Consider the following 72,089-nt stretch of genomic DNA (forward strand, 5'->3'; position numbering starts at 1 on the left):
TTCGTGAATCAACCAGTGGCCAAGTCTTACTTCCCGACGAAGTAAAAATCTGTGAAAGTGAGTTATAGTCCCACTTTTAAAATCTAATATTTTTGGGATGAGAATACATGCAGGTTTTATAAATGATTTACAAAATAGACACAAGTACGTGAAACTACATTCTATGGTTGAATTATCGAAATCGAATATGCCCCTTTTTATTAAGTCTGGTAATCTAAGAATTAGGGAACATACACCCTAATTGACGCGAATCCTAAAGATAGATCTATTGGGCCTAACAAACCCCATCCAAAGTACCGGATGCTTTAGTACTTCGAAATTTATATCATATCCGAAGGGTGTCCCGGAATGATGGGGATATTCTTATATATGCATCTTGTTATTGTCGGTTACCAGGTGTTCACCATATGAATGATTTTTATCTCTATGTATGGGATGTGTGTTGAAATATGAAATCTTGTGGTCTATTGTTACGATTTGATATATATAGGTTAAACCTATAACTCACCAACATTTTTGTTGACGTTTTAAGCATGTTTATTCTCAGGTGATTATTAAGAGCTTCCGCTGTCGCATACTTAAATAAGGACAAGATTTGAAGTCCATGCTTGTATGATATTGTGTAAAAACTGCATTCAAGAAACTTATTTTGTTGTAACATATTTGTATTGTAAACCATTATGTAATGGTCGTGTGTAAACAGGATATTTTAGATTATCATTATTTGATAATCTACGTAAAGCTTTTTAAACCTTTATTTATGAAATAAAGGTTATGGTTTGTTTTAAAAATGAATGCAGTCTTTGAAAAACGTCTCATATAGAGGTCAAAACCTCGCAACGAAATCAATTAATATGGAACGTTTTTAATCAATAAGAACGGGACATTTCAGTTGGTATCAGAGCGTTGGTCTTAGAGAACCAGAAAATTTGCATTAGTGTGTCTTATCGAGTTTGTTAGGATGCATTAGTGAGTCTGGACTTCGACCGTGTTTTCTTTAAAAATGATTGCTTAACATTTTTGTTGGAAACTATATATTTTTAACATATGAATATTATGTGATATATTAATCTCTTAACGTGTTTGATATTATGTGATAGATGTCTACCTCTAGAACAAGTCCCATTGACTCACCTAATAATAATGAAGAGTCAAATGTAAATTGGAATGATTTGTGGACTGATTCACAAGTTCCCGAAGAGGAACCGGAAGAAGAGTCGGAACCGGAAGAAGAATCGGAACCGGAAGAAGAATCGGAACCGGATGAAGAAATAGAACCGGTGGGGGAAATAATAAAACGGTTAAGTAAAAGAAAATCCTCAACCAACCGACCAAAGTTAATTATGGTCAATGGTGTTTCCGCCAAGGAAGCAAAATATTGGGAGGATTACCAATTCTCCGATGAATCGGATTCCGACGAGAATTCCGATGATGTTATAGAAATTACCCCAACTGAATTTAAAAAGGCAAAAGAAAATAATAAGGGAAAGGGCATAAAAATAGAGAAATCTAATTCCAACCCCGATGAACTTTATATGTATCGTCAACCCCCGAAGTCCTTAAGTTGTAACAATGACCCGGGAACCTCTAAACCACCAGGTTTTTCTAAACCAATGTGGACAACGACGGCTCGTATTAGGGGAACATCATATATCCCTAGAAACTTAGCAAAACGAACCAAAACCGAAGAAGAAGAAACGAGCGAGTCGGAATAAGATAGTTGTATTCGTGTGGTGTAATATATGGAATATAGTGTTCTTATGCTTTATGATATATGTAAAAATTGCTTGTATTAATAAGTATTTTTTTATGAATCTAACTCTTGTCTATTTTACAGTTTAAAAACACAAAATGGATAGACAACCCAATATTTTAAGAGACCTACCCGGAGACATGATTGATGAAATCTTGTCTAGAGTCGGCCAGAATTCTTCGGCACAACTATTTAAGGCGAGATCAGTTTGTAAGACATTCGAAGAACGTTCCAAGAATGTCTTGGTTTATAAGAGACTTTCGTTTGAAAGATGGGGGATATCACATTGGGAAACCCATAAGTTACGATGTGTTTACTTTGACGCATATATTGCGGGGAACCCAAATGCTATTTTACGCAACGGGTTAAGAAATTATTTTGACTCAATATATCCGAATATTGGACTTCGTGATTTAGAAAAAGCGGCTAACATGCAACATAAAGAAGCATGTTATGCTTACGGATTAGTAATGTTCGCTTCTCACCAAAGTGAGAACAAGAACATCGGGCTACAACTATTAAACAAAACGTTTCCACAAGTGACGGAGTCGGTAATTGGGGTAAGAAATGAGGTTTTTAGATTATTACGGGACTGTTGGACATTACGTAACCCTCGTCCCTTTGATGACGTTACAACACGCTGTCTTATCAACGGCCATAACGGTTATGTTGCACAAGACCAAGGATGGGAAGTAGTCCTAGTAAAACCAGAATGCATGACTTGTTTCTGGACGTATGAATTACGTGTCTTTATTGCCTTTGCTGAACGACTTGTGTACTAGCTAGAATTGTCTTCACAACTATCTTGTATCAAAGTTATTGCGTGCTATATTTCATGCTTTATGTAAAATAAGCGGTATTGTAAGTTTGTAAAATATTGTATAAAAGTTTGAACGCGAAATATTATTATAATCAGTTTTTCATATAGAATTGTAGTAGTTGAATTGTATATTAGCTACTAAGTATGAACTTAACGGGTAGGTACTACCCGAATTTAAACTTATAAAACGCTAATATGAAGAAAAAGCTTTTATAAATGAGTTCATATTATGCTACGAAATACTATTAACTACTCTTAATATTCTGTATGATTAACTTGTTCCATTTGACTATTTTGAAGGAAATGGCACCGACTACTCGACACACAGTGAATATGAATGAAGAGGAATTTCGTACTTTTCTAGCTTCAAACATAGCCGCAGTACAGGCTGCGCTACATACCAACAATAACCTTGGATCTAGCAGTACAGGAAATCGTGTAGGATGCACCTACAAAGAATTCACTGCCTGCAAACCTTTGGAATTTGATGGAACCGAAGGACCGATCGGATTGAAACGGTGGACCGAGAAGGTCGAATCGGTGTTTGCCATAAGTAAGTGTACTGAAGAGGACAAAGTGAAGTACGCTACGCATACCTTCACAGGTTCTGCGTTAACATGGTGGAATACCTATCTAGAGCAAGTGGGACAAGACGATGCGTACGCACTACCGTGGTCAGCATTCAAGCACTTGATGAACGAGAAATACCGTCCCAGAACCGAGGTCAATAAGCTCAAGACAGAACTTAGAGGGTTACGAACCCAAGGATTTGATATTACGACGTACGAAAGACGATTCACAGAATTGTGCCTATTGTGTCCAGGAGCATTCGAAGATGAGGAAGAGAAGATCGACGCGTTTGTGAAAGGATTACCGGAAAGAATCCAAGAAGATATAAGTTCACACGAGCCCGCCTCCATACAACAGGCATGTAGAATGGCTCACAAACTCGTGAACCAAATTGAAGAAAGAATTAAAGAACAGACTGCTGAAGAGGCCAATGTGAAGCAAGTCAAAAGAAAGTGGGAGGAAAACGGTGATAAGAATCACCAATACAACAACAACAGCAATTACAACAATAATCGCAACAATTATCCCAACAATCGCAACATCAATCGCAACTACAACAAACGGCCCAACAACAACAACAACAACAACAACAACAACAACAGCAACTACAACAATCATCCCAACAACAATAATAACCGCAACAACAACAACAATCAGAAGCAGCTATGCCAAAGGTGTGAAAAGAATCACTCGGGGTTCTGCACCAAATTTTGCAACAAGTGTAAAAGAAATGGTCATAGCGCGGCGAAGTGTGAGGTCTACGGACCAGGGGTTAATAGAACGAAAGGAACAAATGGTGTCGGAACGAGTAATGGCGGAGCAAGTAGTGTCGGAGCAAGTTATGCCAATGTAGTTTGTTATAAATGTGGAAAACCGGGCCACATTATTAGAAATTGCCCGAACCAGGAGAACACGAATGGACAAGGCCGTGGAAGAGTTTTCAATATTAATGCGGCAGAGGCACAGGAAGACCCGGAGCTTGTTACGGGTACGTTTCTTATTGACAATAAATCTGCTTACGTTTTATTTGATTCGGGTGCGGATAGAAGCTATATGAGTAGAGATTTTTGTGCTAAATTAAGTTGTCCATTGACGCCTTTGGATAGTAAATTTTTACTCGAATTAGCAAATGGTAAATTAATTTCAGCAGATAATATATGTCGGAATCGAGAAATTAAACTGGTTAGCGAAACATTTAAGATTGATTTGATACCAGTAGAGTTAGGGAGTTTTGATGTGATAATCGGTATGGACTGGTTGAAAGAAGTGAAAGCGGAGATCATTTGTTACAAAAATGCAATTCGCATTATACGAGAAAAAGGAAAACCCTTAATGGTGTACGGAGAAAAGGGCAACACGAAGCTACATCTTATTAGTAATTTGAAGGCACAAAAACTAATAAGAAAAGGTTGCTATGCTGTTCTAGCACACGTCGAGAAAGTACAAACTGAAGAAAAGAGCATCAATGATGTTCCCATTGCAAAAGAATTTCCCGATGTATTTCCGAAAGAATTACCGGGATTACCCCCACATCGATCCGTTGAATTTCAAATAGATCTTGTACCAGGAGCTGCACCAATAGCTCGTGCTCCTTACAGACTCGCACCCAGCGAGATGAAAGAACTGCAAAGCCAATTACAAGAACTTTTAGAGCGTGGTTTCATTCGACCAAGCACATCACCGTGGGGAGCTCCTGTTTTGTTTGTCAAGAAGAAAGATGGTACATTCAGGTTGTGTATCGACTACCGAGAGTTGAACAAACTTACCATCAAGAACCGCTACCCACTACCGAGAATCGACGACTTATTTGATCAACTACAAGGCTCGTCTGTTTATTCAAAGATTGACTTACGTTCCGGGTATCATCAAATGCGGGTGAAAGAAGATGATATTCCAAAGACTGCTTTCAGAACACGTTACGGTCATTACGAGTTTATGGTCATGCCGTTTGGTTTAACTAATGCACCAGCTGTGTTCATGGACCTTATGAACCGAGTGTGTGGACCATACCTTGACAAGTTTGTCATTGTTTTCATTGATGACATACTTATTTACTCAAAGAATGACCAAGAACACGGTGAACATTTGAGAAAGGTGTTAGAAGTATTGAGGAAGGAAGAATTGTACGCTAAGTTTTCAAAGTGTGCATTTTGGTTGGAAGAAGTTCAATTCCTCGGTCACATAGTGAACAAAGAAGGTATTAAGGTGGATCCGGCAAAGATAGAAACTGTTGAAAAGTGGGAAACCCCGAAAACTCCGAAACACATACGCCAGTTTTTAGGACTAGCTGGTTACTACAGAAGGTTCATCCAAGACTTTTCCAGAATAGCAAAACCCTTGACTGCATTAACGCATAAAGGGAAGAAATTTGAATGGAATGATGAACAAGAGAAAGCGTTTCAGTTATTGAAGAAAAAGCTAACTACGGCACCTATATTGTCATTGCCTGAAGGGAATGATGATTTTGTGATTTATTGTGACGCATCAAAGCAAGGTCTCGGTTGTGTATTAATGCAACGCACGAAGGTGATTGCTTATGCGTCTAGACAATTGAAGATTCACGAACAAAATTATACGACGCATGATTTGGAATTAGGCGCGGTTGTTTTTGCATTAAAGACTTGGAGGCACTACTTATATGGGGTCAAAAGTATTATATATACCGACCACAAAAGTCTTCAACACATATTTAATCAGAAACAACTGAATATGAGGCAGCGTAGGTGGATTGAATTATTGAATGATTACGATTTTGAGATTCGTTACCACCCGGGGAAGGCAAATGTGGTAGCCGATGCCTTGAGCAGGAAGGATAGAGAACCCATTCGAGTAAAATCTATGAATATAATGATTCATAATAACATTACTACTCAAATAAAGGAGGCGCAACAAGGAGTTTTAAAAGAGGGAAATTTAAAGGATGAAATACCCAAAGGATCGGAGAAGCATCTTAATATTCGGGAAGACGGAACCCGGTATAGGGCTGAAAGGATTTGGGTACCAAAATTTGGAGATATGAGAGAAATGGTACTTAGAGAAGCTCATAAAACCAGATACTCAATACATCCTGGAACGGGGAAGATGTACAAGGATCTCAAGAAACATTTTTGGTGGCCGGGTATGAAAGCCGATGTTGCTAAATACGTAGGAGAATGTTTGACGTGTTCTAAGGTTAAAGCTGAGCATCAGAAACCATCAGGTCTACTTCAACAACCCGAAATCCCGGAATGGAAATGGGAAAACATTACCATGGATTTCATCACTAAATTGCCAAGGACTGCAAGTGGTTTTGATACTATTTGGGTAATAGTTGATCGTCTCACCAAATCAGCACACTTCCTACCAATAAGAGAAGATGACAAGATGGAGAAGTTAGCACGACTGTATTTGAAGGAAGTCGTCTCCAGACATGGAATACCAATCTCTATTATCTCTGATAGGGATGGCAGATTTATTTCAAGATTCTGGCAGACATTACAGCAAGCATTAGGAACTCGTCTAGACATGAGTACTGCCTATCATCCACAAACTGATGGGCAGAGCGAAAGGACGATACAAACGCTCGAAGACATGCTACGAGCATGTGTTATTGATTTCGGAAACAGTTGGGATCGACATCTACCGTTAGCAGAATTTTCCTACAACAACAGCTACCATTCAAGCATTGAGATGGCGCCGTTTGAAGCACTTTATGGTAGAAAGTGCAGGTCTCCGATTTGTTGGAGTGAGGTGGGGGATAGACAGATTACGGGTCCGGAGATTATACAAGAAACTACCGAGAAGATCATCCAAATTCAACAACGGTTGAAAACCGCCCAAAGTCGACAAAAGAGCTACGCTGACATTAAAAGAAAAGATATAGAATTTGAAATTGGAGAGATGGTCATGCTTAAAGTTTCACCTTGGAAAGGCGTTGTTCGATTTGGTAAACGAGGGAAATTAAATCCAAGGTATATTGGACCATTCAAGATTATTGATCGTGTCGGACCAGTAGCTTACCGACTTGAGTTACCTCAACAACTCGCGGCTGTACATAACACTTTCCACGTCTCGAATTTAAAGAAATGTTTTGCTAAAGAAGATCTCACTATTCCGTTAGATGAAATCCAAATCAACGAAAAACTTCAATTCATCGAAGAACCCGTCGAAATAATGGATCGTGAGGTTAAAAGACTTAAGCAAAACAAGATACCAATTGTTAAGGTTAGATGGAATGCTCGTAGAGGACCCGAGTTCACCTGGGAGCGTGAAGATCAGATGAAAAAGAAATACCCGCATCTATTTCCAGAAGATTCGTCAACACCTTCAACAGCTTAAAATTTCGGGACGAAATTTATTTAACGGGTAGGTACTGTAGTGACCCGAACTTTTCCATGTTTATATATATTAATTGAGATTGATGTTTACATGATTAAATGTTTCCAACATGTTAAGCAATCAAACTTGTTAAGACTTGATTAATTGAAATAGGTTTCATATAGACAATTGACCATCCAAGTTGACCGGTGATTCACGAACGTTAAAACTTGTAAAAAAACTATATGATGACATATATATGGTTATATATATAGTTAACAAGATATTATGATAAGTAAACATATCATTAATTATATTAACAATGAACTACATATGTAAAAACAAGACTACTAACTTAATGATTTTGAAACGAGACATATATGTAACGTTTATCGTTGTAACGATATTTAATGTATATATATCATATTAAGAGATATTCGTACATCATAATATCATGATAATATAATAATTTAAAATCTCTTTTGTTATTATAAACATTGGGTTAACAACATTTAACAAGATCGTTAACCTAAAGGTTTCAAAACAACACTTACATGTAACGACTAACGATGACTTAACGACTCAGTTAAAATGTATATACATGTAGTGTTTTAATATGTATTTATACACTTTTGAAAGACTTCAATACACTTATCAAAATACTTCTACTTAACAAAAATGCTTACAATTACATTCTCGTTCAGTTTCAACAACAATTCTACTCGTATGCACCCGTATTCGTACTCGTACAATACACAGCTTTTAGATGTATGTACTATTGGTATATACACTCCAATGATCAGCTCTTAGCAGCCCATGTGAGTCACCTAACACATGTGGGAACCATCATTTGGCAACTAGCATGAAATATCTCATAAGATTACAAAAATATGAGTAATCATTCATGACTTATTTACATGAAAACAAAATTACATATCCTTTATATCTAATCCATACACCAACGACCAAAAACACCTACAAACACTTTCATTCTTCAATTTTCTTCATCTAATTGAACTCTCTCAAGTTCTATCTTCAAGTTCTAAGTGTTCTTCATAAATTCCAAAAGTTCTAGTTTCATAAAATCAAGAATACTTTCAAGTTTGCTAGCTCACTTCCAATCTTGTAAGGTGATCATCCAACCTCAAGAAATCTTTGTTTCTTACAGTAGGTTATCATTCTAATATAAGGTAATAATCATATTCAAACTTTGGTTCAATTTCTATAACTATAACAATCTTATTTCAAGTGATGATCTTACTTGAACTTGTTTTCGTGTCATGATTTTGCTTCAAGAACTTTGAGCCATCCAAGGATCCATTGAAGCTAGATCCATTTTTCTCTTTTCCAGTAGGTTCATCCAAGGAACTTAAGGTAGTAATGATGTTCATAACATCATTCGATTCATACATATAAAGCTATCTTATTCGAAGGTTTAAACTTGTAATCACTAGAACATAGTTTAGTTAATTCTAAACTTGTTCGCAAACAAAAGTTAATCCTTCTAACTTGACTTTTAAAATCAACTAAACACATGTTCTATATCTATATGATATGCTAACTTAATGATTTAAAACCTGGAAACACGAAAAACACCGTAAAACCGGATTTACGCCGTCGTAGTAACACCGCGGGCTGTTTTGGGTTAGTTAATTAAAAACTATGATAAACTTTGATTTAAAAGTTGTTATTCTGAGAAAATGATTTTTATTATGAACATGAAACTATATCCAAAAATTATGGTTAAACTCAAAGTGGAAGTATGTTTTCTAAAATGGTCATCTAGACGTCGTTCTTTCGACTGAAATGACTACCTTTACAAAAACGACTTGTAACTTATTTTTCCGACTAGAAACCTATACTTTTTTTGTTTAGATTCATAAAATAGAGTTCAATATGAAACCATAGCAATTTGATTCACTCAAAACGGATTTAAAATGAAGAAGTTATGGGTAAAACAAGATTGGATAATTTTTCTCATTTTAGCTACGTGAAAATTGGTAATAAATCTATTCCAACCATAACTTAATCAACTTGTATTATATATTATGTAATCTTGAGATACCATAGACACGTATACAATGTTTCGACCTATCATGTCGACACATCTATATATATTTCGGAACAACCATAGACACTCTATATGTGAATGTTGGAGTTAGCTATACAGGGTTGAGGTTGATTCCAAAATATATATAGTTTGAGTTGTGATCAATACTGAGATACGTATACACTGGGTCGTGGATTGATTCAAGATAATATTTATCGATTTATTTCTGTACATCTAACTGTGGACAACTAGTTGTAGGTTACTAACGAGGACAGCTGACTTAATAAACTTAAAACATCAAAATATATTAAAAGTGTTGTAAATATATTTTGAACATACTTTGATATATATGTATATATTGTTATAGGTTCGTGAATCAACCAGTGGCCAAGTCTTACTTCCCGACGAAGTAAAAATCTGTGAAAGTGAGTTATAGTCCCACTTTTAAAATCTAATATTTTTGGGATGAGAATACATGCAGGTTTTATAAATGATTTACAAAATAGACACAAGTACGTGAAACTACATTCTATGGTTGAATTATCGAAATCGAATATGCCCCTTTTTATTAAGTCTGGTAATCTAAGAATTAGGGAACAGACACCCTAATTGACGCGAATCCTAAAGATAGATCTATTGGGCCTAACAAACCCCATCCAAAGTACCGGATGCTTTAGTACTTCGAAATTTATATCATATCCGAAGGGTGTCCCGGAATGATGGGGATATTCTTATATATGCATCTTGTTATTGTCGGTTACCAGGTGTTCACCATATGAATGATTTTTATCTCTATGTATGGGATGTGTGTTGAAATATGAAATCTTGTGGTCTATTGTTACGATTTGATATATATAGGTTAAACCTATAACTCACCAACATTTTTGTTGACGTTTTAAGCATGTTTATTCTCAGGTGATTATTAAGAGCTTCCGCTGTCGCATACTTAAATAAGGACAAGATTTGAAGTCCATGCTTGTATGATATTGTGTAAAAACTGCATTCAAGAAACTTATTTTGTTGTAACATATTTGTATTGTAAACCATTATGTAATGGTCGTGTGTAAACAGGATATTTTAGATTATCATTATTTGATAATCTACGTAAAGCTTTTTAAACCTTTATTTATGAAATAAAGGTTATGGTTTGTTTTAAAAATGAATGCAGTCTTTGAAAAACGTCTCATATAGAGGTCAAAACCTCGCAACGAAATCAATTAATATGGAACGTTTTTAATCAATAAGAACGGGACATTTCACATAATAACCTTACTACTCAAATAAAGGAGGCACAACAAGGAGTTTTAAAAGAGGGAAATTTAAAGGATGAAATACCCAAAGGATCGGAGAAGCATCTTAATATTCGGGAAGACGGAACCCGGTATAGGGCTGAAAGGATTTGGGTACCAAAATTTGGAGATATGAGAGAAATGGTACTTAGAGAAGCTCATAAAACCAGATACTCAATACATCCTGGAACGGGGAAGATGTACAAGGATCTCAAGAAACATTTTTGGTGGCCAGGTATGAAAGCCGATGTTGCTAAATACGTAGGAGAATGTTTGACGTGTTCTAAGGTCAAAGCTGAGCATCAGAAACCATCAGGTCTACTTCAACAACCCGAAATCCCAGAATGGAAATGGGAAAACATTACCATGGATTTCATCACTAAATTGCCAAGGACTGCAAGTGGTTTTGATACTATTTGGGTAATAGTTGATCGTCTCACCAAATCAGCACACTTCCTGCCAATAAGAGAAGATGACAAGATGGAGAAGTTAGCACGACTGTATTTGAAGGAAGTCGTCTCCAGACATGGAATACCAATCTCTATTATCTCTGATAGGGATGGCAGATTTATTTCAAGATTCCGGCAGACATTACAGCAAGCATTAGGAACTCGTCTAGACATGAGTACTGCCTATCATCCACAAACTGATGGGCAGAGCGAAAGGACGATACAAACGCTTGAAGACATGCTACGAGCATGTGTTATTGATTTCGGAAACAGTTGGGATCGACATCTACCGTTAGCAGAATTTTCCTACAACAACAGCTACCATTCAAGCATTGAGATGGCGCCGTTTGAAGCACTTTATGGTAGAAAGTGCAGGTCTCCGATTTGTTGGAGTGAAGTGGGGGATAGACAGATTACGGGTCCGGAGATTATACAAGAAACTACCGAGAAGATCATCCAAATTCAACAACGGTTGAAAACCGCCCAAAGTCGACAAAAGAGCTACGCTGACATTAAAAGAAAAGATATAGAATTTGAAATTGGAGAGATGGTCATGCTTAAAGTTGCACCTTGGAAAGGCATTGTTCGATTTGTTAAACGAGGGAAATTAAATCCAAGGTATATTGGACCATTCAAGATTATTGATCGTGTCGGACCAGTAGCTTACCGACTTGAGTTACCTCAACAACTCGCGGCTGTACATAACACTTTCCACGTCTCGAATTTGAAGAAATGTTTTGCTAAAGAAGATCTCACTATTCCGTTAGATGAAATCCAAATCAACGAAAAACTTCAATTCATCGAAGAACCCGTCGAAATAATGGATCGTGAGGTTAAAAGACTTAAGCAAAACAAGATACCAATTGTTAAGGTTCAATGGAATGCTCGTAGAGGACCCGAGTTCACCTGGGAGTGTGAAGATCAGATGAAGAAGAAATACCCGCATCTATTTCCAGAAGATTCGTCAACACCTTCAACAGCTTAAAATTTCGGGACGAAATTTATTTAATGGGTAGGTACTGTAGTGACCCGAACTTTTCCATGTTTATATATATTAATTGAGATTGATATTTACATGATTAAATGTTTCCAACATGTTAAGCAATCAAACTTGTTAAGACTTGATTAATTGAAATATGTTTCATATAGACAATTGACCACCCAAGTTGACCGGTGATTCACGAACGTTAAAACTTGTAAAAACTATACGATGACATATATATGGTTATATATATAGTTAACATGTTTTTATTATAAGTATGTATCTCATTAGGTATTTTAACAATGAGTTATATACATAAAAATGAGACTATTAATTTAAGAAACTCGAAAACGATATATATAACGATTATCGTTATAACAACGTCTTACTAGGTACATATGAATCATATTAAGATATTGATACACTTGGTTAATTATGTTAAATGATAAGTAAATATATTATTAAGTGTATTAACAATGAAATACATATGTAAAAATAAGACAACTAACTTAATGATTTCGAAACGAGACATATATGTAACGATTATCGTTGTAACGACATTTAATTGTATATACATCATACTAAGATATATTATATATCATAATATCATGATAATATAACAATTTAACATCTCATTTTTTATAATAAACAATGGGTTAACAACATTCAACAAGATCGTTAACCTAAAGGTTTCAAAACAACATTTACATGTAACGACTAACGATGACTTAACGACTCAGTTAAAATGTATATACATGTAGTGTTTTAATATGTATTCATACACTTTTGAAAGACTTCAAGACACTTATCAAAATACTTCTACTTAACAAAAATGCTTACAATTACATCCTCGTTCAGTTTCATCAACAATTCTACTCGTATGCACCCGTATTCGTACTCGTACAATACACAGCTTTTAGATGTATGTACTATTGGTATATACACTCCAATGATCAGCTCTTAGCAGCCCATGTGAGTCACCTAACACATGTGGGAACCATCATTTGGCAACAAGCATGAAATATCTCATAAAATTACAAAAATATGAGTAATCATTCATGACTTATTTACATGAAAACAAAATTACATATCCTTTATATCTAATCCATACACCAACGACCAAAAACACCTACAAACACTTTCATTCTTCAATTTTATTCATCTAATTGATCTCTCTCAAGTTCTATCTTCAAGTTCTAAGTGTTCTTCATATATTTTACAAGTTCTAGTTACATAAAATCAAGAATACTTTCAAGTTTGCTAGCTCACTTCCAATCTTGTAAGGTGATCATCCAACCTCAAGAAATCTTTGTTTCTTATAGTAGGTTATCATTCTAATACAAGGTAATAATCATATTCAAACTTTGGTTCAATTTCTATAACTATAACAATCTTATTTCAAGTGATGATCTTACTTGAACTTGTTTTCGTATCATGATTCTGCTTCAAGAACTTCGAGCCATCCAAGGATCCGTTGAAGCTAGATCCATTTTTCTCTTTTCCAGTAGATTTATCCAAGGAACTTAAGGTAGTAATGATGTTCATAACATCATTCGATTCATACATATAAAGCTATCTTATTCGAAGGTTTAAACTTGTAATCACTAGAACATAGTTTAGTTAATTCGAAACTTGTTCGCAAACAAAAGTTAATCCTTCTAACTTGACTTTTAAAATCAACTAAACACATGTTCTATATCTATATGATATGCTAACTTAATGATTTAAAACCTGGAAACACGAAAAACACCGTAAAACCGGATTTACGCCGTCGTAGTAACACCGCGGGCTGTTTTGGGTTAGTTAATTAAAAACTATGATAAACTTTGATTTAAAAGTTGTTATTATGAGAAAATGATTTTTATTATGAACATGAAACTATATCCAAAAATTATGGTTAAACTCAAAGTGGAAGTATGTTTTCTAAAATGGTCATCTAGACGTCGTTCTTTCGACTGAAATGACTACCTTTACAAAAACAACTTGTAACTTATTTTTCCGACTATAAACCTATACTTTTTCTGTTTAGATTCATAAAATATAGTTCAATATGAAACCATAGCAATTTGATTCACTCAAAACGGATTTAAAATGAAGAAGTTATGGGTAAAACAAGATTGGATAATTTTTCTCATTTTAGCTACGTGAAAATTGGTAAAAAATCTATTCCAACCATAACTTAATCAACTTGTATTGTATATTATGTAATCTTGAGATACCATAGACACGTATACAATGTTTTGACCTATCATGTCGACACATCTATATATATTTCGGAACAACCATAGACACTCTATATGTGAATGTTGGAGTTAGCTATACAGGGTTGAGGTTGATTCCAAAATATATATAGTTTGAGTTGTGATCAATACTGAGATACGTATACACTGGGTCGTGGATTGATTCAAGATAATATTTATCGATTTATTTCTGTACATCTAATTGTGGACAACTAGTTGTAGGTTACTAACGAGGACAGCTGACTTAATAAACTTAAAACATCAAAATATATTAAAAGTGTTGTAAATATATTTTGAACATACTTTGATATATATGTATATATTGTTATAGGTTCGTGAATCAACCAGTGGCCAAGTCTTACTTCCCGACGAAGTAAAAATCTGTGAAAGTGAGTTATAGTCCCACTTTTAAAATCTAATATTTTTGGGATGAGAATACATGCAGGTTTTATAAATGATTTACAAAATAGACACAAGTACGTGAAACTACATTCTATGGTTGAATTATCGAAATCGAATATGCCCCTTTTTATTAAGTCTGGTAATCTAAGAATTAGGGAACAGACACCCTAATTGACGCGAATCCTAAAGATAGATCTATCGGGCCCAACAAGCCCCATCCAAAGTACCGGATGCTTTAGTACTTCGAAATTTATATCATATCCGAAGGGTGTCCCGGAATGATGGGGATATTCTTATATATGCATCTTGTTAATGTCGGTTACCAGGTGTTCACCATATGAATGATTTTTATCTCTATGTATGGGATGTGTATTGAAATATGAAATCTTGTGGTCTATTATTATGATTTGATATATATAGGTTAAACCTATAACTCACCAACATTTTTGTTGACGTTTTAAGCATGTTTATTCTCAGGTGATTATTAAGAGCTTCCGCTGTCGCATACTTAAATAAGGACGAGATTTGGAGTCCATGCTTGTATGATATTGTGTAAAAACTGCATTCAAGAAACTTATTTTGTTGTAACATATTTGTATTGTAAACCATTATGTAATGGTCGTGTGTAAACAGGATATTTTAGATTATCATTATTTGATAATCTACGTAAAGCTTTTTAAAACCTTTATCTATGAAATAAAGGTTATGGTTTGTTTTAAAAATGAATGCAGTCTTTGAAAAACGTCTCATATAGAGGTCAAAACCTCGCAACGAAATCAATTAATATGGAACGTTTTTAATCAATAAGAACGGGACATTTCATCAGTTAACCCTGCTTAGTGCGAAAATGATTAACAAAATATTGTATTGAAATTCCATTAATGCGAGACATGTTATGTTCATGATTTGGATAATGTAATGCGAGTTAATAAAGAATAAAGTGAAGTTAATTTCAGTGTTAGTACTTGTTTCTTTAAATAGCGAAAACACTGCGTGTGGCTACGCGTAGTGTTTATTTCGCAGAATACAAATACTTATCTTTTTGAAACACTAAGTTAATGTTTGCTCTGCGGATGCTTTAAGTAAGGTGGCATTGTTTTCGCTAAACATGACCTGCTTAAAATAATATATCAATACATAACTGTATTGCAAAATACTTTGCAGAAAAGCCAAGTGATGAAATTGCCCACTTATGTTAATAAAAATTGCGAAAGGATAAATTTTCCTAAGTGTTTGATCTTGCCAACACTTAGATGCTTCGCAATGCTAGATTTTACCTAAGGATCGTTTTGTTGGACTTAGAAGATTCACACTGTTAAAAGATTGTTTCGCACAAAGTACGCTTTGTTATGTGCACAATAACGAATGCGGAAATTGCAATGGACAAGTCTGAATTATGAATAATTAAAGTAAAAGCGCTATATAAATAAAAGAAGTTGCAACTGCGAATGATAAATAAAGTGCGAATAATGTTATATTAACAAAGCGAACATGTCGCAGATAGTTACAAAAAAGCAATTCATAAATTGCACGCATACATTAAAATAAACCAACTATAAACTAACGCTTCAGCGCTTTAATGTTAGCGAATGTCACGCCTTCACGCTGACATAACTCTTCTAAAGCTGGAATGCTCACCTTCTCCACCTCTTTCTTAGCCACTTTTAATGCTTCGCGAGCATCATCCATTGAACATATTTCGTCGGCTAAGTCTGATGGAAGGGGTTTGGAGAGATCGCCGAGCTTACATAGTAAGTCATACTACTTGCAGCGAGTGGCAAGTTTGGCAGCTTGAGAATAAGCTTGAAATTTTTCAGTGACGGGTTTTGAGTCCATCACTTTATCTGCGAACTCGGGAAGATACTTAACAAGTTGAACGAAATCATGTTCCGCAGTGTTCGCTCTCCTATTAAGCTGGGCGATTGCTTCCTTCGCTTTCCTCAGCTGCGTTTTTAATTTTTCCACTCTCAAGTACTGAGCGTTGGCCACCTTGACAGCATGTTCACGTTCATCTGATAAATCAGTGAACCGTTCTATGCTATCCATAGTAAGACATAGCGTGTTATAGCAATTATATAACCGCTGTCTTGCAGATTCAGCCAAAGTTAGACTGCGGTACTTTGCCTTTGTTTGCTCAGGAAGAAATTTATGCAGTTTCTGATACAGTCTGTTGGCTTCCTCATCGGCTACAGCCTCTTCTTCATCAGCACCCTCTCCTTCTTCCTGATTGGATGCCTCTGCGTCAGAAGGAAGGGATGGGTCTTGCTCAGGCTCTCCTACCACATCTGCGGGAGTGCGGCTCCTGATGTTGTAGCGCGGATTGGTTTCAACGGGAGACTTTGAAATCACAACTGAAACAAGATTAATAAATATCGCTAATTTATGCATAATATGCGCATATATGATTAGAAGTCGTAAAATTAAAATTACGCACTTGTCTCTTGTTCTGCAAGAGTATGCAGTCGTTTCTTGCGTGGAGTCGGTGAACTCTCCACCATTTTCCTTTTGCCCCGGTCCTCGCCGCCGGCGATGAAAAGCTCGTTGATGATTGGTTCATCAATCAGAATAATATCGCCCTCGCCCTCCTTCGGGCGGTGGGCAGGGCTGATTCTGCTAACATCAGTGGTCCTCATAACAAGGTCAAGAGGAATCTCTGCGAAAAAACAATGCGAAATGTTATACAAGGCAAAATGTATACTGTGAAATATGTTATGCGAAAAAAGACAAGTGAAATACCATTCTTGGCTTGATCAACTAAAAGTGCGTCATGGTTGCTCCATGGCCACTGGATTGATACGTGTCCAATGTACAGCGGTACATTGGAATATGGCCTCACAATGATGCCCGCCTTCCTAAAAATATTGAGAACATCGTTCTCAAGATCATCCAACACCGGCTTCTCATTGACTTCCGAATTAATCTCCTCGCTCCACTTCCTCGGAATGTTGCTATTGACATACGCGGTATCGTTAATATAGAAAAACGAACCGCGCCAATTGCCGATGGAATCTTTAGGAGAAACCATATTGCCCAACTTGCTGCGGAATGAGAACCATCCCACATCATATAAAATTAAGCTGTTAAGAGTGCGGAACACGGTTAACAACGGCTGCTTGTCGTTGGCGTGGCAATACATTTCGAAAAGCACAATTTTGTTCGCCGCATTTGGGTGAAGTTGTGCTAACGCAACCCTGTAGTGTTCGCATACACTGCGAACAAATTCGGTTAAAGGAAAACGGAGGTTGCCCTGCGAAATGGCAGCCTCATATACCGTAATCATCCCCTTAGGGGGAGTATCGGCTCGGTCCTCGTGAAGGGGCACGGTTGGAACAAAATGCCCAAGTGGCGGATACCACTCTCTAAGGGTTTGTAGTTTGGCCTCTGTCATATATGACACAAAACCGCCGGGAGTATGCATCGATGCAGAAGCAGCCATTAATAATATGCAAGGAAAAATTGAGTATGGAAGTGATGAAATTGAAGGTCGAATTGAGAAAATCAAAGGCTGAATTGGCTAATTGTCAATTACGATTGCGGTTGTAAGATTGCAAATTGAATGCGAAATTGGGAAAGGAAAGCGTAAAGTTTTTGTGCGGCGTTGTCTACTATTTATAATTGGGATTAGGGCGAGCAAGTTGAAAAGGTAATCATTGAATTTTAACGGCTGTAATTACTGTGACGCGTAAAACGGTAAAAATCTAGCCGTTAAAATAAGCTGATTTGACAGAATAGAGAAAGTTACCGTTGTAATTACGCGTTTCGCCTAATTAAAACAACGGTAATAAATGGACAGTAAAAAATATATAATAAAGTTCGTGAGATATTTTAAGATGCACTTCTTTATTTTTAGAGTTTATCATGATGCATTTGCTTCGCGAAAATGCATCATAATAAACTGGGGGGACTTGATCATATACATAGCATTGTATATGTATATTTTATTTTCTAAAAAGCTAAGGACAGAACTACGCGGATTATAAGGCACAGTTATGCAATATTCGCTGAAAATAAATACTGCGGTTATGTATTCGCTGAAATGCCAAACTGCGGTTTGATCCGCTGACTTTCCGCGGAGAGCCGAGCATCTCGCAGACCGCGGATATCACGGATACTATAAATAGGGAGCTTGGCCTCTCATTTATAGGTTGTTGATTCTCTGCCATTTGCCTAAGCCTTTGTAGATTTCACTTGTGACTTTGCCCAAGGACTTCTTACATTGAGTTAAGGTGAATCATGCTAATCGATAACGATGACCGGGTCGGGGTGGTTGATCACTTGATAGTTAAAGTGAAAAACAATCATCAGGGCCCAAAATAATCATCGAACATCCCATCCTCCATTATAATCTTATTGCACTCAATCCGTAATTAAGCAACATCATTAATTAAGGATTGATCATAGATGATAAGAAGGTTAAGGCACAAAGTATCATTCTTAATATTGCTTCTGGGTTAAATGACCTTCAACGCCTATCTGAGTTGCAAAGCAATGAAATCACCACAAATAGGGAACTATCTGCTAAAAAAGAGAAAGTAGCCAAGACTAAACAAGTAGCTACATCCTTAAAGAGGAAATATGAGACGATGAAGAGGCTTTATGATAATAGCAATAACCAGAGGGCGGAATATAAGGAACAAGTCAAAGAATTATCCTTCAGAGAAAAGCAACACTTGAGCAAAATTGATGAACTAGTAAAGGAGAATGAAAAAATACTTGAGCAGAATAACGCGCTGAAAGAACAGCTTAAAGCTAAAGAGGAGAATGAAATACGTATGATAGCTGGGATCCCTTCCTTTGTAGAGCGTATCTTTAATTGTCAAGCTCTGTCTCACAGGATACGCGAGTTCGTCCGTCTTGCGAAGTCTGCTGAACGACTGAATTTTTTCAACTTTATGAAAAGAAAACTGCCAGAATTGCCAAATCCAATGCATGTTGTTATTACATCGAAGATTAATGAAAACGCCATGAAAGAAGCTGATGCTACTGGTGCACTGATAGAAAATATGAAGTTTGCTGATCTTAAAAATCTTTGTAAAAAACCAAATGCAACAATAGACGATGTACTGAATTATACCCCTCAAGATGAATGAAATACTATGTTTATATTCATATGCTTTGCATAACGTTTAATATTGTACTTGGTTGAAATTATTAGAAAGATGATGTAATTTAGTAAGATTTTTGGAGTGAACAATGCACAAGATTTGATATTGTACTTTGCAACTGTTATGCTTGTAAATATTGAAATTATATTCTCCGTTATACGCTTTCTGTCATGAAACTCATGAGGAAAAGTTATGAATTATTTTTTCCTTTAAATATTTCATTGGACGTCATGGTCCGTTATCCATTTTGCTCTGCATTTTGTGAATATAAGTTGTGTCATGACATTTTTTGTAGAATCGTTTCATCGCTTCGATGCTTTAGTGAGTTCTACATGTCTCACTATCGATACAACCATTTTGAGTATGATTGCACTTCTACCACCGAAAGGCTATCTTTCTTTATGCGGGTAGGGATGACACACAGCTATGTGACACCTGGGCTAAAAAATCCTTGGCCGGATAAAATTTATGAAAAAATATTGCCATAAGAATAATTGCTATTATTCATATTCTTAAAGAAATTTTTACATTTATGACTATATCTCATACATTTGACAGTTGATCAAGCTGTCCATGCATATAGTGCCACGCGTAAAATTTCTTTAAATTCATTGCATTCCAAGCTCTTTCATATTGCTCGCCGGAAGGCGTAGCAAGCATGTATGATCCATTCTGATTTACTTTTGTGACCTTATAATCCTTCCCATTTTGGGGCTAGCTTTCCAAATTTGATTTGCCTACTTGCCTCACTATCACGTAGCACCAGATCACCTACTTCAAACTACACATGCTGCACTTTCTTGTTATAATATTTTGCCATTTTATGCTTGTGATCTGCTTGCCTGATGGCGGCCATCAACCTTCTTTCCTCCAACAAATTGAGATTCTCCCTTAATGCTTCAGAATTAGCCTCAACATCAAATGCCATAATGCGTTGCGTTGGTACACATATTTCGGCCGGTATTACTGCCTCTGTACCATACACTAGACTAAAAGGTGTTTCCCCCGTACTCCACTTTGGCATTGTCCGGTGTGCCCACAACACATTTGGCAGCTCGTCCCCCATCCAGTTTGACTCAATGCCAACCGTGCCTTAATGCCGGCAACGATTTCTTTGTTGGTAACCTCCACTTATCCATTTGCTTGAGGATGAGCAACATATGTAAAGTTTTGCTTTATGCCCAGCTCTTCACACCAACTCCGAAATAGATTTTCTGTAAATTGCTTGCTGTTATCACTGACTATTTCATTTGGCACCCCATAACGGCACACGATATCATGCCAGACAAACTTCTTGACATTTTCTCCGGTGATTTTTGCTAAAGCCTTTGCTTCAACCTATTACGTGAAAAAATCAATTGCTACCACCAAGAATTTAGCATTACCAGCGCTTCTATTGAATGGCCCCACAATATCGATAGCCCACTTGCAGAACGGCCAAGCGGATGACACCGGTATCAAGTCATACTTTAGAAGACGCTAAATTGTACCATGCCTCTGATAATTCTCACATGTTTTTATGATTTTTGCAACATCTCGATAAAGGGAAGGCCAAAAATACCTTTGTCGCATGATCCGTGATGCCACAGTACGAAAGCCGGAGTGTTGAGAACAAACTCCTTCGTGCATTTCTTTGACCACCTTTAATGCTTCATCATCGGTTAAACACCTTAACAACGGACCATTGTAAGATTTTCGATAAAGGACACCATTAACAATTTCATACATTGGTGCTGTCACTCTTATTCTTCTTGCTTCCGCCTTATCAACAGGTAACCATCCGTCATGCAAATATCTCAAATATGGAGTCATCCAAGTTTCCTTACTGTAACGACCCTACTTTTTCCGTTATCTTTTGCCATTAATTATTTAATGACCGTTATCTGTTATTCGTGCCACATCATTTCTATGACCTATATTATTATTTTTGTAATAATATATTAATTATTATGTGTTATATGAATATTTGTATTCATATCTTAAATTGTACGTTTCTACGTGTCACGGATTTCTATCCGGCGAATCTTTTCGGTTTTCAAACCAACGGTTGAGCTTTTGGGATTTTTAAGTCATAATTATTTTAAATATGATATTTTAATGTCATATGTTTATATTTAGTGTTTATATATTTTATTCGTCGCGTATTTGTTATCTCTCCGAAAAATCAATCGCGTTGGGCTTCGACCGGGCGTTTGGGCCACAAGCTAATTGACTTTTTAACATTTTGGATTAGTGGGACCCACTCCCTTGCTTATTTTGGCCAAAAATTCCCTTAGGGAGGGGGTGTTTGTGCCATTTCTTCTAACTTGGAGCATTTTTGATCAAAACCTAATACACTCCTCATTTCTTTAATTTTTTCCACATTTTAATTTTTGCTCTCCCTCTTCCTTGTTCTTGGCCGTCACCTACAGCACCATAAACATCATCATCATCAATTAAAAATATTACTTGGATCAACAAATCGTTCATACAATCGGATTCCTCATTCTGTTCTCTACGCGCTCATATTAATCTTTCTTGATTAGGGTATAAACCCTAACCCTAGCTTTTCAATTTTTCTTTATTTTTTCTGTATTTGGATGTTATATTGATAGTATGATGATTACATGTTATTGTATTGATGATTGTATGCGTAGAATTGCTCGATTATACATGTTTTCGGTTTGATTGAATTGGGACAGCAGCATATTCGTTCATTTCTGGTTATATAACTGATATAAAATTGAAATTAAAGTATCTAGATGAGTTCCTCTCATCAAGACATTAATTTTAGACTCCGGATTCATGTCATTTCGATTTCCGGAACTCGAGATATTATTAAAATGGTGTTTTGTTGAGATAAATTTATGAAAACGAATGGAATCAGGTATGGTCCGACTTTGTGACCATTTTTGGAGTCTTTAGGGTGTACTAGTGTGTTAGGATTGATGATGAGATGAACTTTCATGTTCGGGTCATCTAAATCCGAGCCACAGATCACCCGTTATGACTAAAACACGTTTTTGAGCGGATTAAAGGTCCAAACTGATTAAGGGCTGTAAGTCACAACTTGGTAACTGTTCTTGGGATGTTCTTGAGCACACTAATGTGTTGGGTAGGTTGGTTAGGCGAAGATATATATAAGACTCGCCGAAAACTGATTCTCGGGGCTTAAGTTATGACCCGATGAACTTTTAATTAAAACTTATGGTTATTAATTATGACTTATGATATAAATAATGATTTTAATTATTATTAAATTACTTATGATATAAAAAGTAATTATTATAATATAAGACTTATGATATATTTATTATATCATTTAATTATTACTTATGATTTAATTAAACTTTTAATTAAACTTATGATTAATAATACTTTTATTATTAATGAAAAATACTTATGATAAGTATTAAACTTATATTTTGAGATTATTATAATGAGACTTATAATAAGGATTAATTAATTATTTAATTATTATAAGGCTTAGTTATTATTTAATTATAATTTAATTATTAAATATTTATGATTTAATAATTAAAATTAGAAACTTATGATATGATTAATAATTCATTATTAATTAATAATACTTATGATATGATTTAAAATTTATTATTAATTAATAATACTTATATTATGATTAATATTTAATTAATTAATTAAATACTTATGTTATATTAATTATATCATTTAAACTTATATTAACTTTAATAATTCATTTTAATCTAATTAAACTTATGTTATGACATAATTATACATATTTAACTTTAATTAACATTATAACTTATATTATTATTACAACTTACACTTTAAAAATTAATGTTGACTATGTTTGACCAAGGTTGACTTTTGAGTTGACTTTTGGTTGACTTTGACTTTCAGTTGACTTTTGTTGACTTTCTAAATAAGGAAACTTTCCTAACTTAAAAACTTTCTAAAAATAGCAACTTTCTAAATATGGAAACTTTCTAAATTTGGAAACTTTCCAAAAATAGAAACTTTTCTAAAATAGAAACTTTCCTAAAATAGAAACTTTCCTAAAATAGAAACTTTCCAAAAATGGAAACCTGCTAAAAATAGAAACTTTCTAAAAATAGAAAGTGTGTGTCCGTACGCTGTTCCGATCAAACTGATGCATGTTGTGTGTTGTTCTATGTCTACTTGCAACATGTACAATAGCTATCATACTAAGACTTGACCTAAGTTAGTTATTTATATCGACCTGCTTTATTTATAGGTCGGCGTTGTGTTCATTCTTGATCACTTTACTTCATTTGCTGTTCGCATATTTGTGTGGTTATTTCGTTGCTATTAAGGTGAGTTATAGTCCCATTTTTCTATTTTAAATCTTTTGGGATGAGAATACATGCAATTTATTTTATATTTTGGACAAGTGGAAGTTGGTTTAAATTATTCATTGTGAGTCGAACAAAAATATTCTCTAATCTGGTAATTGTAATCCCTGGTTTCTAATGGTGAACGCGAATCCTATGGATAGATCTATCGGGTTTGACAAACCCATTTCGAGCTAATCGCGCTAGCAATTTATAATCCGAATGTTTACTACTTCGTATTTTGTTGTAGATACACTTGTTCGGTGTATATTATTTATTGTGTTTGGCAAGGGTAAATAAATGGTTAAGTGGTTACCAGGTGGCTCACGGAAAATGGAATAATGTTTTTATATGTTTTCTAACATATAATTTAGTGGTCCAAAAAGGAGTTTTTATGTTTTCAAACATAAATTTTTATGGTTTAAATTCGATATTGTTTACAATATTAAACATATAATTCACTCAACATTTTTTGTTGACAGTTACTCGCATGTTTTATTCTCAGGTTCATGATTGATTGCTTCCGCTGTGCTTAGAGAGTCTGCATATTTATGATGGCAGCTTTTGTTAAACATTAACTTGCATTCTATTTTGATACATTTAATAGTGGATGTTGTTGACTTTGTTTTGGTCAACTTTTGGTTAAGTAATAATGTATGGTTTTTCTAAACTTACACATTTTGGTAGGTTTCCTTTATAGGAAATCAATTTTTAAATAAAGAATGCAAGGTTATTTATTAAATTCATATAGAGTTATGATCAAGCTGTGGGACCAAGTGACGGAGCCGTTAAGTGTTTTGACGGGGACATCACAGTTGGTATCAGAGCATTGGTTGTAGGGAATTAGGCTGCATTGATGTCGTTACCCGAGTCAATAGGGTGTATTAGTGAGTCTAGTCTACAGCCCGGCCTATAATATATTATTATATGTGATTATTTGTATCGTATTGGTATGTATATTGTTATCATACATACATCTCTGTTATGTTCCGAATCCAGGAGGAACTCCCATTCCAATTTAAACGTATTCTCCGACTCATGCGAGTTTATCTTTTATAAGAACACCTCGGATAGTGAAACAGAGGGATGTCATTTTTGACTTTTGAAATTCTCGACATTCCTATGTCATCCATTATGATTATGTGTTTAATGTTTGAGTTATCTTACGCGAGATGTCATTCTTGACTTCTAAATGCTCGGCATTTCAATGTCAGCTATTATGTTTAGGTATATAACATTCTTGTTATATTACGTGCCTTTGTGCCGTTGTGCCTATGTGCTTTGGTTTTTGAACCGGAAGACGTCATTCTTGACTTTTAGAGATTTTTGGCACTTCGAAGACATTTCTATGTCATCGTTACTCCTATTTGTTACTTATGATGTTTTGTCTCTTGTTCTATCCTTAGCACATTGTTTAAGAAAATGTTTTAGAGAAATTGTGTGGAAATCCGAAGTTGATCGCGTGTCCTGACCTCATGTAGTGCTATTGGAATGGAACTATGAATTAGTGAAATATAATGGCGTCAGGCCAACGTGATTATATTACGTTAATTCATAAAGAAGTCCCAATATTGTGACATGAGGAATAGAAAGCGAGTCAAAGAAAAATTTTACACTATTCATTCAGAAATTCCGATGTATTACATGGGTAGGGAATATATTCATTATCTTATTTGTTGATATACAAGAAGCTCATTTTAACCAAATTAGCTATCTCATGCCCTATCCTCTATAGCTCGCTTCTTAGCAACTGCTTCGCTCGGGAACAGTTTTGGCCCAAGGACTTCTGTCCTGATAATAGTCAAAATAACATTTAACTCATCGGTTTTCATGACCTCGTAACATTTGTTGGTCAAATGTCGCACGACGATTCAAGTCATTTACTCGATCTTTCACGATCTTACTTCAACTTGTAACCTCTGAAATACAGATACTCTGTTTATCATCGGGAGTTTTACACATTTGTTTAATTGGGCGGTTCTCACAGGATTTATGGGTGAATAGAAGTAATGAAATATTTTTTCATGTATACAATTTATAAAAATCATGTATGTATATATGGATTCAAATGAATAAATTTACCCTTACCTATTTTGGCTAGTATATACTAAATTATACCTACAAAATTATTTTAAGACCACTCATTTATTGGGCTGTTTTGACTAAGTCAATTTGTTTTATATAAAATGGTACACGTTGTACATACTTCTAAATTTACTAAGAACTTTATTCCGTTTATGTTGTCACATCAAACGTTTACAGCTTTTTCAAAACTCCTTTGATTGATTTTATCAAATTTTCGCATTACCCTACAGAGTGTTTGGATCACAGTTCTTCTCATCCTCCGTTTAAGGATGAAACTTACCCTTAAGTTCATTGATAGAAACTCTTACACCACTTTGGATTCCGGTTTTACAAAATCTGTAGGAAAGTCTTTGCGTTCATAAAATTTTCCCCTCTTATGGTTGGACATGGCCGAAACGCGGACCGATAAATCAATTTTCTGGGGTACACACGGTGGTCACCCTATTGTAGAAAAGGCGCTAGGTGGGTTTCTACCCCAACTGTTGTTATAGTGGGTATCATGGATATATATTTCACTAGACCGTTTGAGGAGTTTCTACTCTCAATATTCGCTGTCAACCACAACACCCTCGTAAATATCAATCCTAGGATTCAATACTTTGAGGTGCACGAAATTATTTTTGGAGATTCATCTCACCTGGAGGCAGCCATTATTTATAACCCATGATTCGCGTTCTTTTCATCCGCACATAAATTTAAGAATATGGATGAATCCTAGATTTCCTCGCTCATTTTACAAGGAAGTACACTCTCATTGAAATATCACACCTTTCGTACGTCTTCCTTTCGGAAATGTAATGAGAATTTACTTTGAAGTCCATGATCCTCGTTATCTCCTTTGAGAGAATTGCCTTAAATATCTATGCCTCCGATGTAACTACTCCATATATTTCTTCCTTCATTATTGCAACTATATTTCATTCATCCCAGTTCGTCCCCTTGGGGAGCTTCTGTTTTGTTTGTTAAGAACAAAAGTGGTTCATTCCGAAGGTGTATTGATTATCGCGCGTTGAACAAGCTTACGATTAAGAACCGTTATCCTCTTCCGAGAATTGATGATCTGTTTGATCAACTTCAAGGTTCGTCCATTTATTCTAAGATTGATCTTCATTCCGGTTATCACCAATTACGCGCTAAAGAAACTAATATTCCGAAAACCGCTTTCCGTACCCGTTATGGTCACTGCGAATTTCTTGTTATGCCGTCTGGATTGACTAACGCACATTCACGGACCTCATGAATCGTGTGTGCAGACCCTATCTAGACAAATTGGTTATCATTTTCATCGACGACATCCTTATTTATTCCAAGAGTGATGAAGAGCACGAAGAACATTTGAAGTTGGTGCTTGATTTGTTGAGAAAAGAAGAATAGTACGCTAAGTTCTCTAAGTGTGCTTTCTAGTTAAGAGAAGTTCAATTTCTTGGACATATTATTAGTAAACATGGAATACAAGTTGAACCTGCTAAGATTGAAGCAATTGAAAAGTGGGAAATTTCGAAAACTCCTACTCAGATTCGTCAGTTCCTAGGTTTGGCAGGCTATTATAGAAGGTTCATTCAAGATTTCTCTCGTATAGCGAAACCTCTGACTGCTTTAACGCACAAGGGGAAGAAGTATGAGTGGAAGGATGAATAAGAGACTGCTTTTCAAACTTTGAAGAAGAAGTTGACTACCGCTCCGATATTGTCACTACCTGAGGGTAATGATGATTTTGTTGTTTATTGTGATGCTTCGCGTCAGGGCTTTGGTTGTGTTTTGATGCAACGAAAGAAAGTTATCGCATACGCGTCACGTCAGTTGAAGATTCACGAATAGAATTATACAACCCATGATTTAGAATTGGGAGCTGTTGTGTTTACGCTCAAGATTTGGAGACATTATCTTTATTGGGTCAAAAGTACAGTGTACACTGATCACAAAAGTCTTCAACATATCCTTGACCAAAAGCAGTTGAATATGACGCAACGAAGATAGGTTGAGACGTTTCATGATTATGATTACGAACTTATGTATCATCCGGGGAAGGCCAATGTTATGGCTGATACATTAAGTCGTAAAGAGAGGACTGAACCTCGTATGTTTAGGGCCTTGAATATGAACATTTGAACAAACCTCGCAAGGCAGATTCTTGCAGCTCAATAAGAAGCCTTGAAGGAGGAGAATTTTGTAACGGGAAGGTCCGAGGCATGAGTAAACAGTTAGATGTACGAACCGATTGTACTCAGTATTTTGCAGGATATCTTTGGGTTCCGGAGTTTAGTGATCTACGACAACTTGTTTTAGATGAGGCTCATAAGTCTAGGTACTCTATTCATCCTGGTTCAGGAAAGATGTATCATGATCTTAAGGAGCTGTATTGGTGGCCTAATTTGAAAGCTGATGTAGCTACGTATGTGGCTAAGTGTTTGACCTGCACTAAGGTTAAAGCTGAACATCAGGCACCGTCTGGACTTTTGGTGCAACCTGAGATTCCCGAGTGGAAATGGGAAGGGATTACGATGGATTTTATTACAAAGTTACCGAGAGTTGCGGGTGGCTATGATACCATTTGGGTGATTGTAGATCGACTCACAAAGTCGGCTCACTTTTTGCCGATTAAGGAAAAGGATTCAATGGAGAAGCTTACTCCTTTGTATTTGAATGAGATTGTTTCTAGACATGGTGTTCCCTTGTTATTTAGGACCGAGATAGTCAATTTACATCGAGGTTTTGGCAGTCCTTACAAGATGCTTTGGGAACTAAATTGGATATGAACGCTGCTTATCATCCACAGTCAGATGGTCAGAGTGAAAGGACTATTCAAATGTCGAAAGACATGTTACGAGCATGAATCATTGATTTTGGTAATGTTTGGAATAAGTACGTGCCACTGGCTGAATTTTCTTATAATAACAGCTATCATGTAAGTATTAAGCTGCACCTTTTGAAATGCTGTATGGTAGATAGTGCAGGTCACCTGTCTGCTGAAATGAGGTTGGGGATGCTCAACTCACAGGTCCAGGAACTTTTCATGAAACTACCGAGAAGATCGTACGGATTAAGGAAAGTTTAAGAACCGCCAGAAGTCGGCAAAAGAGCTATGCCAATAAGAGAAGGAACGATATTGAATTTCAGGTCGGTGATCGTGTTATGTTGAAGGTACCACCTTGGAAGGGTGTGATACGTTTTGGTAAAAGGGGAAAGTTGAATCCTCATTTTGTTGGACCGTTTGAGATTATTGAGAGAGTTGGACCCGTGGCTTATCGTTTGAAATTGCCACAAGAACTCAGTGCTGTTCACCACGTTTTTCACGTGTCGAATTTAAAGAAGTGTTTGGCCGAGGCCGATAAGACAATTCCTCTGGAGGAACTTCATGTTGAAAAGTAATTTCATTTTATTGAGGAACCTGTTGAAATTATGGACCGAGAGGTTAAGACTCTGAAATAGAGTAGAATTCCTATTGTCCGGGTTAGATGGAACGCCAGGCGCGGTCCCGAGTTCACTTGGGAGCGAGAAGATCTAATGAAGCAGAAGTACCCACATTTGTTCCCAGATGCCGAGTCAACCCCTGCACCTGCTTAAATTTCGGGACGAAATTTCCGTAACGGGAAGGTACTGTAACGACCCTACTTTTTCCGTTATCTTTTACCGTTAATTATCTAACGACCGTTAACTGTTATTCGTGCCACGTCATTTCTATGACGTATATTATTATATTTGTAATAATATATTAATTATTATGTGTTATATGAATATTTGTATTCATATCTTAAATTGTACGTTTCTACGTGTCGCTGATTTCTATCCGGCGAATCTTTTCGGTTTTCAAACCAACGGTTGAGCTTTTGGGATTTTTAAGTCCTAATTATTTTAAATATGATATTTTAATGTCATACGTTTATATTTAGTGTTTATATATTTTATTCGTCGCGTATTTGTTATCTCTCCGAAAAATCAATCGCGTAGTAGCGTTTTCGCGTTTTGGGCTTCGAACGGGCGTTCGGGCCACAAGCTAATTGACTTTTTAACATTTTGGATTAGTGGGGCCCACCCCCTTGATGATTTTGGCCGAAAATTCCCTTAGGGAGGGGGTGTTTGTGCCATTTTTTCTAACTTGGAGCATTTTTGATCAAAACCTAATACACTCCTCATTTCTTTCATTTTTTTCCACATTTTAATTTTTTCTCTCCCTCTCCCTTGTTCTTGGCCATCACCTACAGCACCATAAACATCATCATCATCAATTAAAAATATTACTTGGATCATTAAATCGTTCATACAATCGGATTCCTCATTCCGTTCTCTACACGCTCATATTAATCTTTTCTTGATTAGGGTATAAACCCTAACCCTAGCTTTTCAATTTTTCTTTATTTTTTTCTGTATTTTGATGTTATATTGATAGTATGATGATTACATGTTATTGTATTGATGATTGTATGTGTAGAATTGCTCGATTATACATGTTTTCGGTTTGATTGAGTTGGGACAGCAGCATATTCGTTCATTTCTGGTTATGTAACTGATATAAAAGTTAAATTAAAGTATCTATATGAGTTCCTCTCATCAAGACATTAATTTTAGACTCCAGATTCATGTCATTTCGATTCCCGGAACTCTAGATATTATTAAAATGGTGTTTTGTTGAGATAAATTTATGAAAACGAATTGAATCAGGTATGGTCCGACTTTGTGACTATTTTTGGAGTCTTTAGGGTGGACTAGTGTGTTAGGATTGATTATGGGATAAACTTTCATGTTCGGGTCATCTATATCCGAGCCACGGATCACCCGTTATGACTAAAACACGTTTTTGAGCGGATTAAAGGTCCAAACTGATTAAGGGCTGTAAGTCACAACTTGGTAACTGTTCTTGGGATGTTCTTGAGCACACTAATGTGTTGGGTGGGTTGGTTAGGCGAAGATATATATAAGACTCGCCGAAAACTGATTCCCGGGGCTTAAGTTTTGACCCGATGAACTTTTAATTAAAACTTATGGTTATTAATTATGACTTATGATATAAATAATGATTTTCATTATTATTAAATTACTTATGATATAAAAAGTAATTATTATAATTTAAGACTTATGATATATTTATTATATCATTTAATTATTACTTATGATTTAATTAAACTTTTAATTAAACTTATGATTAATAATACTTTTATTATTAATGAAAAATACTTATGATAAGTATTAAACTTATATTATGAGATTATTATAATGAGACTTATAATAAGTGTTAATTAATTATTTAATTATTATAAGGCTTAGTTATTATTTAATTATGATTTAATTATTAAATATTTATGATTTAATAATTAAAATTAGAAACTTATGATATGATTAATAATTCATTATTAATTAATAATACTTATGATAAGATTTAAAATTTATTATTAATTAATAATACTTATATTATGATTAATATTTAATTAATTAATTAAATACTTATGTTATATTAATTATATCATTTAAACTTATGTTAACTTTAATAATTCATTTTAATCTAATTAAACTTATGTTATGACATAATTATACATAGGTAACTTTAGTTAACATTATAACTTATATTATTATTACAACTTACACTTTAAAAATTAATGTTGACTATGTTTGACCAAGGTTGACTTTTGAGTTGACTTTCGGTTGACTTTGACTTTCAGTTGACTTTTGTTGACATTCTAAATAAGAAAACTTTCCTAACTTAAAAACTTTCTAAAAATAGCAACTTTCTAAATATGGAAACTTTCTAAATTTAGAAACTTTCCAAAAATAGAAACTTTCCTAAAATAGAAACTTTCCTAAAATAGAAACTTTCCTAAAATAGAAACTTTCCAAAAATGGAAACCTGCTAAAAATAGAAACTTTCTAAAAATAGAAAGCGTGTGTCTGTACGCTGTTCTGATCAAACCGATGCATGTTGAGTGTTGTTCTATATTTGCAACATGTACAATAGCTATCATACTAAGACTTGACCTAAGTTAGTTATTTATATCGACCTGCTTTATTTATAGGTCGGCGTTGTGATCATTGCTGATCACTTTACTTCATTTGCTATTCGCATATTTGTGTGGTTACTTCGTTGCTATTAAGATGAGTTATAGTTCTATTTTTCTATTTTAAATCTTTTGGGATGAGAATACATGCAATTTATTTTATATTTTGGACAAGTGGAAGTTGGTTTAAATTATTCATTGTGAGTCGAACAAAAATATTCCCTAATCTGGTAATTGTAATCACTGGTTTCTACTGGTGAACGCGAATCCTATGGATAGATCTATCAGGTGTGACAACCCCATTTCGAGCTAGTCGCGCTAGCAATTTATAATCGGAATGTTTAGTACTTCGTATTTTGTTGTAGATACACTTGTTCGGTAATGGTGTATCCTAGGAGATACACGCATAAAAACATCAATTTTATACAGAAAACTCGATCAAAGAGCACAAGATATAAGGAAATTTGGCAGTTTTCAGAGTTGCCACCCAGCGTTTATCAGGTCGCCCAGTGTCAAGCGTAAGCCCTGCAGGCATCTTCTATGCATAAGCCCTTTAACTCAGCGCATGAACGGCACGCAGCCACGTTAGCACACGCCACCGACATTCCGGATACTTCACGTAACAGAACCATTCAGTGGTTGACACGTGTATCCCGTGAATTTCGGACATTCTACGCCTATAAATAGACCTCCTGGGTCACCACATTTGGGAGGATTCTGATCTGAACTTCAGTCAGAGAGAAGTACAATTTCTCTCTCACACAGTTCTTTCTCACTCTAAAATAACATTAGCCGCTTAGTAGCAGTGCGCTAGACGGATCATTACAGACTGATCCACAGATTGATTGAGGCCACCCCACAGATCTTATATCTGTGTTTCGGGTCTGCAGAGATTATTTCTCGAGGGAAAATAACAATCAACAGTATACGCCACACACTGAGCAGCTAATCTACTGTACTAGTACCTTACAGCTACTATACGGAAAATCGTACTAACAGATGGTGCCACCCGTCTCAAAGACCACCAAAACCACCAAGAGCACAAAGGCAACTGAAACAACCTCATCAAAAACAACACTTGAACCAATCGATGAAAATCTCATTGAAAACATACCAGTTGATCAGTTAACTCTTAAAGAGACTTCTGTTGAAGAAGAAGATCATTTGAACACTGACACAGCAGATGATCAAGTTCATGAAGCCATACCACGGTTGAGAAAACCATTGATGGGAGGTTCCAGCACAGGAATATGGAAGGCCAGACGAGGAACACATAATGTCTCTTTCAAGAAGACTTCTGATGTGAACGCTAGGCATAACAGCAAAGGAAAGTCAATTTCCAAATCACAATTATCAAAGCTATTCAATCAGTTTAATGCTTTAGTTGATGATGAAGACAAACAACACAATGATGAAGGTTTTTTGGATGATGATTGGAATTTTGAAGACGAAGGTGAACAATTCTTTATGACTGAAGAAATGGCAAGAAAGTTACTGGATGGAATTTTAACTAAAACAGCGCCATCACGATTTAAACAAAAGTTAGCACAACCAACCATCCGTGCAACAGCTGTGGATAATTTGTTTGCTTTGATCACTGGTGATGAAGCTATCAAACCACCAGCAATGGCAGAATCAACACAGTGTTTTATTCCTTGAATTGCAGATTATCCATTACCAAGAAATTTGGGAATTCCATCAATTGGTGATTATGATGGTACAACAGATCTGGAGGATTTTTTGACTATGTTTGAAGGTGTTATGAGGTTACAGCATTGGGAAGATGAAACTGCGTGCCATTGAATGTCAGAAAATACCAGACATACCAGAGTCTCAGCTTGTTTCAGGATTTCTATTTTGTCTCGATCAGCGACGTTTTGGGAGACTAATTCATGCTTTGCGTTATGATATTTCAAAGACATTACATCAAGCGTTGGGTATTGCTCAGAAGCATTTACGAGCAGGTGAAATGGGATATCCACGAGTGGATAATTATCATAGAAACTTCAGGCAGCAAGGCGGAGAGCGGAACAGGAATGACAATTATCAGAGACAATGGGGTTATGACAATAATTACCTGCAACAGCAGAGTGGTTGGAGAGGAAATAATCATCCAAATGACAATTATCACCATCGAAAGCCATTAGAAAGGCATCCACTTATTATGGCATTAACAAAAACTCCAAAGGAAATCTTGTTCATAGAACCAATTAAGGAATCATTTCTGTGACAACCCGGGAATTTTCGACCAAATTTAAACTTAATCTTTATATGTTTCCAAGACGATAAGCAAAGTCTGTTAATCTAAGTCTCAAATTTTTTTTAAAACTATTTCATATATTCAATTGACCTTCGACTGCTCTCGACGATTCACGAACAATTAATTGTAAATAGATATGCGTGTGTATGTATATATATAAATAATAATTCGAAATATAATTTGAAGTATTATATGTTATTGTTATTAAAAATTAATAAAATAAAAATAGGGTATTATAATAATTGTTATTTAAAATATATCTTTATATATAAATAAAGTATGTTAAAAATAAATAGTTAATGATTGTAATACTTGTTGATGTTCCGATTGATATTAAACAAGTTTAATTCAAACTTATATGATTTTAAAATAAACGGTGATCCGAAAATGAGTTATATAAGTTATAGTTATATTAAAAGTATAATTAGGATCTAATTATTTAATTTTAACACTTTTTATATTTTACTCATAAATGAGAGGGACAGTTGATGTACTTTTTATTTACTAAATTAATGACTAAATTTTATACCATAATGACCTAAATAAATAAAGACATTTAATTTAAAAGTTTGGGATTTTTCTGAGATCTTTTTATCCGCCACTGATTTAACAACGGGGTATGAAATAATAACCCGTAAAAAAAAAAAGTCGGCAGTGTAATAGTTTCATATCTCGTGATATTGAAAATATGAATAATATATACTGTGCATTTTGTTTCTTTCAATCACTTTAAGACTTATAAATTTTACTGTGCATTTTGTTTCTTTCAATCACTTTAAGACTTATAACAACTCATAACAAGTAATATATCATATCATATAGCATTATTATAATAATTATAAGTATAATTATTATTAATTTTATAATTAATATTATAACTACCACATGATATACATCTGCAAATCTCAAATATCTATACATATACATGGAGGAATTTAGATGAAGAACGATATCAATCAAGAGACCGTTTGGCAGCCACATCGGCCACCACCGTGACCATCTTCCGGCACAATAACCATCCTCCATCACTACCACCATTGAAGCTTATTACCTTTTTCTGTCTCCAAATAAACCGCTCAATAACCATCTCCAATTATATCAATGTGTGGCCGTTTGTTGCTATATCTACAACTACACATGATGGCCGATTACCACCCCAAGAACAAACCCACTTTACCACCTCTTTATTAAACCGACACACCCACCATTAGTCTTCTACTTTTCACGACACCACCACCGTCACTTTTCATCTCCAACCTCCACCTTCACAACTCAACACCATAACCAACCATCAATACCACAGTCTCCATCTCTTTTCTCTCTAACCTCTCCCCCTCTAACTCTTCGAGAACCCCACTAAGACACCACCACCTTACAACCAACCACCACTATCATCACAAACCACCGTAAGACCAACACACCATTATCATATTTTTTTTTACTGCTACAGTTCTGGGTTTCTATTAGACTGCCGTTATTATTCTTTCTGTGTCACCTAAATAACCCACAACCACTCAATTCGAGTTACCTATGCTGCTACGTGTTTTATTTTTATTCTAAAACAATGATGACAAGTGACGATATCAAAAGTGATGAGGTTACAGTGAAGAGGTACAGCGATGATGGATGATGGAAAAGTTATGATAGAGATGCCCGTTGATTGTGAAGAAAGAATAACGAATGACGAAGAAGATTATAGTAAGCTGTGATGTTGATGATTATGATGATGTCATTATGCTTATGATGATGATCGGGGGTAATAATATTAGATGATCGAGATGATGATGATATATGTGCATGATGTCACAATGATTGCATGATGATGAAGAATGCATATCGATTGTTTTTTTTTTTGCTGTTTAAAGTGTAGGAATCGAATTTCCACAGAGTAATACTTGGGCCAGAGTTAATTTAATTAATTGGGCCGGGTTATATTTCCTTTCTCTGTTGGGCCGAGGTGTATTGTATGATTTGAATTGTTGGGCCGAAAAGAAACAAAAGAGGGTTAAATACATTTCGTGTACAATATAATTCTGAGTATAACCAACAGCTCAATGGTTAGTAGTGTGGGTGTTTAAGTGAGAGGTCGCGGGTTCGAGTCCCGTCTTAGGCAATTTGCATTTTTTTTAATGCTTCTAAGCTTTATGAATCCAAGGCGTTTAGTTTGAGGTATTCTACTTTTATTATTATTATTATTATTATTATTATTATTATTATTATTATTATTATTATTATTATTATTATTATTATTATTATTATTATTATTATTATTATTATTATTATTATTATTATTATTATTATGAACATGTTAATAATATAAACATATTTTTTTTTTCAAAATTAATAAAAGATGATATGATTAGGATTATGGAAAAAGATTATGATTATGAAATAGAACAAAAAGAGTTCATAATTATAATTTAGAAATTAGACGCGAAAATTATTACGACTATTAATATTGTTATTAGTATTATCATTATTATTTTATCATTATTATTAAAACTATCATTTTTATTAGAATTATCATGATTTTATCACAATTAGTATTATTTTTATATAACAAATAAATATTTTATACTTATATTATAAATAAATTATATATTAAACATATTAAAATTAATTATATAAATAATACATATAACAAATCATTAATTTTTGATATAATACCAATTACAAGAATATATAGATTAATATAACTATAGGTATGAATATTAATTTTACAAAACAAATATATATATACATAAAAAAATTAATATCTTTATATACAAAATAAATATATGAAATATATATATATATACTATTAATATAAAAAAGGATGTAACAAATAAATTTGTATATATATTTGCTCGATTACAATTATGTATATTAATAAATAAATAAATAAATAAATGATATAGGTTCGTGAATCCGAGGCCAACCTTGCATCGTTTAGTTGTTCAATGTTGTTATATGTATTTTTACTACAAAATACAATACGGTGAGTTCATTTGATTCCTTTTTACTCTTTACATTTTTGGAACTGAGAATACATGCGCTGTTTTTACAACTGCTTTATTAAATTCTTTTGAAATATATTTTGAACTGCGAATACATGAATTGCTTTTATAAATGTTTGACGAGATAGACACAAGTAAAACATTCCTCGAATGAATTATTATGCAGACAGAAGTTCTGCGGATTATTATTGAATTATGTGGACATGATAATTGACACCATTGAATTATGTGGACATGATAATTGCCACCATTGAATTATGTGGACATTATAATTGCCACCATTGATATGAATGTTATGTATCGAGAGAATGATTTTTATACACAACTTATGTGTATGTTATTTTGTGCACGGGATATGTGTACGGTTAGTAAGATTTATGAAAGATGATTTCGTACACGAGAAAGGTGTACTGTATTTAAAAGATATCGTATGTACATTATAGGTGGGTATAGGATTCGGGCCCATTTGTACCATGCAGCATTTAAATGTTGTGGTCTATCAAAATGATGAATTTTATTGTTTTAAGATAAACCTATAAACTCACCAACCTTTTGGTTGACACTTGAAAGCAAGTTTATTCTCAGATATGAAAGAAATCTTCCGCTGTGCATTTGCTCATTTTAAGGACATTACTTGGAGTCGATCATCGCCCTGGAATCAAATGTTGATGACTTCGTCCAGTTTGATTAGGACGGGGTATTTCAGTTGGTATCAGAGCGGTGGTCTTAGTGAACCAGGTCTTGCATTAGTATGTCTAACTGATAGTTGTTAGGATGCATTAGTGAGTCTGGACTTCGACCGTGTCTGCATGTCAAAAGTTTTACTTATCATTTAGTGTCGAAAATTAATTGCTTATCATCCTTAAAGTCTAGACACGTCTTACTGCCTCTATTGCATAGATAGTGTATAGATAAATTCATATCTTAGTGTATCTGATAATCCATATCTTAGCGTACCTGTTACTGTAAACTTTGCCTGTCGTATTCCGTAGATTCCTCCGTAACTTATGGGATTTTAGTATTATATATGCATATGTAAATTATGTATTGCAGGGTACTAATCTACATCCTATAGTCTATTTCTTATCGAAAATCCTTCATCTGATCGTACGAGATGAATCCTGCAACCAGTTCGAGTCCCTCATATTCCGATAGTTATTTCGACAGCTATTCCGACATAGATGTTCACCTAAGCTTCGAAAACAGCGTCATCGGCATGAATCAACCAATCAACCATTATCAATTCATTTGATGGGTTCGTAGTCAACTTAATTAATGGAAATGCTCAGAAGGCAATCCCTTCCATCAACCGAATTCACCTCTGGACAATGAACCTGAAGCGTTTACCGGCGAACCTGTTCGAAACACCATTTTCAGTCTCATTTCCAGGGTAACTCGATAAGATTATATTCTATCCACAATTCTGAACCTTATTTATCCGCTCGTTCCAACCGACAATCACCCTGGAGTAATAAGTTAACGAACTTCGCGCTCGAATAATCAATTCGGAGAATATGGTGAAAAATGTACCAGCTTCAGCAACATCACCGGCACCAACAGTACCACCAACAACACAAGTTTCAACTTCACATGCCCCAATATCGCATTCTGTAACTCGAGCATAATCATCATTCTACGAATCATTCTACATTATTTATCTTCGTTCAACATGGCGATTATATAATCTTTAATGTTTTAAGAGATTATATATTCATATTCTAACAGTAAATCAAATGAGTCCAATATCATATTGACCCATTAAATTCATGATTACATCTGAAGAAAATATATATGTAAGTATATTTTCATAAAGATTGTAATTAAAATTCTTTTATACAAACTGATAATGGTGAAAATATTTTAACAGGTAGGTAATACCCGAGGAATATTTAAATTTCACATTAATAAGTTACACTGTACATTCTTCAAATATGATTCAACAGTCATTTACTATCCTACTTATATCCACCGATATACGTATCCGTTCACCACAGAATAACCATTTTCATTCAATTTCATACTTGAATTTTGATCTATCACAATCCAACAAGTGGCATACTGAAGAAATAATGGACACAATAAAAATTGATTAGAAACAGACTAATTAACAATATTAAATTTTATTAAGAAACCACGCTAACAAAATCCTAGAGAAACTGTTCCTTGCTAACTGATAATTCCGTATTACATTTTAGTTATCGCAATTTAATTATCGCAATTTATTTTATAGAAATTTATATTCTCGCAATTTTATTTATTGTCATTTAATTTCTGTTATTTATTTTACGCACTTTAAATATCGGGACACGTATACAAAGTTTTGACATATCATATCGACACATCTATATATATTATTTGGAATCACCATAGACACTCTATATGCAGTAATGATTGAGTTCTCTATACAGGGTTGAGGTTGATTCTATAATAATATATATACTTTGAGTTGTGATCGAGTCTGAGATGTATACGGGTCACGACATGTATTAATTAATTCAAATATTATATATTAAACTATGTATGAATTATTAGACTGTCAACTGTGGACTATCGACTGAGGATTAATAACATTGAACAATTAAAATGAATTAAAACATTGGTTATAATATATGAAACTAAACAATTTTTCAAGTTTGTCACTTGATTTCATCTTAAACCTCATTTGTATCTTGACTATTACAATCTGCGTTCAAACCTTTCATAATTCTTGAAAACACCTCAATCGGGAGGAGGAACCAACCACACTTCATCTCCGTAAGAAGAGATTGATGCATATAGTTATGCACTTGAAAACTCACAGAACCTGAGTAAACGTTTAACACGTATCTGTGCTAATTCCTTTAGCGTTATTATTATCCAAAATAACTTGGTAAGTTCTTCCAAAGTAGCAAATTTTGTCACAGCTCCAGCAAGTCAACTTCGACTTTTCAGTCGGTCTAGCCTTACTATAACCATGATATATATGCGTGCTCTTTTATTGTTACCAGGAAACCTTTTATATTCCACTATATTACCAGCAGATGTACCAGCAACCTCGTCGCTCCTTGGTTAAAAATCTCTCCGACAAATCACTAAATTTATCTATTGAAGCCTCATCATATACTTATCCGCATCTTGTAACGAGAACTGCCATACTAATTACCGGGAATCAAAAATCAGTACTTTGAAAACTCACTGCATATTTACATCAACAGTTATATGTATGAAATTTATCTCTTAGAATTATGATCTCTCATTCTGAAATTCTGAAGAGCACTCAGTCACAAATCAATACTCTGAATGATGAAAAAGCTGAATGAAGCAGCAGAAACCATAGACAACCATAAACGCCCTTAATCATCGAAAGTTTGATGATAAAGAATAGTATGTTGGAAAAGCTCAGAAAAGTTATAACTGAAAAACGGATTGAGCTAACCACGAAGAAGACCTAGGACAAATACAAGGACCATACCATATATTCAAAGAATCCAGGTAATTCTGGATCCGATGAAACCTTCAATGAACATCTTGCTCCGTACTCATGTTAAAATCTTGCGGAAAAATCTGTCTCATCAACCATCGAACTTAGAAATTCCAAAATATCATCATCAATATCTTCGATATTTCTGAGGATATTTTCATAAGTATTCTCGTCCGAAATTATATACCCCTTCGTGCTTCATGTGTATCATTATATTGGAAACATTTAATAGAAAATTTAGTACCGAAAAGCATATTATGCAAAACTAGGAAGAAAGCCGTGGACAAATCACAAAGAATAAGTTTGACTTCAAAGAATTCAAATGATCCAATGTATGCTAAAGTCTTTAGTGAATATCTTGCTCCTTACTCTAAACCCTTGCAGATAATAGTTTCTATCATCCTCTGATATTAGATATTCCGAGATATTATCGTATCTTTCATTATAAATATCTTCCATATTTCTGGAGATATTTTTATAACTATTCTTATCTGAAATCATTAATCTCTTCGTGCTATCAGTATTACATCATATATAAACTGTTAGTTTCTATATTCTGTAAACTTTTGAGCTTAAAATATGAATGTTATTGAAGTAATGTTGGGAACTGATGCATGAGTTAGTAATATGAATGTTATTGAAGTAATGTTGGGAACTGATGCATGAGTTAGTATAATATAATGAAACTTGATCAACGTGATTATATTACAGTAAGTCATGCTGAGTTTCTAAATGGGACATGATGATTCACAGTACCATCATCATGTGCCATGTTACACGACTCTTACGTTCTGTCTAAATCTTTAAACATATCAAGAACATATTTTTGTTGATAGTCCTATCTTTCCTCGAATTCTGGTAATTTGACAAGTCAAATTGTTCTATTACCGTTACCTTCATAGGACATTAACAATGTTCATTCTGAAACTTGTATCTGTGAATTCTGGACCATTACAAGAGATGCCCAATCGCAAGAAGAAGAAACGAAGGGACAAAGCTCTGAAATAGAAATTGGAGTATAAATCGCAGCAAATAGGGGAAGTATTAACTGGGGATGACAATGGTTATAGAAAACAGAAGCAAGGACTTCGAAATATAAGAGAAAATATAAAGCCCAATGACAACACCAAAATTACAAACCGTGAATATCAGTACGTATAGCAATATAAAGACACGGGAGGATTATAAATACAATAATCCCTAGAGCATAATAGAAATAAACAGATTCTTCAGGTGGGAGTTGGAAAAGAAGAACGATCATTGCGATAGTCAGAATAAGAACAAAGATTAGAACCGGATTAAGCATTATCATAATCTTTTAGATATATGAACTGAGAAAGAAGGTATCGAAGTGGTGGAAATTAATAGAACGGAAAAAGTAAATTTATAATAGAAATATCAGACAGAGTAATCGAGGCAGATCACCGTATTTAAATATAGAGATCTTAATTCCCTTATTCGTCGAAGAATTAAATCCTTTAGATTTCGAAGACTTTCTTTAAATCCCTTAAATTCAACCAAGATGACGTCAAAAGTTAAGACGAACCTGCATTTACTCATTCCACTCTTTTGTGATAACTTCATTCATACGCTTCGAATAATCGAATTGTTTTATCCATATTACTCAATAATGATAAAACTCTATCCATCGACTTATATTCGTCATGAAAACATTTCTAATGTTAGCCATGACCACCACACTCAAATTTCTGGACGAAATTTCTTTAACGGGTAGGTACTGTGACGACCCGGGAATTTTTGACCAAATTTAAACTTAATCTTTATATGTTTCCAAGACGATAAGCAAAGTCTGTTAATCTGAGTCTCAAATTTTTTTTTTAAAACTATTTCATATATTCAATTGACCTTCGACTGCTCTCGACGATTCACGAACAACTAATTGTAAATAGATATGCGTGTGTATGTATATATATAAATAATAATTTGAAATATAATTTGAAGTATTATATGTTATTGTTATTAAAAATTAATAAAATAAAAATAGGGTATTATAATAATTGTTATTTAAAATATATCTTTATATATAAATAAAGTATGTTAAAAATAAATAGTTAATGATTGTAATACTTGTTGATGTTCCGATTGATATTAAACAAGTTTAATTCAAACTTATATGATTTTAAAATAAACGGTGATCCGAAAATGAGTTATATAAGTTATAGTGATATTAAAAGTATAATTAGGATCTAATTATTTAATTTTAACACTTTTTATATTTTACTCATAAATGAGAGGGACAGTTGATGTACTTTTTATTTATTAAGTTAATGACTAAATTTTATACCATAATGATCTAAATAAATAAAGACATTTAATTTAAAAGTTTGGGATTTTTCTGAGATCTTTTTATCCGCCACTGATTTAACAACGGGGTATGAAATAATAACCCGTAAAAAAAAAAGTCGGCAGTGTAATAGTTTCATATCTCGTGATATTGAAAATATGAATAATATATACTGTGCATTTTGTTTCTTTCAATCACTTTAAGACTTATAAATTTTACTGTGCATTTTGTTTCTTTCAATCACTTTAAGACTTATAACAACTCATAACAAGTAATATATCATATCATATAGCATTATTATAATAATTATAATTATAATTATTATTAATTTTATAATTAATATTATAACTACCACATGATATACATCTGCAAATCTCAAATATCTATACATATACATGGAGGAATTTAGATGAAGAACGATATCAATCAAGAGACCGTTTGGCAGCCACATCAGCCACCACCGTGACCATCTTTCGGCACAATAACCATCCTCCATCACTACCACCATTGAATCTTATTACCTTTTTCTGTCTCCAAATAAACCGCTCAATAACCATCTCCAATTATATCAATGTGTGGCCATTTGTTGCTATATCTACAACTACACATGATGGTCGATTACCACCCCAAGAACAAACCCACTTTACCACCTCTTTATTAAACCAACACACCCACCATTAGTCTTCTACTTTTCACGACACCACCACCGTCACTCTTCATCTCCAACCTCTACCTTCACAACTCAACACCATATCCAACCATCAACACCACAGTCGCCATCTCTTTTCTCTCTAACCTCTCCCCCTCTAACTCTTCGAGAACCCCACTAAGACACCGCCACCTTACAACCAACCACCACTATCATCACAAACCACCGTAAGACCAACACACCATTATCATATTTTTTTTTACTGCTACAGTTCTGGGTTTCTATTAGACTGCCGTTATTATTCTTTCTGTGTCACCTAAATAACCCACTTCGAGTTACCTATTCTGCTACGTGTTTTATTTTTATTCTAAAAAAATGATGACAAGTGACGATATCAAAAGTGATGAGGTTACAGTGAAGAGGTACATCGATGATGGATGATGGAAAAGTTACGATAGAGATGCCCGTTGATTGTGAAGAAAGAATAACGAATGACGAAGAAGATTATAGTAAGCTGTGATGTTGATGATTATGATGATGTCATTATGCTTATGATGATGATCGGTGGTAATAATATTAGATGATCGAGATGATGATGATATATGTGCATGATGTCACGATGATTGCATGATGATGAAGAATGCATATCGATTGTTTTTTTTTTTGATGTTTAAAGTGTAGGAATCGAATTTCCACAGAGTAATACTTGGGCCAGAGTTAATTTAATTAATTGGGCCGGGTTATATTTCCTTTCTCTGTTGGGCCGAGGTGTATTGTATGATTTGAATTGTTGGGCCGAAAAGAAACAAAAGAGGGTTAAATACATTTCGTGTACAATATAATTCTGAGTATAACCAATAGCTCAATGGTTAGTAGTGTGGGTGTTTAAGTGAGAGGTCGCGGGTTCGAGTCCCGTCTTGGGCAGTTTGCATTTTTTTAATGCTTCTAAGCTTTATGAATCCAAGGCGTTTAGTTTGAGGTATTCTACTTTTATTATTATTATTATTATTATTATTATTATTATTATTATTATTATTATTATTATTATTATTATTATTATTATTATTATTATTATTATGAACATGTTAATAATATAAACATATTTTTTTTTTCAAAATTAATAAAAGATGATATGATTAGGATTATGGAAAAAGATTATGATTATGAAATAGAACAAAAAGAGTTCATAATTATAATTTAGAAATTAGACGCGAAGATTATTACGACTATTAATATTGTTATTAGTATTATCATTATTATTTTATCATTATTATTAAAACTATCATTTTTATTAGAATTATCATGATTTTATCACAATTAGTATTATTTTTATATAACAAATAAATATTTTATACTTATATTATAAATAAATTATATATTAAACATATTAACATTAATTATATAAATAATACATATAATAAATCATTGATTTTTGATATAATACCAATTACAAGAATATATAGATTAATATAACTATAGGTATGAATATTAATTTTACAAAACAAATATATATATATAAAAAAAAAATTGATATCTTTATATACAAAATAAATATATGAAACATATATATATACTATTAATATAAATGTAAGACCCGAATAATTGTAATGTACATATGTGTATATAAGTGTATTGAACGATATTTGAAACGGGGTTTTATTGTATATATTAAGAAGACAAAAGAAGCTGAACTGGCAGGGTTGCGCGTCGCGCGGATAGGTTGCGCGCCGCGCCATCTGACTGGGACAGATTCTCCATTCTTTTAAATTAGATATTTGGAGGGTATTTTGGTAAAATCAATTGGAGGCCGGATTTAATGCTTGGGATCAGATGTTAGAGTATCATTTACTCAAAAACTCACCAGCCTTATCCCTTTCAATTCAAGTTTAGAGAGAGAGTGATTGTAGAGTGAGAAAGCTCACTTTGAAGGAGAAGAAGCTCGTTTCGGGTTTAATCGCAAGCTTTAAAGTTGTGCATCTCGTCATTTGCTACATTTTGATAGTTGTGGTATGCCTTAACTTTCTTTTCTTAATTTGATTTTGTGTATGGGTTAGGGTTTGTGTTAAAGATGAACATTAAGACCCATTTTAAGTAAATTGGGTGTTCTTGGGTAATTTGGGTCATGTAGACTCAATTATGTGTAAGCTAGGGTTTTAAATGTATAAATTGTTGTTATGAAACCCTAATTGGCTAGTAATTTGTTAGAACACCTTGAGGAAGTGTAAATGGGTGTGATTTGGGCATAAATGAACCAAAATGGGTGTGTTGACTTTTATCGAGTCAAATGGGTCAAAATGGACCAAGATGGGTCAATATTAGTGTTTTGTGCTAAAACCTAGTGTTCTAATGTGCGTGAAGGCCATGAGTGCCAAGTGTTAGGGTTTTTGGTGAAAACGACCCAATTTAGGGTTAGTTGTCAAAATGGGTCAAGATGACCTAGGATGGTGTGTGTTATGAGATTAGACCAAGTTGATTGATTAATTATGCTTGTGAAATAGGTACGTTACCTTGGAATTCAAGCTTGGTTTAATAATCACCGAAGGCATAAGGTGAGTGGAATAATTATGCGTATGTGTATATAATGTATTTATTTGTGTTGCACGAATGTGGTATTGTCGCGGTGTTTAAGACACCACATTCTAAGTAACGAGTAGCATTGTCGCGGTGTTTAAGACACTACTCATGGTATGATTGACTTGTGGTATTGTCGCGGTGTTTAAGACACCACAATGTCATGGGAGTGGAAGTGTCGCGGTGATTAAGACACCACTCATTGTATTGAATGAAGTGTGGATTCGTCGCGGTGTTTAAGACGCCACATTGTTGTAAGGGTGAGTAGTCGCGGTGTTTAAGACATCACCCGGGGACTAGTGATTACGCGGTGTGTAAGTAACACTAGTGGACGTTATGAACTCCAACGGTCTTGTAAGTACCGCTTCCCGTGTTCGAATTGGTTAACCAAGGTTATGTGAATTATGTATTGGAAGTATTAATTTATGAATCGTATGCTTTTGTATTATTAGTTACTTGTGGATTTGCGGTTTATGGTATATGCATAATATTGTGCATGATTGTCGAATTGTTGAACCGAGTATGATGTTGTGTAAGTGATGCAAGTAAGTAGATTATATATGTGTATGTATAATTATTGTGCTCACTAAGCTTTGCTTACCCTCTCGTTGTTTACCTTTTTATAGGTTCGTGTGTGGATAAGGGTAAGGGCATTACCTTGGATTGAGTTTCCCGCTTCGATGATTAAGAAGCGCTTTTGGTTTTGGCTTGGAGTTTGACCGAGACTTGGGTAGTTTAACCCCAAACACCATGCTCGTTGTGTCGTTTGGCAATTAAACTTTTGTGGTCGAAACTCTAATTTGTATTAAACTTGTATTCTTACACTTAGTCGCAATTTGGGCACGTGTGGGCCCCACTTTGTAAAACTCGCTCAAACCTTAGTTATGTGCTAGTTTTACATATATGAATGTATGGTTAAAAGCGTTTTGGCTAAAAATGTCGAGAACTAGTCAAACATTTTCGTTAAATAGACTTCCGGGGACAGCGGGCTGTCCAGGTGGTTTGGCGCGCCGCGCGGCCACCTGGCGCGCCGCGCAGATGGCCTGCACCAGAAATTTTTTTTTTTTTGTTTGAAATTTCGTCGTGTTTGGTCGGTTACGGTTTGGGTTGTTACAAGTGGTATCAGAGCATGGTCTAAGGGATTTAGGTGACTTGAGATAGGCGCCTAGACTTAGACTTTTGTGTGTGCATTGTGCGGACTTGTAGGACTTTGGGTCGGACCGGGTCTTGGTTAGCGCATAGGTTTATATGAACTAATCATGCGTTATTGTTTGTGTTGTATAGCAATCATCGAGCGAAATGAACGTTGTACTAGCGAGTTAACGCGACGAGCTCGCGTAGTAATGATTAGCTACCCTTACTACGGGTGCAAATCGTGTCAAGCAAGCGATGTACGACGATTGTCGAGCAAGATGGAGTGGTATGGTGTATATGTATATATGTGTCATGTCTTTAGTTTCGTTGTTTAATCTTTTCCGTTTTATAGAATGAAGATGAGAAACGGACACGACACCGATATTGGGGGCACGAGCGAGGACCTCGAGTTCACGGCCAAGGTTGAGGCCATCTTTCAACGCCAAAAGGCGGAGTTTCGCGAAGATGTTAAGAAGATGTTTCTCGAGACGATTGACGAACAAGTCGTCACTTTGGTTAAGGAGCAAATTAAGATTGCTCTTCAAGAAGAAAATGGGGGAAGGCGTGACTTTTTCTTCAAGAACTTTAGGGATGCTCAACCTCCTACTTTTGAGGGCGATCGGGACCCACTCAAGAGTGCCCGATTCATCTCCGATATGGAGGGGGCCTTCCGTACTTGTGAGTGTCCACCCGACAAGAAGACTAGGTATGGTTGTAGCATGTTAAGGGGTGACGCGAAATTGTGGTGGGACGCTAAGATCCAACTCTATGGTGAAGAACAATGTATGGACTTCACTTGGGAGGAATTTAAAGCGGAGTTCTTCGATGAGTACCGAACTTCGGCCGATCTTACAAGACTTAAAGACGAGCTACGTACCTTGAGGCAGGGGTCGATGGACTTGAACACTCTCAAATCCGTGTTCTTGTCCAAGACGCAATTTTGCCCGGAGTATGTCGGGAATGATAAAATGTTGAAAGAAGATTTCTATCGAACCTTGAATGATAGTTATCAAGAAAAGATTAGCGTAAACGTGGTGAAGAGCTTCGATGAGTTGTTTAATATGGCGAAAGGGTTTGAAGCGATTGTGTTGAGGAAGAGAAAGTATGAAGGTTCGAGTCACTCAAATTTTTCAAGCAAGAAGTCAAAGAAAGGCCCAACCGAGAGTGTGGGGAGTGTGAAGAGAGGTGCCTCGGGAGATTTCCCCTATACTTGTCATAATTGTGGGCGAAGGGGGCATATGGCTCGTGATTGTACCAAACCATCTTCTACTACAAAATTCACTTGCTACAATTGTGGGAAGGAGGGACACAAGAAACCCGAGTGTCCCGAGTTGCGTAATGATAATGCTAAGCGGATAGAGAAGGCAGCGGGTATGGCTAGGGGTCGTAACTACTTGATGTCTAATGAAGAAGCTAAACAATCCAATGAAGTCGTTTCAGGTACTTTCATGGTTAATTCTAATCCGGCTCGGATACTTTTTGATAGTGGTGCTAATTTGTCTTTCGTATCTCCAAGATTTGTGCCTAAGTTAAATAAACCGCTAGTAAAGTTGAGTCGTCCGGTAGAAGTTGAAATAGCGGATGGCAAGACGGCGCTAGTGGTTGATGTGTGTAAAAATTGCAATGTTGTGTTTGGCGCCGAAAGTTTCGAAATTGATCTTATTCCGATGACTTTGGGTGATTTTGATGTTGTCGTTGGTATGGATTGGCTCGATCGTTATAGAGCCGATATTGCATGCCACGACAAGTTTATTCGTGTAAAGACCCCAAGTGGGGGAGAGATGATTATTCATGGTGACAAATGAAGGAGATCGGTGCCGATATGCACTTTTGCTCGGGCACGACGTCACGTTGTTACCGGTGGTATGGCTTTCCTTGCTCATGTTGTCGACACTCGTAATGAGCCACCACCAATTCGTGAAATTCCGGTAGTTAATGAGTTTGAAGATGTCTTTCCGGATGAGTTACCGGGTGTCCCGGCAGAAAGACAAGTCGAATTTCGCATCGAGTTGGTTCCGGGGGCTATCCCCATTGCTAAAACTCCTTATCGTTTAGCACCAACGGAGATGCAAGAGTTATTGAATCAAATTCAAGAATTGCTCGAGAAGGGTTTTATCCGACCGAGTGCTTCGCCATGGGGCGCTCCGGTCTTATTTGTGAAGAAGAAAGACGGTAGTATGCGTATGTGCATTGATTACCGTGAGTTGAATAAAGTGACGATCAAGAATCGTTATCCACTACCTAGGATCGACGATTTGTTTGATCAACTTCAAGGCGCAACGTATTTCTCTAAGATCGACCTACGGTCCGGCTATCACCAAATGCGGGTCCGTGAGGAAGATATTGAGAAAACGGCTTTCCGAACGCGTTACGGGCATTATGAATTTGTAGTTATGCCCTTCGGTCTTACGAATGCACCGGCGGCATTCATGGATCTTATGAACCGGGTGTGCCAACCTATGTTGGACAAGTCGGTTATTGTATTCATTGACGACATACTAGTCTACTCGAAAAGTATGCACGAACATGAACGTCACTTACGTGAAGTTTTGAAGACGCTAAGAAAAGAGAAGTTGTATGCAAAGTTCTCTAAATGTGAATTTTGGCTAAGGGAGGTTCAATTCCTTGGTCACATTGTGAACAAAAGCGGTATCCAAGTGGATCCGGGGAAGATTGAGACGGTGAAGAGTTGGGGACGACCGACTACGCCCACGGAGATCCGAAGTTTTCTCGGATTGGCCGGTTATTATCGTCGGTTTATCCAAGACTTTTCTAAGATCGCCTCTCCATTAACAAAGTTGACGAGGAAGAGTGCTAAGTTCAATTGGGAAAACGAGCAAGAAATTGCTTTTCAATTATTGAAAGAGAAGTTGTGTCAAGCTCCGGTGTTAGTGTTACCGGAAGGCGTCGAAGACATGGTGGTTTATTGTGATGCTTCCTTAAATGGGCTCGGGTGTGTTCTTATGCAAAGGGGTAAAGTCATTGCTTATGCCTCTCGACAATTAAAGGAACACGAAACGAGGTACCCGACTCATGATCTTGAAATGGCGGCGGTTGTGCATGCGTTGAAAATTTGGCGCCACTACTTGTATGGTGTCAAGTGTACGATATATTCGAATCATAAGAATTTGAAACACCTTTTTACTCAAAGGGATTTGAATTATCGTCAACGTAGATGGATGGATGTGGTGAAAGATTATGATTGTGAGATACTTTACCATCCGGGTAAGGCGAATGTGGTCGCGGATGCGTTAAGTCGAAAGACTCAACATCCGGCGATACGTATAACATCGTTACGTTTGATTATCACTAACGACTTTCTTGAAAAGATGGGTGAAGACCAAATAGAGGCTTATGTTCACGATAAGCACACGGAACGAATTGTGGGCCAATCGGAGTTTATTACTATGGGTCCGCGGGGTTTGTTGTCCTTTCAAGGAAGGGTGTGGGTGCCTAAGACGGGTGATTACCGACGGATGCTACTCGATGAAGCACATAAGTCGAAATATTCCATTCATCCGGGCGCGACGAAAATGTATCATGACTTGAAGAAAGATTATTGGTGGCCGGGCATGAAACGCGATGTTGTAAAATACGTTGAACGATGTGTTACTTGTTTGCAAGTTAAAGCCGAACATCAAAAGCCGTATGGTAAGTTGCAACCGTTAGAGATCCCGAAATGGAAATGGGAGCACATTACCATGGACTTCATCACTAAATTACCTAAGACGGCGAGAACTCAATATGATTCGATTTGGGTTATAGTGGATCGGTTGACGAAAAGCGCTTTGTTTCTTCCTATAAAAGAAGCAATATCGTCGGAGGCCTTGGCTAAGTTGTTTATCAAGGAAGTGGTCTCGCGACATGGCGTTCCTATATCTATTATTTCGGATCGAGATACCCGTTTTACATCTCGATTTTGGGAAAAGTTTCACGAAGATATGGGTACACAATTAAAGTTGAGCACGGCGTATCATCCTCAAACGGACGGTCAAACTGAACGTACGAACCAAACCTTGGAAGATATGTTACGGGCGTGCATTATCGATTTCGGTGGTAGTTGGGATGAGCATCTACCTTTGGTGGAATTTTCGTACAATAATAGTTTTCATACTAGTATCGGGATGCCACCGTACGAGATGCTTTATGGTCGAAGGTGTCGAACTCCCATTTGTTGGGGAGAAGTGGGACAAAGGGAAATCGGGAGTACCGATTTGGTTCTAGAGACGAATAACAAGATTGATATTATCCGGGAGCATTTGAAAAAGGCTCAAGATAGGCAAAAGTCGTATGCCGATAAACGTAGACGGACGATCGAATTCCAAGAGGGCGACATGGTCATGCTTAAGGTTTCGCCATGGAAGGGTATTATTCGATTTCGAAAACGGGGAAAGTTAGGTCCTCGGTATATTGGGCCGTTTAAAGTTTTGGCTCGTGTTGGTGAAGTTGCATATCGATTGGAATTGCCCGAAGAGCTTGCGGGGATCCATAATACGTTTCATGTTTCTCACCTCCGTAAGTGTCTTGCGGACGATTCCTCATGGATGCCTTTAGATGAGATCGAACTAAACAATAAGTTGGAGTATATTGAAGAGCCGATTGCCATACTTGATGAGAAGGTCAAACGATTGAGACATAAGGAGGTTAGGACCTACAAAGTTCAATGGCGACGGAATAAAGGTTCCGAGTTTACATGGGAACCCGAAGAGTTCGTGTTAGTCTATCTTCCTGCTTGTCATGCGGCTTGGATTGCGAGGACGCAATCCGAATGAGTGGGGGAGAGTTGTAAGACCCGAATAATTGTAATGTACATATGTGTATATAAGTGTATTGAACGATATTTGAAACAGGGTTTTATTGTATATATTAAGAAGACAAAAGAAGCTGAACTGGCAGGGTTGCGCGCCGCGCGGATAGGTGGCGCGCCGCACCATCTGACTGGGACAGATTCTCCATTCTTTTAAATTAGATATTTGGAGGGTATTTTGGTAAAATCAATTGGAGGCCGGATTTAATGCTTGGGATCAGATGTTAGAGTATCATTTACTCAAAAACTCACCAACCTTATCCCTTTCAATTCAAGTTTAGAGAGAGAGTGATTGTAGAGTGAGAAAGCTCACTTTGAAGGAGAAGAAGCTCGTTTCGGGTTTAATCGCAAGCTTTAAAGTTGTGCATCTCGTCATTTGCTACATTTTGATAGTTGTGGTATGCCTTAACTTTCTTTTCTTAATTTGATTTTGTGTATGGGTTAGGGTTTGTGTTAAAGATGAACATTAAGACCCATTTTAAGTAAATTGGGTGTTCTTGGGTAATTTGGGTCATGTAGACTCAATTATGTGTAAGCTAGGGTTTTAAATGTATAAATTGTTGTTATGAAACCCTAATTGGCTAGTAATTTGTTAGAACACCTTGAGGAAGTGTAAATGGGTGTGATTTGGGCATAAATGACCCAAAATGGGTGTGTTGACTTTTATCGAGTCAAATGGGTCAAAATGGACCAAGATGGGTCAATATTAGTGTTTTGTGCTAAAACCTAGTGTTCTAATGTGCGTGAAGGCCATGAGTGCCAAGTGTTAGGGTTTTTGGTGAAAACGACCCAATTTAGGGTTAGTTGTCAAAATGGGTCAAGATGACCTAGGATGGTGTGTGTTATGAGATTAGACCAAGTTGATTGATTAATTATGCTTGTGAAATAGGTACGTTACCTTGGAATTCAAGCTTGGTTTAATAATCACCGAAGGCATAAGGTGAGTGGAATAATTATGCGTATGTGTATATAATGTATTTATTTGTGTTGCACGAATGTGGTATTGTCGCGGTGTTTAAGACACCACATTCTAAGTAACGAGTAGCATTGTCGCGGTGTTTAAGACACTACTCATGGTATGATTGACTTGTGGTATTGTCGCGGTGTTTAAGACACCACAATGTCATGGGAGTGGAAGTGTCGCGGTGATTAAGACACCACTCATTGTATTGAATGAAGTGTGGATTCGTCGCGGTGTTTAAGACGCCACATTGTTGTAAGGGTGAGTAGTCGCGGTGTTTAAGACATCACCCGGGGACTAGTGATTACGCGGTGTGTAAGTAACACTAGTGGACGTTATGAACTCCAACGGTCTTGTAAGTACCGCTTCCCGTGTTCGAATTGGTTAACCAAGGTTATGTGAATTATGTATTGGAAGTATTAATTTATGAATCGTATGCTTTTGTATTATTAGTTACTTGTGGATTTGCGGTTTATGGTATATGCATAATATTGTGCATGATTGTCGAATTGTTGAACCGAGTATGATGTTGTGTAAGTGATGCAAGTAAGTAGATTATATATGTGTATGTATAATTATTGTGCTCACTAAGCTTTGCTTACCCTCTCGTTGTTTACCTTTTTATAGGTTCGTGTGTGGATAAGGGTAAGGGCATTACCTTGGATTGAGTTTCCCGCTTCGATGATTAAGAAGCGCTTTTGGTTTTGGCTTGGAGTTTGACCGAGACTTGGGTAGTTTAACCCCAAACACCATGCTCGTTGTGTCGTTTGGCAATTAAACTTTTGTGGTCGAAACTCTAATTTGTATTAAACTTGTATTCTTACACTTAGTCGCAATTTGGGCACGTGTGGGCCCCACTTTGTAAAACTCGCTCAAACCTTAGTTATGTGCTAGTTTTACATATATGAATGTATGGTTAAAAGCGTTTTGGCTAAAAATGTCGAGAACTAGTCAAACATTTTCGTTAAATAGACTTCCGGGGACAGCGGGCTGTCCAGGTGGTTTGGCGCGCCGCGCGGCCACCTGGCGCGCCGCGCAGATGGCCTGCACCAGAAAATTTTTTTTTTTTGTTTGAAATTTCGTCGTGTTTGGTCGGTTACGGTTTGGGTTGTTACAATAAAAAAAGATGTAACAAATAAATTTGTATATATATTTGCTCGATTACAATTATGTATATTAATAAATAAATAAATAAATGATATAGGTTCGTGAATCCGAGGTCAACCTTGCATCGTTTAGTTGTTCAATGTCGTTATATGTATTTTTACTATAAAATACAATACGGTGAGTTCATTTGATTCCTTTTTACTCTTTACATTTTTGGGACTGAGAATACATGCGCTGTTTTTACAACTGCTTTATTAAATTCTTTTGAAATATATTTTGAACTGCGAATACATGAATTGCTTTTATAAATGTTTGACGAGATAGACACAAGTAAAACATTCCTCGAATGAATTATTATGCAGACAGAAGTTCTGCGGATTATTATTGAATTATGTGGACATGATAGTTGCCACCATTGAATTATGTGGACATGATAATTGCCACCATTGAATTATGTGGACATGATAATTGCCACCATTGATATGAATGTTATGTATTGAGAGAATGATTTTTATACACAAGTTATGTGTATGTTATTTTGTGCACGGGATATGTGTACGGTTACTAAGATTTATGAAAGATGATTTCGTACACGAGAAAGGTGTACTGTATTTAAAAGATATCGCATGTACATTATAGGTGGGTATAGGATTCGGGCCCATTTGTACCATGCAGCATTTAAATGTTGTGGTCTATCAAAATGATGAATTTTATTGTTTTAAGATAAACCTATGAACTCACCAACCTTTTGGTTGACACTTGAAAGCATGTTTATTCTCAGGTATGAAAGAAATCTTCCGCTGTGCATTTGCTCATTTTAAGGACATTACTTGGAGTCGATCATCGCCCTGGAATCAAATGTTGATGACTTCATCCAGTTTGATTAGGACGGGGTATTTCAATTTCACCCTCCACCGCCGATGGAAGAGCGTCAGGGACCACATAGTGACAAGTGGTGTGACTTTCATGAGGCATATGGACATGAAACAGATAATTACAAATCATTAATGAGAGAGATCATTGCAAAGATCAAGGCTGGCGAGTTGAATCATCTGTTGCCAGGGAAAAAATATCGGCGAAATGATCCAAACAAACGTTTTGCTTGGCAGGGAAAAGTACGTCACGGTGGACGACGTGACTGGAACAGAAGGGAAAAATGGAATGATGAAAGGGATCCAACTCCAGAAATGCACATCAAGGTCATATGGAATGAGGAGCAGGAAAATGAAGCAGACGGAGAACGCAGAACGGAGAGCTGGATGTATGCTCCAATCATATTTCATACCATTCCAAATTGGCACTTGTCAGAAGAGCCAGTGGTCATTTCAGCTATAATAGCAAACAGAAACATCTCTCGCATTTATACTAACACAGGTAGTAAAGCAGATATTTTGTATTTGCATTGTTTTAAGGAATATCCGTTCAGCGTGAAGAATCGGTTACGCTACAAGAACTTAAAGATTGCTGGTATTACGGGTGAATCAATAAGAGCAGTTGGTAAAGTAAAACTGGATGTCACACTAGGAACACACCCTTTGGTCAGTACATAAATTGTGGACTTTACAGTTATTGATGGCAGATCACGGTTCAGTGCGTTGTTCGGTAGGCGGACCCTTCGAAAATTCAGAGTAATTACTTCTACACCGCATGCATAATTGCAGTTCCCAACACTAAACGGTGTAACAGTGATACACTCTGAATATGTTGGACCACCAAGGGAAAGATCAGTGGTTCATGAGGCTCCAGGAAATTTTGTCAGGGGGAATCATCAAGGCAGTTGTTTAGAAGAGATGATGTGAACGGGTACTTCAAACCACCTAAAATGTGGTAACATTGAAAGCAGGACACAATACGGTACACGAACAACAGTATAACATCCTGAATCTCGCAGAACAGTTTTTATCACATTTTAAATTTTCATCAGTTCAGGCAACAACACAATACACTTTTTGTAATTTTCTAATTGGGACTTGATCACCCCATGCGAAGATATTACACAAAAATGTTGTATGTGTGACAGTATTATCAATAAAATTTTAAAATTTTCTTACACACAGCATTGCGCGTTACGAATGTAAAGCATGGCATTCATTCCTACCCACATAAGGCAAGGCATTTTTATGTCCCCGATGGTAGAAGCTCTTGTGTCAACATTATAGACACAAGGGATCGGCTGGCGCAAAGTATTAACTTCGCTAGAGGGCACCGAGGCAAAACTAAAGATCTCATAATGTCATGACAGACAAAATGGTTTATCACAACGGCATAAATCCATTTATAACTTGTAAACATAATACTTTAAATACAAGTGTATTTTATAAAGCCGCACAAAACCTAAGCGCAACACGCTAGACGGAACATTGCTAGTTCCATAAACAGAATTTTCTCTAACACATTTATCAATTTTTATAACATACGGATATAATACTATCATTATGATTCATTCACATCCTATTTCAGAAGTTATCAAAAGACTTCTCGTTATTTCTTCATAACATCATTCAGTTAATGCAGAACGGAGAATGAATAAATTGTTTATGCAGAAATTATAGAAATATATTTGTTTTGCTCAAAACAAATCAGATATACAAATATTAAACTCAAAACACAATAACATTTAAGTAGCAGTATACTTTAGACTCATAAAGGTTAATGCTGTGATGAGTATCACGAACAGCGAATGACGGATTGCAGTTCAATGCATAATCAAAAATCAGTTTAAGGCAAACATCATTTCATATGATACGCTATATGAATTTAAATGCACATAACAGCACAATAATAAACAACAAAAAATGCTGACATTAAACATAATGACAGTATATACAGATAATTTATCAGCATCAAGTTATTGTATATTGTTATTACAGAGAAAATACTTTCTTAAATAGGCACATCTAAAATGTCCTTAACTGACACATCTTCCCTAGCACACACTTCCTCTAAAGAGTTAATCTTCAATGAAGTTACTTCATCCATGGCCACTTTCAGTCTAGCATCAGCACCTGGTTTGATAAATTTTGCAATAGCGGTTGGTAGGGGGTCAGGCTTCACGGGCAGAGCATCCAAAATTTCCAAGGTAGCATCTGAAAGATCACTTTCTGTGGATGCCTGAAGATACCTATGAAAAGTTTGCCCAATAAGGGGAGAACTCAACACCCTCTGCATTAATGCAGGAATCCCATTCTTCAATTCTACAAATTTTTTCTCTGAAACTGCAGCAGTAATGGCTTTTTCATCAACATGACATTTTTCTAGTTCAACCATTCTTTTCAAATCTTCTACTTCTTTCAACAGTTTTTCTTTCTCTTCAATAACCTTCTCTTTCTCAGTCCTCTCTGCAACACATTTTTTCTCAATTAGCTGCAATGCCTCCTCTTTCTTTTTTGCCATGTCAACTGCCGTTTTCCACTTAAGATCAGCATTTTTAAGTCAATCTCCATCCTTTTCAACTTGCTAGAAGTATGGATAGCATTATCCACAAGCTTTGCTTGGGCCTCTTACATTTTCAAACCATGAAGAACATGGTGATTCAGAAGTAGTAGTGATGCAGCTGTTGATTGGCAACTTTGTTTAAGGGTCATTGCAGATAGAGAGGAAGAAAGATCAGCAATTGTATTTCCCTGCAACATAAACATATGATCAATGAATTACAGTTAAAATGAACAATACAGATAGATTTTCACGACTTAGTTGGTAATATGCACCTTCAGAAAATTGGCAAAGCTGTCGGATTTGTTTACAGGATTTTCTAAAAACCCTCTTAAGTTGACCAGGGGAACAACGGAAGGCGGCTGTGATGCGGAAGAAGATTGTGTTGTATCAACCCTTGATGAAGTTAATGGATTAGTATAAGGAGGAGTTTTAACAGTATTATCTTCATCCGCTTCTTCATTCTCTTCTTCATCATTATCATTCTCAGCATCAATAACTTTATCACTCTTATCACCACTAGCAGTGGCTTTGTCACCATGTATTGATAAATTCGGTTCTGCATCATAGATAATCAATTTTACAGATAAACATTAACAAACATTATATAGTACAGAAGAAAAGGATGAAGACATACTTCTTTTCTTTATTTGTTGAGAAGCTTTGCTAGATGCACGATTCTACAAACGTTTTGTGCGTTTTCCAGTTTTCTTAGTAATAGACGGTTTTGGATCAGACTCAATAATTTCCACATCTGATGAGGAAGGTTGCACAGTATCATCATTATCACCTTCCGTAGGCCGTTTAGGGCTATTCAATTGTTCTTCAAACGCAGTATCTCTGGCCTTGTCAGCCTTAAGTTCAGCAGCAGTTTTTGGCCGTTCAGAAACAGTAAGAGCATCCAGATTGGCCTTCTTGAATATTTTAAAAATCTGCATTTCATTTTCTGCAAAGCATAATACACGCATTGAATGCAAGGCACATACGAATACATTTTACAGTAATGTAATGTAAGTAAAACACATCTCAGTTACCTACCACAGCCTTTCCAATGCAACACTGGCACAAATCCATCACACCAATTATCACTCATTCCACACCGCGCTAAGATGGCTTCATTATCAGCATAAGAACGCTGTGGAAGTTCCAGTGATTTCCACTTTTCAACAGTAATTCTTTCATCATCAGACAAATCAATTGACTTACCCCTATTTTGGTTTTCCTCCATTTTCGAATGTTTGCCCAATTATCCTAAATAACTCTTTCATTAATAAAGAAAAAGGGTTCTTTCCATCCTTTCAGAGAAGTTTCTTTTGTTCCAGTAAAAGCTTTATTGGCTTTACAATCAAAAGTATACCAACATTTACCTATCAATCGAGTCCTAAACAATTCGTGAAAAACATTTATACTAGGAGTCTTGTTAACAGCATTACAGTATAGTTTAAAAAGCACAATTTTTTGTAAACCTAATGGGTGAATCTGACTAAGGCCAATCTCATAGTGAGATAACATTGATTGCAGAAATATGGTGGGGGGAATACGAAGGATTCCAATTGTAAGCTGAAGCTTATATAGTGTAATCATCTTTTTAGGAGGATTATTTGCCCTAGCATCGGGAAAAGGAACCATGGGGTTCAATAATCTAAGGTTTCTATGATCTATACATAGTGTGATGACCCGGGAATTTCTGACCAAATTTAAATTTGAATCTTATTTGATTTCGATACGATAAGCAAAGTCTGTAATGTTAAGTCTCAAAGTTTTTGAACTGTTGCCATACATTCAATTAACCTTTGGCTATTCCCGACGATTCACGAACTTTTAATTGTAAACAGAAATATATGTATAGATAAATTATATATGTAAATATTTAAAAATAATAAATTAAATATATTAATAAACTATTATGGGATTTAAGATAACTTAAAATAACTAGAAACTTGTATTTTGAATACTTAGAGCATATTGAACATAAGTGATTTCGAACAGAATATGTCAACGTTAACAATGTATTAAATGTATAATGTTATACTTTAGGTTTATTTTCTCCAATATATATATATATATATATATATATATATATATATATATAATGTTGTTATTTAAAACATAATTATATATAGTATATATTTATGAAATCTATATTTAATTATTAATGTATGTATATTAATATATATTAAAATATATAAAAATTTAATATCCAATATAAATTATTATAGAATGTGTTACATGATATTACGTAATTAATAAAATATAATACAAGTTAAAACATAGTTGTTATAATACTACTTCTTTTGTTATTATCATGAACATAAATATTAATATTATTATCAGTATTAATTATATTATGATATAAATATGAAATTTGATATCTATAAATTGTTATATTATTATTATTAACATTACTATCATTAATAATATTGAAATTAATAAAATTAGTAATATTATTGTATTATTAATAATATTATTATTACCATTGGTATTATTTATTATTAAACTTATTAAAGTTATCAATTTTTTTTCTCATTAATATTATTTACTATTATTATCAATATGATTATTTTGATTAATAACATTATTACTAGTGCTATTATTATTAGTATTAATGTTTTGATTATTTATAATATTATTAACTATACTATTATTAATACATTTATTATTAATATTAATATCTAATATTAAAAATAAATTATATATATATATAACGCGTACATCACTATCTGATGAGGATAGAACCAAAAATATTTTTATATTTTTTTTTTCTTTTCTCTGTCACCCGTGACTATCAATTATTTCCTAGTATAATCGGTTGATGTTAATTTAGAAGCTGAATTTTTTTGATCTCTATCATCATTCACGCAAGTACATACCTGCAAACATCCCTCATTAATCTGTTATATCAATTTTTTTATTTTTCTTTCGATAACCTCTGTATTTGATTGCAAATTACAAAATCCAAAATTCAAATGAATTAGAAAAATCTGGAAATAGGGTTGTGTTAGGAATCCTTTGTGTAAACTTCCTGCAAAGTTTCACAATCCAAATCCTCTTATCAATTGTTAATTTTGAGGTCAAAGTTTTGTTTTTAAAAAAGTCAAAATTTGTTCTTGGATCGAATTCGCGTTCTTGTTGCTGTTTCCGATCAAATTGATGATTCAAAAAGTTTTGTGGAGTAATTTGAAATGTATCTTATGTTGAAACCTTTTACTAAAATGTCCTCAAATCATCAATCAATTTTTTTTTCTTTTTCTCTTATTCACGTCGAGCAGCAGCACTAGTTCTTTTTTATTTATTTTTTTTTTCAAAGTAATTAATCACATATAAGTGATTATATATTGAATATTAAGTTTTAAATTGATTTTGTAAATCACGATTTGGTTTTGGTTGAGTTAGGATCCGTATGTTTGTGTAGTGAAGAAGAAGGAGATAATAACAGTTTATAATTATTTTCGAGTCATAATATAACAGAAAGACTATACAGCTCGAATGGTTTAGGGAGGTGTTGGTTTAACGAAGGGTCTTGGGTTCGAATCTCGCAGCAGCCATATTTTTTTTACAAGGGCTTATAAGGTAGTTTTACTAGTTATTATTATTATTATTATTATTATTATTATTATTATTATTATTATTATTATTATTATTATTATTATTATTATTATTATTATTATTATTATTATTATTATTTTTCTTATTATTGTTATTGTTATTGTTGGTACTAATTATTATTGTTATAATTGTTATTATTACTAAAGTTATTATAATTACTTAATATTATTATTATTATTAAGTATTAGGATTATTATTATTATTATTATTATTATTATTATTATTATTATTATTATTATTATTATTATTATTATTATTATTATTATTATTATTATTCTTATTATTATATTATAAAATAATACAAGTTATTATTACTCTCACTAATATTAGTACAAATATCATTTTCTTAATAATTAGTTTTATTATTATTATTATTAACATATGTATCAATTTTAACAACATCGTTATTTATATTAGTATTATCAATATCAAGAAAGTTATTATTATTAGTAAATCATTATTATCAAAACTATCATTTTCGTGGCAAATAATTATTTTGTACCTAAAATATACTTAATACATACATTATAATGATATAAATAGTTTATATATCACTTACCAATTATAATAACATTATTTATATAAATAATTATATATATAACGAATTAAGAATATTTTAATAAAATACTAACCATATATATATAGAGATATATATTAATATAACGAAATATATAAATATTAAACATTTAAAATATATACACAAACTAATTAAGTATAATATATAATTCAAGTTATAATATATAAATGTGTTCGAATACGATTATACATTTTAATATATATAAACAAATGATATAGGTTCGTGAATCCGATGCCAACCCTGCATTATTCAGTTTGTCTAATGTTGTCATATGTATTTTTACTACAAAATACATTAGGTGAGTTTCATTTGCCTTTTTACTCTTTATATTTTTGGGCTGAGAATACATGCGCAATTTTTATAAATGTTTTACAAAATAGACACAAGTAATTGAAACTACATTATATGGTTGAATTATCGAAATCGAATATGCCCTTTTTATTAAGTCTGGTAAACTAAGAATTAGGGAACAGACACCCTAATTGACGCGAACTCTAAAGGTAGATCTATCGGGCCCAACAAGCCCCATCCAAAGTACCGGATGCTTTAGTACTTTGAAATTTATATCATGTCCGAAGGAGGATCCCGGAATGATGGGGATATTCTTATATATACACATTATGAATGTCGGTTACCAGGTGTTCAATCCATATGAATGATATTTTTGTCTCTATGCATGGGACGTATGTTTATGAGAAATGGAAATATGAAATCTTGTGGTCTATTAAAATTATGAAATGATTATTTATGCTAAACTAATGAACTTACCAACCTTTTAGTTGACACTTGAAAGCATGTTTATTCTCAGGTACGAAAGAAATCTTCCGCTGTGTAATTGCTCATTTTAAAGATATTACTTGGGGTCATTCATGACATATTTCAAAAGACTTTGCATTCGAGTCATTGATATCATCAAGATTATTATTAAATCAATTATAGTTAGATATATTATAAAATGGTATGCATGCCGTCAACTTTCGATGTAATGAAATATTGTCTTTTCAAAAATGAATGCAATGTTTGTAAAATGTATCATATAGAGGTCAAGTACCTCATGATGAAATCAACTATTGTGAATTGTTTATAATCGATACGGACTTCGTCCGGATAGATTAGGACGGGTCTCTACAGTTGGTATCAGAGCAGAGGTCTTAGCGAACCATGTCTGCATTAGTGTGTCTAACTGATAAGTCGTTAGGATGCATTAGTGAGTCTGGACTTCGACCGTGTCTGCATGTCAAAAGTTTTGCTTAGCGTTTTGTGTCAAAAATTACCTGCTTATCATTCTTAGAGAATCACTTGCTTATCATTCTTAGTCTAGACACGTTTTACTGCATTGACTGCATGAATAGTGTATAGACAAAATTAATATTTTAGTGTATTTGCTACTTTATATCTTAGCGTATCTGTTACTGTAACTTTGCCTGACAACTTCCGTAGATTCCTCCGTAACTTATGGGATTTTAGTATTATACATGCATATGTAAATTATGTATTGCAGGGTACTAATCTACATCCTATAATCTATTTCTTGTAGGGACCCATCTTAATCCATCCGGACGAAGTCCATATCGATTACAAACGATTCACAACAGTTGATTACATCGCGAGGTAATTGACTTCTATATGATACATTTTATAAACATTGCATTCGTTTTTAAAAGACAAACTTTCGTTACACCGATAGTTGACAAGCATGCATAGCATTTCACAATATATTCAAATATAATTGACTTAATAATAATCTTGATGAACTCAAAGACTCGAATGCAATGTCTTTTTGAAATATGTCATGAATGACTCCAAGTAATATCCCTACTATGAGCAAATGCACAGCGGAAGATTTCTTTCGTACCTGAAAATAAACATGCTTTAAAGTGTCAACCAAAAGGTTGGTGAGTTCATTAGTTTATCATTACAATCATTTCAATATTTTAATAGACCACAAGATTTCATATTTCAATTTCTCATAAACATACGTCCCATACATAGAGACAAAAATATCATTCATATGGATTGAACTCCTGGTAACCGACATTCACAATATACATATAAGAATATCCCCATCATTCCGGGATCCTCCTTCGGACATGATATAAATTTCGAAGTACTAAAGCATCCGGTACTTTGGATGGGGCTTGTTGGGCCCGATAGATCTATCTTTAGAGTTCGCGTCAATTAGGGTGTCTGTTCCCTAATTCTTAGGTTACCAGACTTAATAAAAAGGGGCATATTCGATTTCGATCATTCAACCATATAATGTAGTTTCAATTACTTGTGTCTATTTCGTAAAACAGTTATAAAAACAGCGCATATATTCTCAGTCCCAAAAATATATATTGCAAAAGCATTTAAAAAGGGAGCAAATGAAACTCACGCATATAAATATTGTAAAACAGTTAATAAAGCATTTGCATGTATTCTCAGCCTAAAACGTAAAGAGTAAAAAGAAATGAAACTCACCTAATGTATTTTGTAGTAAAAATACATAGAACGACATTGAACAAGAATATGGTTGACTTCGAATTCACGAACCTATATCATTTGTATATATATTAAAATATATAATCGTAATCGAACAAGTTTATATATCATAATATTTACATATTAAAAGTTTTAGTTATATAATATTTATTATATCATTATGTTAATATATTAAATATATCTATATTATATACTTTTAATATTTATATTTGATTTATTATAATACATTTATTAATATATTAAAATATTTTTAATACATAATTTATTTCAATAAGTTTTAATATGTTAATATTTTAAATAAATACAAATATAATCATATAAAAACGTATTATATTATATTATAAACAAATATTTATATACTTATTAATTTGTCATTTAAAAATATATATATATATATATATATATACATATATATATATACATAAAATTATAATCAATATATATTATATTTATTAATAATACTTATAAAAAAAACTTTATATATATGCTTTCCATTAAAACCATGTTCCTACATATATATAGAGTTTACTTATTCATACATGCATCGTTTTAAATAACAAACTTTACATCTTTATATACCCATACTTCTACGTATGTTGTATTAGTATTTATTATACATATCGTTTGTTATATCCATAGTATTGTCTTAATATACCGTAACTTTAATCGTTCATAATACAATCATAATCATATATTATCTTTTACTTAAAATTATATTCATATTAATATGCTTATTATACTTACTGTCCTTACCACTATAATCATATTTAATATAAAAGAAATGAAATCAAAAACTTGGATCAAAGTTTATACCCTAGGTATCATCATGTCGTCGTTCATCATCATCATCCATGTATCGTCTTCCTAATTAATACCATCTAAACGTGATCATCACTAATTTTCTACTCATTATCGAGCATCATAATCTTTTCACATATACCTCATCTTGTACCACCGAGTCCCATAAATAATCGTGAACAACAATAACTCGTCTATCTTTTGATACGAGTATTCGAGATCACAAGCAGGCCCAACTTAATCAATCTAAACTAAAATAGGCTCACAACAAAAAGGCCCACTAGAAAAGAAATATTACCCATCTGTTCTGGCCCAAAAATAGGACTCGCCCAACAGTCCCATTTGTTAAGGATTCGTTCAAACGGCCCAAAAAAATAAACCTTTTAACCGAGCCTTAATCGAATCCAGTAGCCATATATCATCACAAGGCGGTTTGATTTGCAACTCGATAGAAACAAATCTGTGGGGTGTTCGGTGTCCTCATCAATACATCATCACTATCATAAACATTACCATAATCAATCTCGATCATCATCTTTTCATTATGTATATCAACATCATTTCGTGATCATAGTCATCTTCATCATCTCGTACAGAATCATCAACATCCGTAATCACCATCATCTTCGTTATCTCACTTGTAGGATAAAACGAAAATAGACTGCAGCTCGTGATCCCCGTATCATCATGTTCTCGTCAATACTTACTTCAACCACAATTATCTCGATCATAATCGTTACGATCATCGTCCTTAATCTTCATCATTTTTATTTACGGTTCTCATCAACGTAAAAAAAATGGTTTTGATCTTCGGCTTTCGAACAAAATGATTGTAAACAGAAAAAAATTAGTTGCAGCAGTAGTAGTGTAATAGTGGTGGAGTGGTGGTGGTCTAGTGATGAAGGAGGTGGCAGAGGTGCTCGAAGAAAAAAATATAGATATATAAAAGCAACTACCCGTTGACGGTTATGGGTGGTTGGTCAGTGGTTGTGATGGTGGAGATGACCGGAGGTGGTGGTGGTTGTTGCAGGTGGTGGCCGTCAGCTGCAAAAAGAATAGGACAGCGGGTGGAGGTGATGGTTGATGTTGGCAGCCGTAAAAGAATAAGAAGGAAACAAGGTGGTGTGTGAATGGTGATTCAAGGTAGTGAAGTGGTGGTTGATGGTGGTGGACGGTCATAGCATACGGTGGTGATAGGGCGTCGTCAGATGGAGGCGGTTTGTGATGTGTCCATGGTGGTGGTGACGGACTTGGTGATCATCGGCAACCAAGAAAGGAGTAAAGAAAGAGAATGGGTGTGGTAATATCCTCACTCTATTATTTGATATGAATCTCTTAAAGTGCATATGTATATGCTGTATGTATAGTTGTAATATCCTCACTCCATTATTTGATATCTTATTTGATAGTGAAGTGGAACATAAAGGCAAAATTATAACAGTAATTTAATTACTATAATAATAATAATCAACTATTAAATGAAGAAATTAGAACATGTGAAGAGTTACTAGCCGTCCTATTTTGTATTAATGTACCGACAGTTTTTCACGGATAATATATCGTGTCTATTGCTAAACAGTTAATGTATAAAAGTGTTCCTAAAAATCCCAAACTTTTAGATTACATAAATATAATTATTTCACTCATTAACTGTATGAAACCTGATCAAAAAGGTTCTATAATTATTTATTTTCTGTTCCAATTATTATGTACGGAGTACAAAAACTTAGGTTGAAAAGGTAAAAAAAACATTTATCAAAACTATCATCTTTTTAATCAAATTATTTACCAATTTTTGTTTTAAAACATCATATATATATATATATATATATATATATATATATATATATATATATATATATATATATATATATATATATATATATATATATATATATATATATATATATATATATATATATATATATATATATATATATATATTAGACCTATTTTAAAGATAAATAAATGTCAACCGAAAGTTACAGACATTTACAATTTAAGTTCAAACTTAATTTTATTTAATATACACTATGTATATATAAAAACAGTTTTAAATAACAAAATTTACTACGCAAATAAATATATATTAAATAATTTGATTAAATATAATAATATATATATACAAGTAATATAGATATATTATATATAAAATAATAGTCTTTATTACAATGTATTTTATTTTACATATTTATTTATAATAATAAATATATTTAATAGTTTATTAATGTTCATGTTATTATATATATACATATATTTATATATACACATATTTACATATATCCATATATTTACAAGCAGTGGTTCGTGAATCATCGGGAACAGTCAAAAGGTAATTGATTATATAAACACAACATTACAGACTTTGCTTATCGTGTCGAAATCAAAAAAGATTAAGTTTAAATTTGGTCAGAAATTCCCGGGTCATCACAGTACCTACCCGTTAAAGAAATTTCGTCCCGAAATTTGAGTGAGGTGGTCATTGCTAACAATAAAAATGTTTTCATGACGAATATGAGTTGATAACTTGAGTTTTATCATCATTGAGTAATATGGATAAAATAATTCGATTATTCAAAGAGTACAAATGAAGCTATCACCAAAGAGTGAAATAGGGAAGTAAAGATTTATCTTAACTTTTGACAGAGTCAGGGTTGAATTCCGGAATTCAAGGGATTTAAAGAAAATCTACGAAATCTAAAGAATTTGATTCTTCGGTGAGTAAGGAAAAATTAAGATCTCTAAAATTAAATACGGTGACCTCGATTACTCTGTCTGATATTTTCATTATAAATTTAACTCTTCCGTTCCATTATTCTCACCATTCCTATACTTTCCTTCTTATTTCATACATCCAAAAGATTGTGAAAATGCTTAATCCAGTTCTAATCCTTGATATTTTCCTAATTATCATTCCTGTCATCCTTCTTTTCAATCTTCCACCAGAAGAATCTGTTTACTTCTATTATTACATTGGGATGATGCTATTCTTAATTATACCGTGTCTTTATATTGCTATTCGTATTTATATGCACAGTTTACAACTTCCGTGTTATTATCGGCCTTTATATTTTCTCTTATATTTTGAAATCCCTGTTTCCGTTTTCTATAATCATTGTCATTCACAGTTAATACTCTCTCCTATTTTGCTGCGATTTATACTCAAATTTTCTATTTCTTTTGGAGTTTTGTCCCTCCGTTTCTTCTTTTTATGATTGGACATCTCTGTTAATGGTCCAGAATTCGTAGATATGGAGTTTTGAATGAATTTAATGTTCTAAGTAGGAAAGAACGTGATAGCACGATTTGATTTTCAAATTTATCAACATTACGGAAGATAGATCCATCAAGAACACATTTTCTTGATATGTTCAGAAATTAAGTAGAATGAAAGAGTTATGTAACATGACACATGATGACGGTATGATCTACTGTGAACCACCGTCACATTTCATTTGAAACTCAGCATGAATTACTATAATATAATCACGTTGATCAAGTGTCATTATATTATACTAACTCGTGCATCAGTTCCCAACACTACTTCAAAAACATTCATATTTTAAACTCGAAAGTTTACAGAATATAGAAACTAACAGTTTCTATATGATGTAACACTGATAGCTCGAAGAGATTAATGATTTCAGATAAGAATAATTATAAAAATATCTTCAGAAATATGAGAATATTTATAATAAAAGATACGATAATATCTTTGAATATCTAAGATCAGAGAATGATGGAGACTATTGTCTGCAAGAGTTTAGAGTAACGAGTAAGATATTCGCGAAGAACTTCAGCAGACATTAAATCATTTAGATTCTTTGAAGTCAAACTTATTCTTTGTGATTTGTCCACGGCTTTCTTCATAGTTTCGCATAATCTGCTTTTCGATACTAAATTTTCTATTGAATGTTTCCGATATAATGATACACAGGGAGCACGAAGAGGTATATAATTTCGGACGAGAATATTTATGAAAATATCTTCAGAAATATCGAAGATATTGATGATGATATTTTGGAATTTCTAAGTTCGATGGTTGATAAGGAAAAAAATTTTCCGCAAGATTTTAACATCACTTCGGAGCAAGATATTCTCTAAAGATTTCAACAGATCCATAATTACCTGGATTCTTTGATTATAGAGTATGGTCCGTGTATTTGTCCTTGGTCTCCTTCGTGGTTAGCTCAATCCGTTTTCCAGTTCCAACTTTTCTGAGCTTTTCCAACATTCTATTCTTTATCATCAAACTTCCGATGATTAAAGTTGTTTACAATTTTTGTTGCCTCATTCAAATATAACTGTTGATGTAGATATGCTATGAGTTTTCAAAGTACTGATTGCCGATTCCTCTACATTTACTGCTACCATATTTGAATCATTGGTTATCGATCTGAGGTGATTTCAAGAGAATTGTGTTTTTAGATGATTAAACACTGACGGTAATATGATGGAATATAAAAGGTTCCCCGGTAACAATAAAAGAGCATACATATGAATCAAGGTGATAATAAGGTTGTTTCGAACGAAAAGTCGAAGTTGATTTGTTGGAGCTGTGACAAAATTTGCTACTTTGAAAGGAATTACCAAGTTATTTTGGGTAATAATAACACTAAAGGAATTAGCACAACTATGTGTTAAACGTTTACTCAGTTTCTGAGAGTTTTTCAGAAGCATAACTATATGCGTCTATCTCTTCTTCCGTAGATGAAGTGCGGTTGGTTTATACTCTCTATTGAGGTGTTTTCAAGAATCATGAAAGGTTTGAACATAGATTGTAATTGTCAAAATACAAACGAAGTTTAAGATGAAATCAAGTGACAACTTGAAGAATTGTTTTGTTTCATATGTTATAATCAATATTTTAATTCATTTTAATTGTCCAATGTTGGTAGTCCTCAGTTGATAGTCCACAGTTGACAGTCCAATAATTCATATATAATTTAATATATAATATTGGAATTAATTACTACGTACCGTGACCGGTATTCGTCTCAGACTCGATCACAACTCAAACTATATATATTATTGTAGAATCAACCTCAACCCTGTATAGAGAACTCGATCATTACTGCATATAGAGTGTCTATGGTGATTCCAAATAATATATATAGATGCGTCGATATGATATGTCAAAACTTTGTATACGTGTCCCGATGTTTAAAGTGCGTAAAATGAATAACAGAAAATAAATGACGATAAATAAAATTGCGAGAATTTAAATTGCGATAAATAAAATGTAATCAGTTAGCTAGGGACAGTTAGCTAGGAACAGTTAGTGTGGATTCTTAACAATATTTCAATTAGTTAATTCGTTTGTTTCTAACAAATTTTATTTTGTTCACTGTTTTCTTCATTATGCCACTTGTTGGATTCTGATATGTCAAAATCCTAATATGAAATTTGAATTTGAATGAAAATAGTTATTCTTTGGTGAACGGATACGTATATCGGTGGATGTAAGTAGGATAGTATATGACTGTTGAAACAGATTCGAAGAACGTACAATGTAACTTATTAATGTGAAATTTAAATATTCCTTGGGTATTACCTACCCGTTAAAGAAATTTCACCATTAACAGTTTATACAAGAGAATTTTTAATTACAATCTTTATGAAAACATATATACATATATATTTTCTTCAGATGTATTCATGGATTTAATGAGTTAATATGATATTAAACACATTTGCTTTTCGGTTGGAACTAGAATAAATAATCTCTAAAACTTTAGAGATTACATATTCGCCATGTCGAACGAAGATAAATGAGGTAGAACGATACGTAGAACGAAGATCATACTCAAAGTACAGATGATGATATTGAAGCATGGATTGTTGATGGTACTGGTGCTGTTGGTGCCGGTGATGTTGCTGAAGCTGGTACATTTTGCACCATATTCTCCGAATTGTTTATTCGAGTGCCAAGTTCATTGACTTATTACTCCAGGGTGATTGTCGGTCGGAATGAGTGGATAATAAGGTTCAGAATTGTGGATAGAATATAATCTTGTCGAGTTACCCTGGAAATGAGACTGAAAATGGTGTCTCGAACAGGTTCGCCGGTAAACGCTTCAGGTTCATTGTCAAGAGGTGATTTCGGTTGGTGGAAGGGATTACCTTCTGCGTGTTCCCATTAATTAAGTCGACTACGAATTCATCAGATGAATTGATAATGGCTAATTGGTTGATTCTTGCCGATGACGCTGTTTTTGGATCTTAGGTGAACATCTATATCGGAATAGCTGTCGGAATAACTATCGGAATAGCTATTGGAATCTGAGGAACTCGAGCTGGTTGCAGGATTCATCTCGTATGATCAGATGAAGGATTTTCGATAAGAAATAGATTATAGGATGTAGATTAGTACCCTGCAATACATAATTTACATATGCATATATAATACTAAAATCCCATAAGTTACGGGGGAATCTACGGAAGTTTTCAAGCAAAGTTACAGTAACAGATACGCTAAGATATGAAGTAGCAGATATGCTAAGATATGAATTTTGTCTATACACTATTCATGCAGTCAATGCAGTAAAACGTGTCTAGACTAAGAATGATAAGCAAGTGATTCTCTAAGAATGATAAGCAG

This window comes from Rutidosis leptorrhynchoides, chromosome 11 (genome assembly GCF_046630445.1).
Source record: "Rutidosis leptorrhynchoides isolate AG116_Rl617_1_P2 chromosome 11, CSIRO_AGI_Rlap_v1, whole genome shotgun sequence".
Lineage (NCBI taxonomy): Eukaryota > Viridiplantae > Streptophyta > Magnoliopsida > Asterales > Asteraceae > Rutidosis > Rutidosis leptorrhynchoides.